The following is a 72,089-nucleotide window of genomic DNA, read 5'->3' as shown; positions in this document are numbered from 1 at the left end:
ATCTTCCTGGGTCATCCAGGCTACATTTTGTAGTGAGCTGGATGGTGGCCTTCAACATGTGAACAAGCAGTCCTGTACCACTGAATGGTGGCCATGATATAAGACAAGGGGTCAAGGTTATTTGTTTGGAGAGGGGATTTGAGGGGAGCAGTGTTTCCTGGATTGTCTCTGTGAGCCATATTGTGACATGTTTCATTTTAAGGTAGACAAAAAATAGAGACACTAAGACAAAAAGGAGGCTTGTTAATCATGGACACTGACTTTGGATTGATGTGGCTGGTATTTGATTGATGGCCAGCACTTGATTATGCTTCAGCCTACAAAACTGACATTTTCATAGGACAGGAAAGCAGTTTTTTACCCCTGGAGATATCCCTATACAATTTATTACATCAAAGCACTTCTTTGTGACCTTGATAAATTCAGACTTGAATGGACTGAACTGTCTTCCTGTTACCCTCATCATTGTCCTTCAGAACCAGTCATGCTGTTCCCAGCAGTTAGTGATTTATTAGCAATGCAGTATTCACAGTGCCTGGAGACATTAAGAGTAAGCAGCCTGTCTGAGGTGGGTGAACTGTGGTATCTATTTTTCTGCTTTTGTGAATAAAGGTACTTGAATATTCTCCATGGCGAAAGAAGGAAATCAAAGGTAGCTTTTCATTTGGGGTGGAATCATCAGCTATAACAGAGTAGTTGATCATGCTTTAGTATTTCCAAAGAGTTTTCCTAAGGACTTGAACCAGTTATCTTCCCATTAGATACTCCTGACATTCCGTATCATCCTCAAAATATTTTCATTTACTCTGATAATATAGTGTATGTAAAATACTACTTAATTAATTTATACATATCTTGTGCTTTCAGAATAATTTCACATTTTATATGCCTTTGTTTCCTCTTGTGGTACAGGCCTCACGATATTTCCATCTGCTTGCTTTTCTATTTTAAGTGTTTTTATTGGTGCATTATAGTTATACATAATCAATGGGGTTCATTGTGGCATAATCATGCATGCATGGAATATAATTGGCTCCATTTCAGTCCTTAGTACTTCCTCTTACCCTTGCCTTCTTCCTCCCCCTTTCTCCTTCCTCTTCTCTACTTATTTTCAATCCTATTTTAAAAATTAATTCATATTTTTAATGCTTTTGGGATGGTGGCTTTTGGATTTGGTATATATTTCTATTTAACTGTTAGTATTCAGTCTCCTCTTCATGTGATGTATAATACTTGGTAGATGCCCACAAGTGGTAAATTTCAACAGGTTTAATTTGTCAATATTTTCCCTCGTGGTCTGTGCTTCTTTAGTTGTGATATTGAAGCCCCTGCTTTCCTCAATAAAGGATGTACAATCTTGCATCTTTTATTAAACAGTTCAACCGTTCATTTTAATGCCAATTAAGCAATAAAGTAACTGTGTAATGATGAGCTGACTTCTGTCCAGACCCTTTCTTCTGAATAAAAGAATTGTCATATCTTCCACTGTGCTAATTTCCCATGCCTTAATGACAGCAACACCTGAGAAAACAAAAACCACATTTGTTACAATAACAAATTCTAAAACATTTGGAGTTACAATTACAAAGGTACATTGTACCACAGATTAGTGACTTTCCTGATGATGAAATTCTCTGCAGTATTTATAAAAAGGACTCATAATTTATGATGTGTATGTGTATATGTACAAATGTATAAACACATACATATATATAGTATAAGTAATATACATAGCATGAATAATATATTTATATACATACATATATATAATGTTACTATGTTGAATGAAACCTTGGTAGTGAAATTCTAAACATGTTGGTTTAACATTTAGTACATTTTGAGTAAAGATTATATACTGAAAGCTGCTTTTTATAACATGCAATATCAAGCTCAAGTTTCATGGAAACATTCTTAGAATTCACCCTAAATGGTTACATTTTTAATTCTTTTTTTATTTGTTCTATTATACATGACTGTAGGATGCATTTATACATTTTGACAAATCATACATAAATGGAGTGTAATTTCACATTTTCCTGATTGTACATACTGTACGATCACATCACTCATACAGTCACATATGTACATGAAGTAATAATGTCTGTCTAAATGGTTACATGTTTATGGTACATGGACTGCAATTTTTGAATTTAGCAGATGTATACATATCCATCTATTCAGGCCCACCTGATATTTTGAGATGAAAGGTGACAATAGTGTGTGTAAGGATGTTTGCCCATAGGAGAGAGGACGGAGTCCAGTGGAGCAGGAAGGAGCATCCCTGTGTGAAAGGCCTTGTGATGGACATGAGCAGAAGGAGGTGGAGGGAAGAGGACGATGCAGCCTGGGAGGTTGGGATGAGGATCAGCCAACACATGTTGGGAAAGGTCAGGAGTTCCCCAGCTGAGCACCTCCTTTCCTCCACCAGTTGTGCCACCCACCTTAAAAGGGGCACACAGACATCCCTAACTCATAAGCTTTTTATTTTATTTTTAAGTTCTAAATAACTTTTATTACAGTATTTTAATTCTTCTATGTTATTGTTGTTATCATCTTAGTTTGTCTAATTTATAAACTAAATTTTATCATAGGTATATATGTCTAGGAAACTATATGTATACATATATATATTATACATGATGTGTATATTACTTTTTATATATTATACTGTATATTGTATATTATATAATGTATATATAATATATGCAATATATCATAATTTAATGTACATATTATATTATATATGTATATGTTATATATAATTATATATAGTGTATATATTATATGTATAATATATACATGCATTATTATTTTCAGAGGTATCTGCAGTGTCATTGTTCACTGGGGGTCTTGGAATGCATGTACTCTGGATGACAGGCGACTAGTATATCTGTCATGTGAGTGATAAAGATGAACCCTAGTGAAAACTTTTTGTGATAAGTTCTTGGCATAAAATTAAGAATGTGTAGAAGTCAACATAGTTAAAAAACACTTTTGGACACTGGCATCCATTTTCCCAGCCCTCCTGACACCACCCTGTTTTGGAACAGGCCACTCCGTGTCTCCAGGTGTCATGTGCTCTTATGTGGTGGTGTCTGGGACAGAGGCCTGCAAGTGACTGCACAGATTGACTCCCGAGCTTCACCTTTCCCTCCCCTGACACAGACCTTCACAGGGGAGGCAGGATGTCCACTGCTGGCCCACGGGGAGGCAGCACCTGCCCCTCTGCAGCTCCATCTCCTCCCAGTGGTGCTGGCCCAGTAGGAGGTGCCATCCCCCTTCCTGTGTTTGGAATTCCCCAGGAAAATGGCATCTTTTGTGAGGACTGCTGGAACCCTTGGCACTGTGTTTGCAACAGTGTGCTCTGAAGGGCTGTCAGGGTAGGTTAAGTGTCTTCTGTGAAAGGATGCAGCTCAGTGGGAAGAATCAGCCCCACATATGCATGGCCTGTGCCATCCTCAGCACACTTGCCTGTTGTTGATGGAACTGAGATGGTGTTAAGAGGTCCTAGCTGAGTCCATGTTAGATGGTAACAGTTGGGTGGTTTGCTTCGGTTTACTAGAAAAGTTGAGACATCATTTGCTACCTAGAAAATTGACTAAGACAAAATATTTACATTCTCGAATAAGTATCACCAAGTGTTTCCCAGGAAAACTGTTTTCATATAAGGTCACATGAATGTCCACCCAGCTTAGTTCATTATTTTCAGAATTCACAAAATATGATCATACTCAAAGCTCCATCTTAACAGGGTAAACATAGTGAAGAAAGTCATTATCAGGTCATCTTGTCATAAATTCAAAATAACATTTTGTAAATTGTAAGTTCATGTGGAAAGAGTTGACATATTATAAATCAAGTTTATAAATATATGGAAATATTGACACCCTTAAATATAAAAAAGTTTTTAATTGAACACTAACATGGAATGCCAGTTCAACCTATTAACCAATGGTTGAAATCTAACCCAATCACTCAGTGATCATATGGATGCATCTGCAGATTTGAGCATTTGGTGTTTTGTAAATGAATGCCCCCTCAATTAAATACAAAGGACCATGATTTCTTCTCACAGATCCTAAAGTGAAGTATAGTGTATATTGAAGCTGTTGTGGTGCAGTTGGAAATGGTGCTTATGAAACTCTGAGCAGGTATTAACACTCCTGTTATTTTTGCAGTCATCAGTGATCATAAATATATTAGAATCTAGAAAGATTGCATATTTTGGGGGACAACATAAAAAAATATAAAACTAACACTAAATTGCAGAAATATCAGTACAGTAGAAAGAAGGGCACAGGAGGAGGGAAGAGGGGAGGGAAGGAGAAATACTGGAGACTGAATTAGAGCACATTGTGTCACAGTGGTCTGCCTCATGCTTTGAATAGAGCCCTTGCTGCTCTGCCCCTAAAGCTTATTTTAAAAATGGATGTGTTTTCTTTTCCTCTTCTCCTGTTTAGCCTTTCTAGTTTGAGTTATCAGTTCTTGAGCATAGACATCCACCACTGGAACTAAGTAATTTAGGTTTCAGCGATGGCACCAGAAGATCTAAGGAATGGTTCTGTCCAAAATTATCATGTGAACCCTCGCCTCAAAACCTGGAATGAATGTCTTCTTTAAAAACCCTTTCTTCTCTCTAATGGGCAGAATCACAGCCTCTGGGACAGGAGTACCCTGCACTTCTCTTTAGCTGGCAAAGCAATAAACCTCTCCCCTGTTTCTCAAACGTGTGTCCTCATTATTACATTGGCCTCAGGACACAGATATGGCCTGAAAGTGCCAAATGTGAAACTTGCTGCATTGGGAACCACAATTTCACTGGCCTTGGGGAGACATTCCAGACCGAAGCCGTAATGCCTCCTTTTCCACACACTCATTGAATCACGCACAGAGCTGTAACTGGAACAAAGCAACAAATCACCTAACCGTGAAACAAAACCTCCAAGAGTGAGTCAAAATAAATGATTCCTCATTTCAGATGATTTACCTCATGAATCTGTTATAGAAAAAGCAGAAAGGTGACGAACACAGTATCATAAATATTTATCAATGTGTTATTTATATGCACTTATGTAGGATGTATGTCCACACCTTAAATGGAAATATTCTTCCTGGAAAGTATTAATTAAATAGTGATACCTTGACTTTGTTATAAACTTACTCCTGGTATTCATTAGAGAAATACCATGTTATATCAACCAAAATCTGTGAGGTGAAACTGAGCAGAAATAATGGAGAGAATTAAGTGGTACAAACATGGCCTCAGGGTCAGCAATCACTCAGGTGAATCTCTCACTCCTACAGAGTTGGTGTTTAAGAATGTGCACTCTTGGGATCAGACTGTTAGTAAAATATATGATCTAATGAGGAGCTTTGGACATTGAGCCTCCCGGGGTACAGAGAGTATAGGAGTGAAATTGTAACCACTCAATCATTAGCTCTATCCCAGCAAAGAAGCAACCCTGAGCCTTCTCCCAGAGAAGATCCTGCCTGGCCAGGATTCCACTGACTCATTTGCTCTGCCTGCAATTTCTGAGGACACATCTTTCGTCTTCCATATCCAGGTGAGTAGCATATCCATTCTTCTGGAAGCCACCTAGGTAACTAAAGTCCCTTCATGAATACTTTGTAAATATGATTCATGTATCTAATTTTTTCATTATCTGATATTCCACACTCTGTCCGTGCCCAGTGAATATTGGCCTCATTCAGGTTCCTTCATTTTTTTCTCCCTGACCATCATTCCCAGAGGGAGTCAGCACATTAAAGACTTCCCTGATATTTGCATTCATCATGCTAGGGATGGTCCCTTCCTTTGCTCCTTCCTCAACTACTCAGACACACTAACGATCTCTGAGGAATGACTAGTGCCACCAGTGATAATTGATGACATTCCATAAAGAACCCAACAAGAGATGTCAGTGTGAGAGTTGGATAAGTGGAGCACTCTCGTGGGTACTTCGTTCTATTGTGATTTTCTCATTATGAAACACCTTCACAGATTTTCCAGGTTCATTAAAACATAACTGAATAAACTTTGCATGTATCAAGGCATACAAAATGATGGATATATATATGTGTGTGTGTGTGTGTGTGTGTGTGTGTGTGTTTATGTCTATGTATACCTTGCAAAAGTAATGACCACAATAAAGATAACACATCACCACATAGTTCCTCTTGTACAAATAACATTCAGGCTTCTCATGGAGTTGATGATTTTCCCCTTCATAAGCATGAGTGAGTCTGGATCATGCTCGGAATGTGTGAGACCAATGTTACACCAGATGGTAAATGCCATCCTAGCATCCTCTGTCTCTCCTGAGGACAGGACCACTTCTTTGAAGTGACCCTCATAGTTGGACCCTGATTAATTTATAAGTGGTTTAGTTTTCTACATTAACTTTTCTGAATATCAGGAAATTATTTATATTTCCATCTTTTTCTTATATAAGTATTTCATCTTTTCTCTCATTCAGTAAATTTTTGAAAAAAATGATATATCACCTATTAAATTAAGAGAAGAGCTCCTTTAGGATGAGACAGAGACTCTTTTCATTTCTTTAAGAATAATCAACAATCTGTTCAAGTAGAATATTAAACTATCTGGGATGTAGCTGGAGTAGTACCTTTTAAAATAGTCAGTTTAAAAACTAATAGATATATTAAGCATTTGTGATATCAAATTTATAATACTTTCTTGTTAAAGTCCTATATTTCATTAATAGTTTTTTCATGAAAAGTTCCCCAACATTCCTTAGCATTAACTGCTAAAGGAGATGACTTATGATCATGTGGAGTTTTATGAGTATCAATGGTGGAGGTGCCATTTTCTAATCTATACTCAGGTACACATGGATGGATGCCATTGAACTACTACCACTAATTTCATGGATAGTAATGAACATACAATTAAGACAAAGCTAAAACTGGAGGATTGGTCAGGAAGAAAATATTAAAGTTGCATAGGAAATTTGAGTCATCAGTGGTCATTTGGGAATGCATATTCTGTACTATTCAGAGGTGTTAAAAGAGTTTGGATGAGAATCAGTGCAGCAGTCAGAATACCTGAGCTCAATCCCAGACTGGGCCCAGCACTCACTGTGGATCTCACATCTATGATCCAACCTCACCTTACCCAGGTGTTCTCTTGTGTAATTGACATTCATAGTAAGAACTAACACATCCACGATTTGACAAGATTGATTCTGAAGGAAGCCAAAGTTAGGGAAGGTTTGCTTCAGAACATAGATGTCAAAGATTCATTCTTGTCTTTGTAAATGTCTTTAATTCGGATGGAAAAGTATGCCTTAGAGTTTGTTTCATTCTCAGCACTTACAAAAATACATGAGAGAGAGTTGTCAACCAAAATATTTTCAATAAAGGTAGCAGAAGGAAAAGGAGGGATGAGTGAAAAGGAATGCAGGGAGAAAGGAGGAGAGGAAAACACCTGAATATTGACTCGTACTCACAGACCCAGAATAAAGTCTTTTGTTTCTGGTGAATTGATTGTCAAAATTTGGCATAAATTAAAGCCCCTCATAAGGCTTGTTGAATCATGGACTGACTTGTTCTCATCCCCAGTTTAAGTCTTTGCCTCTCTAGATTTCATTTAAAATGTGTGAGTCAATGAATTTCTCCAGATAATTTGTGCTGTGATGATTCCCCTGTCTTCTTGAAGGAGAACTCTTATAGGGAGACTTCTATAAGGATTCCTGATGCTAGTGTTATTCTGTGTGTTTCTTTATTCTGAGCACCAACAAATTGTTACTGTTTTCAGGTGTATTTTTAAGACCTTATGCTTTCATTTCTCTCCCATTTAGTGTTTTTAGTTTCTTTCAACCTTATTCCACTTAGCACCTCAGAAAGGCAGATTCCTGAAGATGTGACAGGCTTCACAAACTTATTTATATATTTATTTCTGCTTGAATGTGTGAAATATTTCTGAGATAAAGTAGCCATCACTATTTATATTATTCTCAGAAATTGGCAGGTGTGAACAACTTTAAACTTCAATAAAAACAGGGTTTATAAGTACAGAGGAATGAAAGTGAGGGAGAGAAAGGATGGAAGGAGAAATAAGCACAGGCAAAAATTTCAATAATCATTTGGGCTCACATAAAGAATAGAGTGTATCTTGAACAGTAGTTTCAACCATTTGCAAAAATGAGTGAATGTGGTGCTTCATGAATTGTTGATCCTCCTTCTTGGTAGGAGGATCCCTGTGGTAGATCTGCTGTGGAGTAGACATATCAGTATTTCTAACCAGTAGCCAGGTCATTCTGCTATGGTTGTGGACCCAGGAATCACAGTTTTTCTTGTCATGTCTCCCATCTTTGACTTTAGATTCATCTTTTGCATGGAACCAAGAAACCAAACAGCTATTTTAGAATTCCTTCTCCTGGAACTAACAGATGATCCAGCACTGCAGCCCATGCTCTTCAGCCACTTCCTGTCCATGTACCTGGTCACAGTGCTTGGAAACCTGCTTATCATTCTGGCTGTGAATTCTGACCCCCGCCTCCATACCCCCATGTACTTCTTCCTCTCCAACCTGTCATTTACTGATACCTGCTTGAGCACAGGCACCATCCCAAAGATGCTGGTGAACATCCATTCACAGAGTTATAGCACTCCTACACAGGCTGCCTCTCCGAGGTCTTCTTTGTCTTGGTTTTTCTTGTCTCAGAGAACTGTCTCCTCACAGCAATGGCCTATGATCGCTATGTGGCCATTTGTCACCCACTGATGTACACCATCATCATGAATCCTTCCCATTGTGTGATGCTGGTTCCGATCTCTCTGTTCATAAGCATTGTGGATGCCCTCCTCCACACTCTGGAGGTGCTAAAACTGTCCTTCTGCACAGACCTGTAGATTCCCCACTTCTTCTGTGAACTTGCTCAGGTTATCAAACCTGCATGTTCTGATACCCTCATCAATAACATTTTGGTGTATTTTTTCTCTATCTCATTGTGTGGTAGTGCTCTCTTTGGGATCATTGCTTCATATGCTCAAATTGCCTCTTCCCTTTTGAGAATGCCATCACCTGGTAGAAAATATAAAGCCTTTTCCACCTGTGGGTCTCATCTCTTAGTTGTTTCTTCATTATGGGACAGGTTTTGGAGTGTACATTAGCTCTACAATTACTGAGTCACCCAGGAAAACTGCTGTGGATTCAATAATATACTCTTTGGTCCCTCAAATTCTGAACCCCTTTATCTACAGCCTGAGGAACAGGGATATGAGGGAAGACTTGAGGAGAATATTTGGTAAAATAAAATTCTTCAGGTGATTGACTTAAAAAAATTCCCAGAGTGCATCAAGTCAGTATGTATATTTCTCATTTAATAATTGTAAATGTTTCCTAATGAGGAAAACCATTTTCTGTGGAGAAAGGCTTCCATTGTTGGAGGAGCGATTAGATGTGAAACAGAAAACATCAAAAGAGAAAAGAGAAGCCTACTTGATTTGCAATAAACAGAAAACAGTTTCTGGTGTTATCTTTCCAGGGGTGGTGGTGAAATCAGTGAAAATCTCATGGAAGAATTTGAGGTTTTCTTTGGTGTAGGAGGTGGTGGTTGATCACCAGGAAAAACATTCAGCACCATGTTCAGTGGACAGCTCCCTGTCTGGTCCCCATGGTGTCTTCCAGCCCACAACTTCTTCCACTGGTACCCACAGAGCACCTGCAGGGGAGGGTCACCTGAGGACTTTGTTCACACTGCAGGCTTGTTAATCTCACCTAAAACTACTGAGTTTGAATCTTTGGGGCAATGTCTGAAGGAGTGATTCATGAGCATTTTGTGTAATTTTTGAGACTGTCTCAAGTCTGGGAAGTTGAGAGGGAGAGGGGCATTAAAACTGGTGGAATGAGACAAACATCATTACCCTATGTACATGTATGATTACACAATTGGTATGAATCTACATTGTGTACAACCATAGAAAAGAAATGATGTACCCCATTTGTGTACAATGAATCAAAATGCAATCGGAAAAAATTAAAAGCTAAATAATTAGAAAAAGAATAGAGGAGAATGCATTTGTGATATGCAATATGCCTCAACTTTACATGTTCAAATAGTGTATATTAATGTATAAACTTATCTGTAGCCTTTAAATTGAGGTACTGTATTGAACACATACATACAGATCACTGGTTTAAGAATAAATGAATATGCTCGTGGAGTCCTCCAGTCACATTCTCTCTCCTCTCTGTGTCACCATTGCTGTCAAATTTTATATTTATCATTTGTTTATATTCTTCAATTTGTCTGAATCCTAACACTGTGTGTTGCTGATCATGTTTGCCCAACAACATTGTAATTTGTTTAGGATTCAACCACATGTTTTCATCACCCTGTTGGTAATACACCAATTCATTTTCTTTTAGTGTCATGTAATTTTACATAGAGTAAAATGCATAATGTAAAGTGAAATTTGAACTAGGCCTCCCTTCTGATGTCGATGCAGTGTTCAGCAGCTAGTCTTCTGCTATTGTGTGTATGTTTTCTTTTGTTTTTGTTTGTGGTGCTGGGAATCATACCTAGAGTCTTTTTCAGGTTGGGAAAGTACCCCAACACTGAGTTTCATCAGAATTGCAGGCTAAGTTTTCTACCATTGTGAGCAAAGGTGTTGGAAAGATCCTATGTAGGTTTCCTGGTGGAAATAAGTGAATGTTTTCCACCCGGATGGGGTTATTGGGTACATTGGTGTGTCCATTCTCCTTTGGGTAGTTTCAAAGTATTTTCTAAAATGGTTGAATAAATTTATAGTTCTGTGAGGAATATCTTTTATTGCTGGCTTACCATACAGTGTATGCATAATATTAGTTAAATTTTCATTTCTCTTATGAGTTTGAGCAATTTCTATTGTAATGGAATACTTACTTTTCCTCTTTTGTAAAATACCTACTTTTCTTATTTGTATTCAATTGCCTGTCATTCTTAGTAGTTCATTAGATTTCTTTATTTGAATAATATTTCAGTTATGTGCATTGAAAATTTCTCTATTAGGTGTGTGATTTGCTTTATGTATCATTCGTATCATTCTTAATGAACACAGTGCTTAAATTAACAGATATATTTGTCAATATTTTCTCAAATAGTTTTACATCAATTTTTTAAATGTCAATTGCTCCTAAGTTGGCACCTGAATTTGTTACAATTCCAAATAACATCTTGGCAGACCTTTTGGTAAGAAGTTATAAGTAGAAAAGGAAACGTAAGGGGCTTAGGAGTGCCAACATGACTGTGAAAAAGATGAGTCACATTGGTTGGGCATGGTAGTGCCCTGAAATCCTAGTTACTTGGGAACTGAGGCAGGAGGATCATAAGTTTGAGGCCAGAATCAGCAACTTAGCAAGATCCCGACTGGAAATTAAAAAAGGTTAGAAAGATAAACCAATGGCAGAGGACTTGGCAATCATACAAGAATTCCTAGGCTCAACTCCCATGCTGGAATAAAAGAAGAAGAATCACAAAGTCCAAGAATGTATGATACTTTTCTTCAAGTCTTATTGTAAAACTGCAGTAGTAAAAGTAATGGGGTGTTGGTGTAGATACAGAAACGTAAATCAATGGTATCATGTACATATGGAGAAATGATTTTTGCAACAGATAACAAAGTAATTCAAAACAGAAAGATTGGTCTTTTCAACAAAACATATGACATAACTATGAGATATCCATACTTAATTTTTTTTTAAATTCCCACATCTCTTGTCATGTACAAAAATGAATTTAGATGAAATTAAGAGTAAAACCTGAAAGTATAATTCTAAAAGAAAACACAGGAGAAAACTTTTACAATCTTATAAGAGATGAAGATTTCTGAGTCACAGAAGAAAACCTGTGATTCATAAAGTAACAAATTGAAAATTTTGTCTTTATCAAAATATATAACCTCCATTTCCAGAAGACATTTTAAGGGAAGAGAAAGAGAAGCCCAAGTCTTGAACAAAATATTTCTAAATGATTTATTTCATAATAGTCTTTTTTAAATTTTTTTTATTTATTCTAATATGTTGTACATGACAATAGAATGCATGTAGATATTTTAATAAAGTCTATCATCCAGAATATACACAAAATTTAAAAACACAAATAAAAACAATAAAATTTTCCAAATACTTTGAAATATGTGATGTATTATTGCTCACTGTATTTTCCCTAGTGTGCAATAGAAAGCAGAATGTATTCTTCTGAACTATAACATTGTACCCACTGACCAATCTCTCTCTAACCCTTCTCCCTCCTAGTTAGAAAGAGTATTGAAATTTTCTCTCCACAAATACTTGACAAGGGTTCAAGATAATGGAGGTGCTCATTATATTGACTATTTCTTAAACAGTTTATACATGAAAAAATTACCCCATGCTCCATACATATGTTCATTATAAAGAAATAAAAAAAATTTGAAAATAGCAGATATGTGCACATATCACAAAATAATATATACAGGTAAAAAATAAACACATGAAAACATGTTCAACCTCATTAGTCATTAGGCAAAAGCAAATCAAAACTATAGTGAGCATGAATATGCATTTTTAGGAAGGCTAAAACTAAAAAGACTAACAATACTAAAAATCAGTAAGAATTTGGAGGAACTAGAAATCTGTTAAGGATATTTAATGGTGCAAATATGGTGGAAAACACTTTGTCCACTTTTTCCTTTTTTATGGTCACTTTTTTAATTAATTCTTTATCTGTACTATTCAGTTGTACATGATAGTAAGAATGCATTTATCCATTGTGACAGATCATTCATAAGTGGAGGATAATTTCTCATTTTTCTGATTACACATATTGTAGGATCACATCAGTCATGCAGTTCTATAACCACATGAGGTAATAAGGTATGTTTAACTCTGCTATTCTTCCTACCCCCAGAACCTTCCCTCCATTCAATCCCCACCACCTAATACAAAGTAACTCTATTCTTCCCTAGCACCCCCATTGAATTATTTTTTAAAAGGAATTTTTAGGGAATTATAATTATGCAAATTAGTGATATTCTTTGTTATATATTCATTTATGCACCTAACATAAATTGCTCCATTTCATTCCCCAGTATTTCCCCTTTCCTTCCCCTTCTCCCTCATCCTCATCCCCTTCCTCTCTTCTTTGGCCATTTCTGAATCAGTCAGTCATACACTCACCTAATGAACCACCTGTTCAATGTTCCGTGTTGACCAGGAGAAATGAAAGCACATGACTGTGAAGAGATTTGTGTGCACATGGCATCTTTATTTGTAATAGCCCCAAACTGAAAGCAATCCAATTGCCTATCGACAGGTGAATGGAGAAGCAAACCATGAAACATCCAAACAATGAAATACTATTTAGCAATAAAAAAGCAATGAACTATCAATAGGACAGCATGAATGGATCTCAACAAGAATGCTGATGGGGTAGGGGGTGGAACTCAGTGGTGGAGTGCTTGCCTAACATGCCTGAGGTCCTGGTTTTGATCCTCAGAAACAAGTATCCTGACTTAAAGAAGGTGGACCACAAGTTTCACAAAGGGGCAGAAGAAAATTTTAATGGATGATGGTTATGCTATTACTGATTTTGGTTATGATTTCTCAGATTAAATACACCCATCCCATAGTGCATCCATAGAACATTAACAATGCTGTTAACCACCCACAGCAAAAATGCCTTTTTGCTTTTGGTTACAAAACATGTATTAGTAACTGATGAATATAATATGCATTACTCCAATCAATGTTTCATGAGTCATCCATATTATTAGTCCTCACATTTGCATTTTTGCATAAATTCATTTTATCACATGAATTTATAGATGTCATGAATGTGTCTACCCATACATAAAAACTGTATTTACAAGCTTAAGTGCTGTGTCAAATTTTCTCTTGGTGTTGTTAGGATGGGGCTGTCCTTAACTATACTAAAAAGGAAGAAGAGAATCAAATCAAATAAAGAAGTAATGAAGGGTTCAAGATACTTAAAAATGATTTGAACCAAGGAAAAAATGGTGAAGGAAAGAAGACATCCACTTGGTCTCCCTGGGTGAGAGAGTAAGCCAGAGCAAAGTTCTCAATTGCTCAGTCTTGCTCCTTACAGAGATGCTGCCTATAATCACAGGAGACTAAAAGACTCAGACTAATGAGAACATTTGCATATTGAAGTCCTAAGGGCCACAGAGACAGCAAACCTTCTGCTTGTGACCACCTGCTCCACACCTTGCCCTGGGGAGTGCCAGTTTACCTGACCTTGGTCTCAGGACCATGATCTCTGCACATGAGGTGGGGCACTTCCTGAGAACAGAACCTCAATGGTTTCCCTGCACATACAGGGCAGAACTGATGTTGTTCTTCAGCATTGCCACCAGTTAATCTGAAGTCAGCTAGCTTGTTTCCCAAGTAGTGACAGGCCTTTGTCAGTTCATCTGGGGCATCTCTGAGGTGGGGATGTGAGGAAGATGGGAAGAGCTAGGCCACCTGTGAGGTTCTGCCTGATCATTCATTGTCTTCTGCCTCCTCTTAGGCACCAACATGCAGGCAGTTTTCATTCTGCTAATACCTCACTCCAACCCTGAAGTGCATGGACCTTCTCTATTCTCAACAGCCACCTAATCTTGCTTACTTTTGAAGACTCTTCCAACCTTCTCTAACCATTTTAAAAATTTATTTGCAAGGGAGGAGTTAGTGTTAGCAGGGGAAACAGTATGTATGCAAAATCTTACTTTTTCCTTCTTGCCTCATGATATGGCTGATACCATCTCCTGTTTGAGTATACACCCAGCAAGAGCATGTGGATAGCAATGCAGACCGGAAGACAACACACTTGTCTACCTTTATCCCATATGACTCTGTGCAGCACTGAAAATTTCAAAAGGGAAAAGAGAACCAATAAATATATGTGTGTGCTTCCAGAATTAGCCAATATTGATATTTTGCCACCAGAGTTCTTTACTTCAAATAACAAAATAGCATGAATCATCATAATGTAGACTTTATATTCCACTCTATCCTTCTTTTTGCAGCGGAAAATTTTTCAATTGTTATTTAAATTTTTTTAACATTGCATATTTATATGCTGAGTATTTTGTGTGTCTGTATGTGTATGTGTGTATATATGTAGGCATGTTTATGTAAGACTTACAACTATATATATATATATATAGTATATATATATATATATATATGTATGTGTAGGGTTATATGTGATGTAATAAGATATTGGAATAAAGTAAAGTTTTAAAGGTAATGGACCAAAGAAAAAATGTACCAATACTAACGAGTGATTAAACATTATCTTAAACAGTCAAATTTAAAATGCCATGTGCAATAAATAAGATTTTAAAATGTGAACCAAGCTCATAGTGTTGTCTGATATGTGGAATCTAAAAATGCCAACCTGAATGTGGAATACTGATTATTAATTGTTGGGAACCATGTGCAGAGGGAGAGTGGAAAAGGGGTGGTTGCTTTGGGAAGTTAACACTGAACCCCTGTGTGGAAATATCACCCAGAACCCCTTTAACATGTATTATCAATAGGTATTGTTTTCTCCCATGGGGGAGAGAAGACACAAACCTAATATGATTGATGATATACAACCACAAATATGCAAAGAAATGTGCAATTACTTTAACAGTTATCAAATGCAGACATGACAGTATAATTTAACAGCAAGTGGTGTATACCCATGTCTTCATTTGTAACAAAATGCAAGAAGGCATTTTTTTTTCTGTGTTGGGTAACAGCATTGTTGATGTTATTGCTTATGATATGCATAAAGAAATTAAAATTTTAATATATATGTTTTTAAAAATATTTAAATTTTATCATGCTATAGATTTCTACTCAGGCAAATTACATTTTTCTTTTACCTACTTATATTTTTGTTCCTACATGTTGTCTGTTTTTTTACTTATTGACTTATTTTTGCCAGTACCAAAGATTGAACTGAAGACTACTCTTCCACTGAGCTACATCCCCAGCACTTTTATTTTTATTTTTTTTATTTTGAGACAAGTTTTCACTAAATGTTCCAGGCTGGCCTCAAACCTGCCATTCTCCTGCCTCAGTCTCCTAAGTAGCTGGGATTATAGGTGTGCAAAACTCTGTGTGGCTTAGTTTATTTATTTAAATTATTAGATATTTTATTATCTGTCCATGAGAAACAAACATTGGGTCACTGATATTCACTGAGATGTCCACTCTTCTTACTTCTCCATGTACTCACGATTTTCAGCTGGAGTTTCTGGGCATCAAATTTTTTCCTTCAAATTTGCAGTTAACAAACTAAGATTTGTTTTTAAGTGGTATTCTATCATTCTCTCATCTTCCTACATTCCTCCCCACCTGTCACTTTATGAACTGTACCAGGTAGTACGGTCAAGTCTTTGGTAGGATAAAACCACAATAGAAATATTAACAGTGGTTCATGTCAAGTACTAGTCTAAAATAGCTTCTATTCTCATTACTCATCCATGCAACATTCTCATAAGGTTTTACAGCATTTTCACTATCATATGAATGTGGAGATTGAGGCTTCTCACAAAAATATTTTGTTGTTCATAAAGCAAGCACTGGAGCAAGTCAGTATGAATTGAAATCCTGAAGGAAGCTGTTGTGTTCAATTAGATATAATAGAGTTTTTTCCTTGAAGATTTAAACATATAGAGAGTCCTCAGATAAAAAGTTATATACTATTTCCTATCTTATTAGTTGGTGTACCTCAGATAAAAAGTTATATACTATTTGCTATCTTATTAGTTGGTGCAAAGTGGGGAAAGAATAGGTTGTCAGCAAATGTGGATGATCTGATAGAGTAGGACAGTGGAAAACAGAAAGAAAAAAAGGTGGGAGGGAGGGAGTGGTGAAGGAAAGATGAGTAACATCGAGGTGACTTTGCAAAACAGCCGTGAGAGTTTTCTGAAACAAGGCATCCGTAATCTGTTGCATTATCTTTATTTTCTCCATCAGTCTCCTAAACATCATGGAATCGGAAAACCAAATAGGTGTCTTGGAATTCCTCCTCCTGGGCCTCTCAGAGGACCCAAACCTGCAGCCCATCCTCTTTGGACTGTTCCTGTCCCTGTACCTGGTCACAGTGCTTGGAAACCTGCTCATCATCCTGGCCATCTGCTCTGACTCTCACCTCCGCACCCCCATGTACTTCTTCCTCTCCAACCTGTCCTTCACTGACATCTGCAGCAGCACAGTCCCTAGGATGCTGATGAATATCCAGAGACACAGCAAGACCATCAGTTACGCAGGTTGCCTCACCCAGGTCTGCTTTGTCCTGGTTTTTGCTGGAGTGGAAAACAGTCTCCTTGCAGCAATGGCTTATGACGGTTATGTGGTCATCTGCCATCTGCTCAGGTACTCAGTCATCATGAACCCCCACCTCTGTGTCCTGCTGATTGTATTGTCCTTAACCATTAGCGTTGTGTATGGTCTGCTTCACAGTCTGATGGTGCTGAGGCTGTCCTTCTGCACAGAACTGGAGATCCTCCACTTCTGTGAACTTGATCAGGTCATCAAGCTGTCCTGTTCTGATACCCTCATCAATAACATCCTACTCTATTTAGTGTCTGGCATACTGGGTGGTGTTCCTTATCTTGGGATTATTTACTCTTACATTAAAATAGTCTCTTCTATTCTGAGAATGTCCTCAGCTGGGGGAACGCGTAAAGCCTTTTCCACCTGTGGGTCTCACCTCTCAGTGGGCTCCTTGTTCTATGGGATGGGTTTTGGGGTGTACATTAGCTCTGTAGTGACTGACTCATTCACCAATACTGCAGCAGCCTCAGTGATGTACACTGTGGTCCCTCCAATGCTGAACCCCTTTATCTACATCCTGAAGTACAGGGATATGAAGGAGGCCTTGAAGAAACTCATCATTACGCCTCCTTTTTGGTGACAGTATCATCTGCTTTGTCCTTGGGCTTCTAGTATAAGTCATTGTACAGGGACACTTGGCAAGCCACAGTCCTTGTGCTATAGTGATGGGATGGCATAAAGGCTAAGCAAGTTCCAACTTAGGTTTGAAACCTGAACATTAGCAAATTAATCCCTGGTGCAGTGAATGGACTTTCAATAAATTAATTAGATGGACCCTCTCATAGTTTACAAAACTTAGAGCACATTAGACTCACCCAGAGAACTTTTTTGAACCCTTGATCAATGCCTCAGTGACACTTCAGCAGTGTGAGGTGGACCCATGGATGTGTATTTCTAATGAAGACATAGGCGATGGCACACGAGTCTTTGAGTAGAGCTGACATAGCACACAATTCTGCTGGGAAGTCACTTAGCCCAATTCTGGGCACAGGGTAAATAGTAAGATTTAGAACCATCATATTATATATGTAACCCCTCTTACTTCACTGTGAATAAAGCAAACCCTGGCAAGGGAAGAAGCCTAAGATGGGAGAAACCCACATTATCCCAGGATTGTATGAGAAATTCCTTAAGTATTTTCCATCTCTCAGAAGATGTGCAAAACTCACTGCTGAAGGAAAATTCCTTAACTATCCATCAGACTTGATACTTGATAGAAACAAACACCTAGTGTCCTTGACACCATGTTTTGAGTGTGTGTGTGTGTGTGTGTGTGTGTGTGTGTGTGCAATTATGTGTTTATGTTGTGAGGGTAAGAATTTCTTTCTTTTATTTCCAAGTAACTGCTAGTACTAACAAACATGTCTCACAGATTTTATATATTTTATGTATTGTAGACAAATTGGATAATGAAATGGTACAGAGGTATATGTTTGTATGTATTAGACAATGCTTTAAATGGTGTTTGAAAATCTTTCATATACACTTAAACTTCATGTCTCTTGTTTTATTTACCATCAAAAAGATCTGAAGTGAATCAATCCACCAGGATTGGCATGACTATCTTTTCCTTGGAATTCTGTACATTTTATATCACATTTACCTTTAATTTATGTATACCACTGGGAATTGTTACAAGATATAAAAGGACGTGCTAACCACTGCACACACTGGTCCTGACAAACACTCATCCACACCCATCAGCCACTCCGCAGTGTTCCCTGTCAGACGCTAGAACACAAGACTATGTAGATTCAGGCCATTTCAATAACTGTATTGGGATGCAATTTACCTGCTGCCACATTGACTCATTTTAAATATAAAGTTATAAGACTTCTGGCACATTTGCAGAGTTGCATGCATCCTACTTCTTTATATCATAGGTGATTCTTCATGCCTGACTTCTGCTACAGAGTATTCTTGTGAGATTCACTCATGTGGTTTTTGTTTAGCAAGAGTTTACTCTCATGGCCACATTCGTTCCCACTGTATCAACACACAGAATTTATTCACTCAGATGTTTTGGACATTGGGTTATTTATAGGTGTTTTATGAGTCCTGGTGCCATGGACATTATCATACGTGTTGTTTGTACACATTTTTGTTGGATAGATATCTAGGAGTGGAAGTTTTGGGTCATAAGGAATAGATGTGGACACATTTACTCAATACTAATGAATAAATGGTCAGCAGTCATAAATGACGGGCCCCAATTGAGGTCTTGTTCAAATGCCAAGACGACACCAGGAGGCTGAGGGTGGAAATATTAATGGGCACCATCAAGATCTATTTCAAGGGTAGAAGCTCATGAGATCACTCCTGGGATCATTCCAGCCAACTCCTATGTCCCAGAGAGGCAGGAAAATGGAAGATGAAAGTAAACCCATATGTGAGTTTTGGGAAGGATTGCAGTTCAGGCTAAAGGACATAGCTAATACTTTTTAAATGCTTGTTTTAACATAGGTTTTGATCAATGCTCATACCCTAAGTCTTACAAACCCATAAGCTAGCACACCAAAGTGGGTTCTTGGACTCTCTGACTTCCTCCCACATCTGGGGAATTCTATCTTTTCTCACATAAATAAATCCTATTCCTTTTATTCTTCCCTGTTTTCATTGTCTATGGATTTTATTCTTCAAATTTTGTGAGACAAGAAGCCAAAAGGAAATTGATGAAGAGTGGAATCTAGTCTCACCTCAAAACTCCAATTTCACCACCATACAATTTTCCAAAGTAGTTGTATCAATTTACACTTCTACTATCTTTTCAATATATCCATTGCCTGCCTTTTACATTTTGGCCATGTTGATGAGGATGTAATAGTACTATATTTTGCTTATTAGGTTTTAAATTTTTATATATTTATTTATTTTATTTATTTATTTTTTAATTTATTTTTATTTATTTATTTTTTCACATAAGGGAATTTATTAAGCAAATAGAGTGACTCCCTGCAGGGTAAGAGAGAAAATGAGAGGAAGAGAAATGGAAAGAGAAAGGGTGTGCGCTAGAGAGAGTGGAAAGTGAGGAGGAGAAATAAAGTGAGTCAGGGAAGAGAAAAGCAAGAGAAAAGATGGCGGTGAAGCTATCTTTAAGAATCCTGCTGGGCTAACAGGGGACCAATAACAGAGAAGGATACTTGCAAGCTGACTGATGAACCAATAGCTAGCTAGGATGTTCACAAACTGACAGTAGTTGGAAGGTGGGGAAATGGCTGCAACAGAAAGGGTGGGGAGAGCAGCTTGGTACATTACATTCCTCCATTTCTGTTTTTATAAGAATCTTTTTTTCTCCAGTTCTTTCCCACCTTATCTCTCCTTCCTGCCTAAGTGACTGGGGCTGATTTTGCAGGTGAGATGTAAAATGCCCTTTCTCCCAGGAGAAGTCTTCAACTTCCAGACTTCCAGAGGCAGATGGTTTTCAAGGACTTCATTTCCTTGATTTCACTGATCCCCTATTTCTACACTAACTGCCTGTCCCCAATTCTGGCTTTATTCACCCCTCTAATTTTAGGAACTCATTTACTGCTGCAGGGAAAGGGGGTCCATGATCACTCTGGCTTCTTCAAGCTGGAAGGGGACAGTATGGGGCAAGCAGTTTAGAGTTCCCTTTTTAGAAATCGGGTTAATCAAGGGGTCCTAGATGTCTGGTTGGGGAATAGCAGGTTGTAAAGGCATTTGGTGGTGGGTGCTTCTATGACAGAAGAACAAAAAGACAGGAGTACTGAAATGAGATTGATACAATATAAATGTTGCAGAATCTGAAACATACCAATGAACATCATAAAGATGACAGAAGTCAATAATTCCTCACCAGGGGGTGGAAGAACTCAGAAGTTGTTCCCATAACAAGTCCTAGCAAATGCTGGAGAGGACAAGGCATTTATTTGGGAACTACAACATTGTCTAGGTTATCAGGAATGTAAACACAACATTTAGTAGAGATACTAGCAAACATAGATTAAGCCTACCTGTGTCTGTAGGCCTTCAACTGACTAAAAACTTGACTCTGGCAGTTTCTCTGGATAGTTATTAGGCACATTTGCCTAAGAATATCTCTTTTGTAGATATTAGTCTTTAATCTAGTGGGCTAATACAAACGTACATCTTAAGTTACATTTTACTATTATTTTTTTTAAATGCCCAAGAATAGCTATATTTTGGTTTTAACTGTTTTGCTAGGTGTTTAAGATCAAGCTGGTCATAGTGACCTGTTCCTGTCTGTTAAAGAGTCAGCTGAGTTCCCAGAGGGGTCACTCATAGAGAATGTGAGAGCCTTAGCTTTAGTGCTGTCCATTAGTCAGGGTCTCCTCGATGAGGTGGCTTCCCTTGAAGGCACCAGGGATGTCTCCCTTTTTCCTTGACCCTCCTCTGCAGCAGGTGCACTGATTGACTTTTCATCCTCTAGTGGCCTCACAAATCTCCTTGTTCAGGAAGTTGCGTGACCCACCGAGAGTTGCAAAGCTCCTTAGAGGAGTTCTCTTGTTCCCTGGGTTCAGGCCGACATTCAGGGCAAGACCCAAATATGGATTTTTCTTGACCTCTGCATTTAATCTCAAGCTCTAAATTTGATCTTAACCATCAAGCAAGCCACTCTCACCAGTCATAAAGTAAGAGTACTGGGCTTAACTTCAATGTCTATAACTTTACAGTTATTTATCGCCTTTCATCTAATTGGAGTCTATATTAACTGTCCTATAGGTGACGGCTTTACAAGTTAATCTACGGTGTACTTCTGCAAAATATCAGGCAACAGTTAGAGTTTACAAGGAAAATACAAAATGGAATCACCAATAGTAAAACATTCAGTTGGTGCAATAGGTATCTTGAATTTTGACTGAGTTATTCATTATATCCCTGTTTGAGATCACAGTAATCTTTACAACAAACATCAAACTTTTGAACACAACTTTAAATGAGTTAAATTCCTACTTATTTTGGTGCCATTCTAACATGCAGCAGGGTTGTGAGGCAGAGCCTTATCTCTGGTAAGGCGGGGCTTTTCCTGAAGCTAATTTTTTCCTCTTTTGCCATGACCAGCATGACCAAATTTTCAAGTTCAGTGAGGGACAAAGGAATACTAGAAAATAAGGTTTATAAACACAGATATTGAAAATTAAATTGAGAAGAGAAGGAGCTCTGTTCTCTGATGGAAATGCAGATCTAAAGAGTTATGTCAGCAATCTTTATTTATATATGCCTTCTTATCAGTTTAAAGACTATGGAAAAAATATTCTTTGTTTTCAGCAAGTTACAGAGACAAGGACATTAACATAACTTTTTTTTTCAGAGCTGCAAAGTGCAATGTTAGGAGCTCTGTGTATCTCTCAAGGAAGACCACTGTCCAAAGTCATGAGATCAGAGACCCCAATCTCAATCACTGTTGTCCCATTTTTGCTACTGCACATTACACTCTTTCTTAAATGTCATTTTAAGAAGTTTACATATATTGACTCCTGAGTCTATATGAACATTAGTTAACAATTTAACATATCTAAAACATGAATCAAAGAAAGACTGAGAGAGCTTTTAATTTCCTTTTGTGTGGCAAAGTGGCAAAATGCTTCAATGTTTCACGATATTAACCTTTAAACAAATCAGGCTCTCACTAATTTTTAGAAATACATTTACATTTAAATTTCTTTTTTCTCAATGTAACAAATTTACATATATTCTATTGATGACAGGCCCTATAATAAAACATTAAATGATGAGTTTAAAATTACCATTATATACAAGTTTAATTTGGAGAATAGCAGTTTAATTTTCTGCTTTAAAGACTTGTATACCTGGAAAAATGCGAACGCATTTAATATGCAAAGAATAATGTTTCTAAGTATGTTACTCCATGGGATAACTTTATAAATTAATAAGATGACTCTGACAAACACATATGAGTAATCCCATACATGTTGACTCTAATTCACTCATCTTATTGTAAAAAAACCAAGATATCAGATAAGTGTACCAACAGTATTTGCCGACTCTTTCTTGTGGAAGAAAAGTCCTAGAAAAATTGATGTTAGACATTTTATAAACTTCAACATTTAATGAGTTTGACCACCTAGAGACTTGTGAGTTAATTTTAAAGACATTTTGCTTCTGTTAGTTTACCTAATTTAAATTGAACTTTTTAAATCATGTGAATTAAAAGTATTTGGATCCATTTTCTAAATTTTAATTTTTATGCACACTTATATTTAACACAAAAGCAAAGACCTTGCAATGCTTATTTCCATTGCAATGTAACAGATGTTCAAAAATAACTCTAGAGTTGATAAAAAGAACTGATCAAAAATCATTAACCTAGTTGTGTAGGATTAAAAATTGTGAGCTCAAAAATATACCATTTAAGAAAAACAAGAGTCCTAGAAGAAAAATGATAATGGCCATTAATTATAGCATGAGAATATGGGAAAGAGAAGGGCAGAGAGAAGAGGCAAAGGGAGAGATAAAGTGTTGTGTTGCAGCCCAGGAGAAATTGAAAATGGACACTTTTTTTTGCCTTGTGTTTGAGACTGGTCTCCCACTGCAACTTCCTCCATTTACATTTCAATGTAAGCCTTGACTAAGATCTGAAAGGGGCTAACAGGTTCTAGCAGAAACTTGAGACCTCGGGCATTTTAACACTTTTTCCTGGTTAGTAATCAATTTGAATGCAGAAAATTGTGAAACATTATCTCCCACTACTTGTGGGGAATGGGGCTGCTATATCATACTCCTTACTGGGACATGCCACTGATGGTTTGGCTGGTTACTCCCTCCACACAGGCATATGTGGGACCTTGTGGCAGGAGGACTAGGTGGTCTGGTCCAGGGAATAGAAGCAGAAACAGCTGAGTCGAAGTTGGAGGAGGAGGAGGAGGGATAAAGAGGGGGAGAAGAAGGAGACATTTGAGTTTGCAGGAAGAGCCAAGAAGCATGAAGGGAGAGATTTGAAGATAAGGAATCCCTTTCTATCTGCCCTCTTGCTCACAGAAGCTATGTGCCATTACAGAAAGGAATTTTGATGGCTTTGTATTTAATTGGGGTTGAGTTGGTGTCCTCTATTCTGTACCATTGATCTACCTGTCTATTTTGGTACCAATACCATGCCATTTTTGTTACTATTGCTTTGTATGCGATTTGCTAAAATTTAGTTGAGAATTTTGCGTCAATGTTCATTAAGGATATTGATCTGAAATTTTCTTTCCTCCATGTGTCTCTGTCTGGTTTAGAAATCATGGTGATATTGGCTTCATAGAATGAGTTTGGGAGGGTTCCCTCCTCTTCTATTTCATGGAATACTTTGAGGAGTATTGGAATGAGCTCTTCTTTAAAGGTTTTGTAGAACTCAGCTGAGAACCTATCTGGCCCCACACTTTTTTTGTTGGTAGCCTTTTGATGACTTCTTATGTTTCATTGCTTGTAATTGATTTATTTAAGTTGTGTATGTCCCCCTGGTTCAGATTAGGTAATTCATATGTCTCTAGAAACTTGTTGATGTCTTCGAGGTTTTCTGTTTTGTTGGAGTATAGATTTTCAAAATAGCTTCTAATTTTGTTTTGTATTTCACTCGTATCTGTAGTAATATTCCCTTGTTCATTCTGAATTTTAGTAATTTGCATTTTCTCTCTCTTTCTCTTTGTTAGTGTGGCTATGGGTTTATCAATTTTGTTTATTTTTTTTCAAAGAACCAACTCTTCATTTTTTAATTTTTTCAAATTTTTCTTTTGTTTCAATTTTGTTGATTTCAGCTCTGATTTTAAATATTTCCTGTTTTCTACTACATTTGGTGTTGCTCTGTTCTTCTTTTTCTAGGTCTTTGAGCCATAGTGTCAGGACATTTATTTGTTGATTTTTTCTTCTTTTAATGAATGCGCTCCTTGAAATAAATTTTCTTCTAAGAACTGCTTTCATAGTGTCCCAGAGATTTTGATGTGTTTTTTCTTTGTTCTCATTTACCTGTAAGAATTTTTTAATTTCCTTCCTGATATCTTCTTTTATCCACTCATCATACAATAGCATATTATTTAATCTCCAGGTGTTGGAGTAGATTCTGATTTTTACTCTGTCATTTATTTCTAATTTCAATTCAGTATGATCTGATAGAATACAAGGTACTACCTCTATCTTCTTGTATTTGCTCACAGTAGCTTTGTGGCATAATATATGGTCTATTTTAGAGAAGGATCCATGTGCTGCTGACAAGAAAGTGTATATGTTGTCTGTTGGATGGTATATTCTCTAAATGTCCATTAAGTCTAAATTATTGATTGTGTTTTTGAGATCTATGGTTTCTTTTTTCAATTTTTGTTTGGAGGATCTGTCCAGTGGCGAGAGAGGTGTGTTAATATCACCTAGTATTATTGTTTTATGGTCTATTTGATTCTTGGAATTGAGAAGGATTTGTTTGATGCACAAGGATGAGCCACTCTTTGGGGCATAGATATTTATGATTGTTATGTCTTGCTGGTTTATGCTTCCCTTAAGCAGTATGTAATGTTCTTCTTTATCCCTTCTGACTAGTTTTGGCTTGATGTCCACATTATCTGAAATGAGGGTGGATACTCCAGCTTTTTTGTTGTTCTTGTGTGCATGGTATGTTTTTCCCATCCTTTCACCTTTAGTTTGCGGGTATCTCTTTCTATAAGATCAGTCTCTTGCAGGCAGCAAATTGTTGGATCTTTCTTTTTAATCTGATCTGCCAGTCTATGTTTTTTGATTGATGAGTTCAGGCCATTAACATTCAGGGTTATTAGTGAGATATGATTTGTATTCCTGGTCATTGGGCTCATTTTTTTTTTTTTTTGACATGACTTGATTTCTCCTTTATTTGGCTGTTCCCTAAGGGTAGTTTCTCCCTTTGCTGATGTACGTCGTTGATTTTCATCTCTTCCTCATTGAACATTTTGCTGAGACTGTTCTGTAGTGCTGACTTTCTTTATGTAAATTCTTTTTCTGATATTATTTCATTGAATAGATTGCTCATTCCTTTGGTTTATTTCTCTGTGCCTTCCTCAATACCAATAATTCTTAAATTTGGCCTTTTCATGATATCATATAGTTCTTGTAGATTCTGTTCATATTTTCTTACAATCTTCTCTGTTTGGTTAATTTGTTTTCAAGATTAATTATTTTGTCTTCAATATCTGAGGTTCTGCCTTCCAGGTGTTCTATCCTATTGGTTATGTATGTCATGATCTTTTCTTTTTCATTAGGAATTCTAGTAATTTGGGTTTTCTCTCTCTCCTTCTCTTCATTAGTGTGGGTTTATCAATTTTGTTTACTTTTTCAAAGAACTTTTTGTTTTGTCAATATTTTGAATTGTTTCTCTGGTTTCAATTTCATTGATTTCAGCTCTGATTTTAATTATTTCCCTTCTTCTTCTCTTTGGTGTTGATCTGTTATTCTTTTTCTAAAGCTTTGAGATGTAATGTTAGGGCATTTTGTTGTTGACTTTTTATTTTTTTAATGTATGACCTCAATGGAATGAACTTTCCTCTCAGTACTGATTTCAGAGTGCCCCATAGATTTTGATATGTTGTGTTCTTGTTCTCACTTACCTCTAAGAATATTTTTTTATTTCTTCCCTGATGTCTTCTGCTATCATTGCATCACTCAGTAGCATATTATTGTCTCCAGGTGTAGCAGTATTTTTTGTTTCTTATTTTATCACTGATTTCTAATACATTCTATTATGGTCTGATAGGATACAAGGTAGTATCTATATTTTTTCTTGTATTTACTAATGACTTCTTTGTGGCATAGAATATGGTCTATTTTGCAGAAGGATCCATGAGCTGCTGAGAAGAAAGTATATTCGCTGGATGATGGAGGAAATAATCTATAAATGTCCATTATGTGTGTATCATTGATTGTATTTTTTAGTCCAATAATTTCTTTGCTCAGTTTTTTTTGAGGATCTATCCAGAGGTGAGATTGGTGTGTTAAGGTTCCCCACTATTATTGTGTTTTGGTCTTTTTGATTGTTAAAATTGAGAAGGGTTTGTTTGATATACATAGATGCTCCATTTTTTGGAGCATAAATATTTAAAATTTTTATGTCTTTCTGTTTTATGCTTCCCTTAAACAGTATGAAATGTCCTTCTTTATCCCTTCTGACTAACTTATGTTTGAAGTCCAATTTATCTGATATGATGATGAACCCCTTCTTTTTTTCCTGAGCCCATGTGCATATGTTTTTCCCCATCCTTTCACCTTTAGTCTGTGGATGTCTTTTTCTATGAGATGAGTCTCTTGCAGGCAGTATATTGTTGGGTCTTTCTTTTTAATCCAATCTGCCAGTCTATGTCTTTTGATTATTGAGTTTAGGCCATTAACATTCAGGGTTATTATTGTGATATGATTTCTATTCCTGGTCATTTTGGCTTATTTCTGTTTCTAACTTGATTTGATTTCTCCTTTGATTAGCTTTCCCTTTAGTGTAGTTCCTCCCTTAGCTGATTTGTATCATTTTTCACTTCCTCCTCATGAAATAATTTGCTGAGAATGTTCTGTAGTGCAGGCTTTCTATTTGTAAATTCTTTTAACTTTTGTCTACCATGGGAAGATTTTATTTCATCATCAAAGCTGAAGGTTAGTTTTGCTAGGTATAGGATTCTTGTTTGGCATCCATGTTCTTTCAGAGCTTGAAATATGTTGTTCAAGGCCTGTCTAGCTTTTAGGGTATGGACTGAGAAATGTGAGATATATGTATTCATTTTCCCATGTAAGAAATCTGATGCTTTTCTCTTGCAGCCTTTAAAATGCTATATTTATCTTGTATGTGAGTTATTTTCATTATAACGTGTCTTGGTGTGGATCTGTTGTAAATAGTGCACCTGGTGTTCTGTAAGCCTCTTGTATGATTTTCCATTTTATTTCTCAGGTTTGGGAATTTTTCTGATATTATTTCATTGAACAGGTTTTCCATTCCTTGGGTTTGTATCTCTGTGTCTTCCTCAATCCCAATAATTCTTAAATTTGGCCTTTTCATAATATCCCATAATTCTTGGAGCTTCCGTTCATGACTCCTTAATATCTCAGTTTGTTCAACTTTATTTTCAAGATTAAACATTTTGTCTTCATTTTCTGAGGTTCTGTCTTCCATGAGAACTTTTTTGTCAGTGATGCTCTCTATTGAGTTTTTAATTTGGTTTATTTTTTCTTTCATTTCAAATATTTCTTTTAGGATCCAAGATGGCAGACTAAAGGGAGGCTCCATTCCTTGTCACACTGTAACTCCGGTTTCAAGCAGAGGATATCTGCTTCTTGGTGAGGAAGTTTTTGCTGCTTATCAATCCCCTGCTGTTTACCCCATTTGTCTACTGTGATCACCTGCAGTTGGCTAGTATATCGATGACTTTTTTGAATGTAGATTGCTCACTGTCAGGCACCTACCATCTGCCATTTGACTGCCTCATGCCTGTCCATCACCTACCTTTAACCTACCCATCACCACCACCTGAGTTTCACCTCCCTATCATCCGACAGATGTCAGCAGACCACCAGTGGAGCGCCAGCTGCCTGCTGTTGCCTGGAATTTCTCTGTCATAGTACCTGCAGGTTTGATTACACGTGGCTGCCGTCATTTTGAGAAAACAGCCAGGCCCAGTAGGACCCCTGGCTGGACTGACTGAGCCCCATCTCCAGGATCCCTCAGCCCGACCAATCATTCCCTTCCTATAGTCCTCACATTGACTGACAACTCCCTACTGCCAGGAACCCAAGACAAACTGAGTGCATCCTATCACCAGGACTCTAGACCGACTGCCCCCAGCCTTCAGGATCCCGTAAGCATATCAAACACACCGAACCTCCAGGACCCCTGCGTGACCAACCGCACCCTGCCTCCAGGACCTCCAGCCCACCATGTCCACACCTAAGCTGCAGTTCCCCATTTGCCAACACATTTGGAACCCAGAGCAGACATCTTGGATAATCCTGGAAGCTGTAGTTCCAATATTTAGGTGGGGAAAATCCCATTCTGAGACACATACTGGAGATATGAATCTCATTGTCAGGTACCTCTCATGCATAAGGCTACTGAAGACTGGGATGTTCAAATAATATATGACTGTTAGAGTACAGATATTATTTTATTTCTCCTTATTGAACAATTTTAAGTTTTTATTTCATTACTTTTTTTGCTCTCTTTTACTTTTGTTTACCTGTTCCCTCAGAGTCTCTTTCTCACTTTTTGCATGCTAACATCCAATTTCTTTTGATTACACTCTCACTCTTTCTATTATCTAGAACTTCTCTATATTCTTTTCTTATCCCATTAACAGTTGCATCATACATCCCTCTGCATCCTCTTTGTCCTCCATTAGAAACTGCAGACCTTATTGCAAATCTGTTTGTTATAATGAAGATAGTATTTGAACTCATTCTATTATGACAATATTGTTATTGTCCTCATAGGGGCTCTTTGGTCTAGGATCGCATAGTGTCTGAATGGGGGACTGCTAATATTGATCTTCCCTTAAAGACAAGGTTTTCTATACCTATAGGGCCACTGTAAGCCGATAGGGGGAAATCTGCAATACCCCAGATCTTCACTGCTAGAGGGGAAGATACATGAACAACATGAAAACATAAGGGAAGAAAATGATCCAAAAAATATAGATTCTATACTAATAGAATTCAATGACAGTATGTTAGAAGAAATGTCAGAGAAGGTCTTCAGATTATACATGATTAACATGATTCATGAAGCAAAGGATGAGATAAGAGAGCAAATGCAGGCAATGAATGAAACTACCAACATGCAGTTGAAAGAGAAACTCCAGAAAGCAAAAGATCATTTCAACAAAGAGTTATAGATTCTTAAAAAAAAAAAAAAGGAATTCCTTGAAATGAAGGAAACAATAAACCAAATAAAAAACTCAATGGAAAGCATGACCAAAGAACTAGACCACTTGGAAGATAGACAATGAAGACAAAATATTTAATGTTGAAAATAAACTTGCCCAGAGAAAATGGTAAGAAATCATGAACAGAATCTCCAAGAACTTTAGGATATCATAAAAAGACCAAATTTAAGAAGTATTGGGATTGAGGAAGGCACAGAGATACAAACCAAAGGAATGAACAACATATTCAATGAATAATATCAGAAAATTTCCCAAACCTGAAGAAGAAAATGGAAAATCAAATACAAGAATCTTACAGAACACCAAATGCACAAAATCACAACAGATTCACACCAAGACACATTAAAATGAAAATGCCTAACATTCAATATAAAATAGGAATTAGCAAACCGTGAGAGAAAAGTATCATATTACATATAGTGGGAACAAATACAGATAGCAGTAGACTTCTCAACCCAGACTCTAAAAGCTAGAAGTGTCTGGAACAATATATTTCAAGCTCAGAAAGAACATCGTTGCCAACCAAGAATCCTATACCCAGGAAAACTATCCTTCAGATTTGAAAATGAAATAAAATTCTTCCATGATAAACAAAAGCTAAAAGAATTTACAAATAGAAAGCCTGCACTACAGAATGTTCTCAAGAAAATATTCTATGCGGATGAAATGAAAAACGACAATGGAGGTCAGCAAAGGGAGGATTTACCTTAGAGAAAAACCACTCCAAGGAAAAACCAAGGCAACTTTAAAACCAAAAATAAGCCCAAATGACTGGGAATACAAATCATATCTCAATAATAAACCTGATTGTTAATGGCCAAAACTCAAAAGACATAGACTGGCAGAATGGATTAAAAACAAAGACCCAACAATATGCTGCCTGCAAGAGACTCATCTCATAACAAAAGACATCCACAGACTAAAGGTGAAAGGATGGGAAAAAAACCTACCATGCACTTGGACTCAGTAAAAAAGCGGGTTTCCATCCTTATATCAGATAAAGTGGACTTCAAGCCAAAGTAATCCAGAAGAGTTAAAGAAGCATATTTCATACTGCTTAAGGGAAGCATAAATCAGGAAGACAATCATAGGATATATTTATAACCCAAACAATTGGGCCTGCCTGTATATGAAACAAATCCTTCTCAATTTCAGGAATCAAATAGATCAAAACACAATAATTCTGGGTGACTATAACACACCGCTCTCAACACTAGTTAGATCTTTCAAACAAAATCCAACCAAAGAAACTATAGAACTCAATAACACAATCAGTAACCTAGACTTAATAGACATATATAGAATATTCCATCTATCAACAAGTGGATTAACTTTCTTCTCAGCAGCACAAGGAACCTTCTTGAAAATAGACCATGTGTTATGCCACAAAGCAGCCCTTAGGAAATGCAAAAAAAAATAAATAAAGGGATACTGCTTTGTGTTCTATTAGATCATAATGGACTGAAAGTAGAAATCAATGACAAAAGAAAAAAGAGAAATTACTCCAACACCTGAAGACTAAATAATATGCTATTGAATGAAACATGGATAACAGAAAACATCAGGGATGAGATAAAAAAATTCTTAGAGGTCAATGAGAATGATGATACAACATATAAAAATCTCTGGGACATTACCAAAGCAGTACTAAGAGGAAAATTCATTGCATGGAGCACAATCCAGAAAAGAATGAAAAGTCAACCACTAAATGACCTAACATTACAGCTCAAAGTGCTAGAAAAAGAAGAACAGAATAATAGCAAAAGTAGTAGAACGGAGATCCAAAATGGTGGAATAGAGGTGACTGCATCTCCTTTCGCTCTAGAACTCAGGATTCAAGAAGGTGAGGTATTGAGAGACTCAGACCAACATAGAGTGGTGGAGTGAGTCTCTCCCACTGGGTGAAGCACAGCCCGGGCAGTAGGCCCAGACAATGGGCGGCTTCTTAGAGCAGGGCAGTGCAGCAAGAGTCTTCCCCAAGCAACCCTGCTCCCTCCAGTGGCAGGCAAGATCCACAGCCAGCTTCATGGAGCAGGCTGCCCAGTGAGAGCTTTTCAACACAGAGCCAACCCCAAGCCCTGAACCCAGCGGCAGGCCCCAGCCTACAGTCAGCATCTGGGACCAGGGCAGGACAGCGAGAGGCTTTCTCCAGCAGTCCAGCTCCATCCAATGGTGGCAGGTCCTGTCTACAGCAAGGTTCTTGGAGCAGGCCCACTCATTTCCACCCAGAATCAGCCCCCAGACCTGGAACCAGTAGCGGGCTAGGAGCAGCTTTCTTTGGAAACACTGCATTACCAAGTTCCTCCAAGACTTCAAGCTAATGAAGGATGGGAGGTGATATACTGGAAATCTACAGGGACACTATAAGCCAATAGAGGAAATCTGCACTATCTCAGAGTCCCACTGAAGTCTGACCAATATGAGAAAACATGGGAAGAAAATGTCCCAAGAAAACCTAGATACTATATCAATAAAACCCAATGACAGCACAGCAGAAGAAATGTCAGAAAGGGAGTTCAGAATGTACATAATTAAAACAATCAGGAAATCAAACAAGGAGATGAAAGAACAAATGCAGGCATTGAAGGAAGAGATGAAACAGCAAATGCAGGCATTAAATGATCACACCATTCAACACTTAAAAGAGAAAATACGGGAAACAAAAGATCATTTCAATAAAGAGTTAGAGATACTGAAAAAAAAAAATAAAATCCTTTAAATGAACAAAACAACAAACCAAATTAAAAACTCCATAGAAAGCATAACCAATAGGATAGAACACCTGGAAGACAGAACCTCAGACATTGAAGACAAAATATTTATTCTTGAAAACAAAATTGACCAAATAGAGAAGATGATAAGAAGTCATGAACAGAATCTATGAGAAATATGGGATATCATGAAAAGGCCAAATTTAAGAATTATTGGGATTGAGGAAGACTTAGAGAAAAAAAAAGGAATAAACAATCTATTTAATGAAATAATATCAGAAAATTTCCCAAATCTGAAGAATGAAATGGAAATCGAGGTACAAGAGGCTTATAGGACTCCAAATATACAAAATTACGACAGACCCACACCATGGCACATTATTATGAAAATACATAGCAAACAAAATTAAGACAGAATTTTAAAGGCCATGAGAGAAAAGAATCATATTATATTCAGGGGAAAACCAATAAGAATATCAGCAGATTTTTCAATCCAGACCCTAAAAGCTAGAAGGGCCTGGAAAAACATTTTTCAAGCCCTGAAAGAAAACGGATGTCAACCAAGAATCTTATACCCAGCAAAACTTACTTTCAGATTTGACAACGAAATAAAATCCTTCCATAATAAACAAAAGCTAAAAGAATTTACAAAAAGAAAGCCGGCATTACAGAACAGTCTTAGCAAAATATTCAATGAGGAAGTGGTTAAAAACAATGATGCAAATCAGCAATGGGAGGAACTAGCCTAAAGGAATAGCCAAATAAAGGAGATACCGAATCATGTCAAAAAACAAAAATGAGTCAAATGACTGGGAATACGAATAGTATCACAATAATAACCCTGAATGTTAATGGCCTGAACTCATCAATCAAAAGTCATAGACTGGGAGATTGGATTTAAAGGAAAAATCCAACAATATGCTGCCTGCAAGAGTCTCATCGCACAGAAAGAGACACCCACAGACTAAAGGTGAAAGGATGGGAAAAAAAAATACCATGCTCACTGACAGAAAAAAAGCTGGAGTATCCATCCTCATTTCAGATAATGTGGTTTCAAGCCAAAAGTAGTCAGAAGGGATAAAGAAAGACATTACATACTGCTTAAAGCAAAGCATAAATCAGCAAGACATAACAACCATAAATATATATACCCCGAAAATTGGCTCATCAATGTACATCAAACAAATCCTACTCCATTCCAGAAATCAAATAGACCACAATACAATAATACTAGGTGATATTAACACACCTCTCTCACCACTGGATAGATCTTCCAAACAAAAATTGAATAAAGAAACCATGGATCTCAATAACACAATCAAAAATTTAGACTTAACAGACATATATAAAAGACCATCCAACAAAGAGCAAACATACTTTCTTCAAATCAGCACATGGATCCTTCTCTAAAATAGACCGTATTTCATGCCACAAAGCTACTGTGAGTAAATACAAGAAGATAGAGATACTACCTTGTTTTCTTTCAGATCATAATGGATTGAAATTAGAAATAAATGACATAAAAAAAAACAGAAACTTCTCCAATACCTGGATATGAAACAATATGCTACTATATGATGAATGGATAACAGAAGACATCAGGAGGCAAATAAAAAAAATTCTTCGAAGAAAAGAAGAATAAAGACACATCATATCAAAATCTCTGGGACACTATGAAAGCAGTATTTAGAGGAAGATTTATTTCATGGAGCACATTCAATAAAAGAAGAAAAAATCAACAAATAAACGACTTAACACTACAGCTGAAAGCCCCAGAAAAAGAAGAGCAAACCAACACCAAAAGTAGTAGAAGACTGAAATAAAAAAAATTGAAACAAAAGAAACAATCGAAAGAATTAACAAAATAATGAGTTGGTTCTTTGAAAAAATAAAATTGATAAACCCTTACCACACTAACAAAGAGAAAGAGAGAGAAAATGCAAATTACTAAAATTCAGAATGAACAAGGGAATATTACTACAGACACGAGTGAAATACAAAACTTAATTAGAAGCTATTTAGAAAATCTATACTCCAACAAAACAGAAAACCTCGAAGACATCAACAAGTTTGTAGAGACATATGAATTACCTAATTTGAACCAGGAGGACATACACAACTTAAATAAATCAATTACAAGCAATGAAATACAAGAAGTCATAAAAAGGCTACCAACAAAGAAAAGTGTGGGGCCAGATGGATTGTCAGCCAAGTTCTACAAAACCTTTAAAGAAGAGCTCATTCCAATACTCCTCAAAGTATTCCATGAAATAGAAGAGGAGGGAACCCTCCAAAACTCATTCTATGAAGCCAATATTACCCTGATACCTAAACCAGACAGAGACACATAGAGGAAAGAAAATTTCAGACCAATATCCTTAATGAACATTGACACAAAAATTCTCAACTAAATTTTAGCAAATCACATAGAAAAATATATTATAAAGATAGTGTGCCACAATCAAGTGGGATTTATCCCAGGGATGCAAAGTTGGTTCAATATCAGGAAACCAAAAATTGTCATTCACCATATCAACAGACTTAAAGTTAAGAAGCACACGATTATTTCGATAGATGTAGAAAGAGCATTTGATAAAATACAGCATCCCTTCATGCTCAAAACACTGGAAAATATAGGGATAGTGGGAAGATTCCTTAAAATTGTAAAGGCCATCTATGCTAAGCCCATGGCCAATATCATTCTGAATGGTGAAAAACTGAAAGCATTCCCCCGAAAAACTGGAACAAGGCAGGGATGCCCTCTTTCACCACTTCTATTCAATATCGTCCTTGAAACTCTAGCCAGAGCAATTAGACAGACCAAGGAAATTAAAGGGATAGGAATAGGAAAAGAAGAACTCAAAATATCCCTGTACGCAGATGACATGATTATGTATTTAGAGGAACCTGTCAATTCCACCAGAATACTTTTAGAACTCATAAGTAAATGCATTAAAGTAGCAGGTTACAAGATCAATGCTCATAAATCCAATGCATTATTATACATAAGTGATGCATCTTCAGAAAGAGAAGTTAGGAGACCTACCCCATTCAGAATAGCATCGAAAAAATAAAATACTTGGGAATCAATCTCACAAAAGAGGTGAAAGACCTTTACAATGAGTACTACAGAGCACTAAAGAAAGAAATTAAAGAAAACCTTAGAAGATGGAAAGATCTTCCATGTTCTTGAATAGGCAGAATTAATATTGTCAAAATTGCCATACTACCTAAAGTGCTATACAGATTCAATGCAATTATAATTAAAATCCTAATGATGTACCTTACAGAAATAGAGCAAGCAATTATGGAATACATCTGGAAGAATAAAAAATCCAGAATAGCTAAAGAAATCCTCAGTAGAAACAGCAAAGCAGGGGTATCGCAATACCAGATCTTCAACTCTACTACAAAGCAATAGTAACAAAAATGGCATGGTATAGGTACCAAAATAGACTGATAGATCAATGGTACAGAATATAGGACTTGGACTCAAACCCAAATAAATACAATTTTCTCATACTAAGACAAAGATAGCCTCTTCAACAAATGGTGCTGGGAAAACTGGAAAACCATATGCAACAGAATGAGATTAATTCGCTCTCTCTCACCCTGCACAAAACTCAACTCAAATTGTATCAAGGACCTCGGAATCAGACCAGAGACCCTGCATCTTATAGAAGAAAAAGTAGGTCCAAATCTTCAACTTGTTGGCTTAGGATCAGACTTCCTAACATATAAGGAAGAAAAATTACAGTTCAGAAAATTTCTAATGCCAATTAAGGAGAAACATTCTGAGTGTTTGCATTTTTACAATGCTATATATTGGATATCTTTCTCCCCAAATGTCCATGTGAAAAAAGACTTGGTTGCAACCTTAGAGCTACTGGCAGGTGGTGGAGCCTCTCAGATTTGGGGAGTGAGGAAGGGGAGTTAGGTCATTAGGGTTGTGTTCTGAAGGGGGTATTGGGAACACAGCCCCTCCCTTCTCTCTAACTTTCTGGCAGCCTCCTCTACCATACTCTCCTTCCAGATGTCCTGTGCCACCCTAATCCCAAATGAACAAGCCGGGTAACTGTGAACCAAGTTTTTCCAAACCATGAGCCAAAATAAGCCTCTCTCAAGTATCTATTACATCAACAGAATTCTGGCTAACACAATATATTTCCCAATAGTGATAAATATACACATATATGAAATACACATTTCATTACATCAGACTTTCTGAAGTCATGAATTAAAAATAGAGGGGCATGTTTACAACTGAAAAGGAGCCCTCAAATTCTTATAAGGATGCCCCTTGTGATCAGGGTTCATGCAATGCAGTTTACAGAAACAGTGCAGAGAACTGAGTGGTGCAAACATGGCCTCAGGGGTCAGAGTTCAGCCGCACTGAATCCCTCACTTCTGCAGAGTTGGTCTTCAAGGATGTGCTCTCTTGGGATCAGATTGTTAGTAAAATATTTCCTCTAATGAGGAGCTTTGGATATTGAATCCCAGGGATACAGAGACTATGGGAGTCAACCTGGGACCACCTCACTCAACAGTCCTGACCCTGTCAGAAAGCAGCACTGAGCCTCCTTCCAGAGATGAGCCTTCCTGACCAGTATTCCACTGACTCATTCAGTCCACACTCATTTCCTAAGGGCACATCTTCCATCTTCAATATCCAGGTGAGATTTGGAATGACATTCCTCATGAATCCAATCATAGGACTGAAGTTGCCTTAGTTAATACTTTGGAGGTATGATTCTTGTACCTCACTTAGCTGTTATTGAGCTCATTTTAATTCCTATATATTTCGTCGTATGCCCATGCCAAATGATTATTATTTTTATCTAAGTTTCCTTGTTGTTTTTCCATTCCCAGAGGGAGTTTCAGCTCATCCAAACCTTCCCTTATATTTGCATTTATCACACCAGGGGTGTTTTCTTTCTTTCCATTTTCCTCAGTTACCCTGGACCACTACTTCTTTCTCAGGAATGAATAAACACTACATGTGATAGTTCATGACAGTTAAAAAAACAAGAGAAAATGTGAAAGTAAGAGTCCCATAAGCTGAGTGTGCACTGGGTGCTATTGTTCTATGCATTTCGCATCAAGAAATATCCCACAGATTTTTCCAGCTTCACTGAAGATTTTTTCAGCTTCACTGAATAAAATTTGTACTTATTCCAGGTGTAAACTGTGCTGGTTGGATATTCTCACACATTGCAAAAATGATTTCCACCATGCTGGCTCATTATACAAATAGACCATCAAGTCCTCTTGTACTGTGAATGAGTTCCCTCTTCTCAAAACATGCTCTAGAACTGAGATTTCATTCAGACCGAGAATATTATTGAGAAAGTTGCTGTAAAACTATTAATACACCCAATGTAAATGCTGACAGAGTCAGTTCTCTCTCACTTCGAAGACAACGACCCTTGTTCCACAGTGATGCTCCTCGTAGGACTTAGTGTACTAAGTGATTATCAGAGTATTGCCTGTAGTTTCTGACTTCCCCAGTATCAGTAAAATGATCTTATTTTCATCTGTTTTCTTAACTGTCTATGCACGTCACTTTTTATCACTCTCAGTTGATTGAAAAAAATGATATGGAACCTATTCACAGAAGGGAAGAACTACCTCGAGTGGGACAGACAGAGTTGCCCTAGAAATAAAGTATTGCCTGGTCTGGGCAGACTCCAACATTTCATCCTCATTTAAAAAATAATGTCATGCAATATTTCAGATTTAAAAGTTGTGTCTTATACTTGCCATCATTCATGGCACCTAGCACAACACATGAGATGTTGGTGTTCAGGAAAAAATTTATTTCAGTAGAGTGAGGAGCAACGAAGAGACAAAGTAGCAGAAAAAACCATCTGAATATTCACGTGAGTTCACACCTCTGTGGGAAACGTTTTTATTTTTAAATGAACTTCTTCTCAATATTAAGCATCCATCAAACCAGACAGAGGGATTGTTGATGCATAGACTGTTGTCATTCATCCCAGAGCCTATCAGAAAGAAGTTTAGAGGGGAAACAAAAATACTGCACTTAGTGTGACTTTCAGTGCTGCCGAAGTGCTGTCCACCCATTTGATTATCTTTCATTGCATCTTTTTCATCAGGTTCATCAAAAATATGGAGACCAGAAATCAAACAGCTGTTTCAGAATTCCATCTCCTGGGACTGACAGGTGACCCAGAACTGCAGCCCCTCATCTTTAGCCTGTTCCTATCCATGTACCTTATCACAGTGCTTGGGAACCTGCTCATCATCCTGGCCATCAGCTCTGACTCCCACCTCCACACTCCCATGTACTTCTTCCTCTGCAGCTTGTCCCTTAATGACATCTGTTTAAGCTCAAGCATAATCCCTAAGATGCTTGTGAACATCCAAGTAAAGAATCAGAGCATCACCTACACAGGCTGCCTCTTCCAGGTCTGCTTTGTCTTAGTTTTTGTCGCCATGGAAAGTTGCCTGCTTGCAGTGATGGCCTATGACCGCTATGTGGCCATTTGTCATCCACTTAGGTACACAGTCATCATGAAGCCCTGTCTGTGTGTCCTTCTGGTTCTGGTCTCTCTATCCACCAGTATTGTAGATGGCTTGCTGCACACTCTGATGGTGCTGCTGTTGTCCTTCTGCACAGACCTGGAGATCCCCCACTTCTTCTGTGAACTTGATCAGGTCATCAAGCTGGCCTGTTCTGATACTCTCATTGATAACATCCTTATATATATTGCAGCTTGCATATTTGGTGGTGTTCCTCTCTCTGGGATCATTTTCTCTTACTGTCACATCGTGTCTTCTGTCTTGAGAATGCCCTCACCAGGAGGAAAGCATAAAGCCTTTTCTACCTGTGGGTCTCACCTGTTTGTTGTTTTCTTGTTCTATGGCACAGGTTTGGGGGTGTACATTAGCTCTGTAGTTACTGACTCTCCCAGGAAGTCAGCAGTGGCCTCAGTGATGTACACTTTGGTCCCTCAAATGCTGAACCCCTTTATCTACAGCCTGAGGAACAGGGACATGAAGGAGGCCCTGAGGAAGCTCATCAGTGGAACAACCTCTCCTCTGTGAGATGTTATTTACTTGGACTTGGGTTTTTATTGAAAGTCAAAGTGGTGGAATCCCTCATGAGTCAGAATGTCCATTTCTCTTGTCACTACATTTTTCTAAAATGATCAGATGACGAAATGATCTGATGCTTATTAACGTGTCTTGAAACCTGACTGCTTTCATCTAGGTATGTGATGTTTGGTGATTCCAATTCTCAACCACAATTCTTTGTACTTGTCTTAAAGAAGCAGAACCTGAAGGAGGATTTCTAACTTTAACAAGATTCATTGTGGTAATTTGGAAGAAATGACTCAGCTGGGGAAATATTTATGCAAAATTGTGGTCCCATGTAGAGTGTAGCTTCCCCTGCTTGTATGGTTGCGAGAATGTGAGAGTGAAGTTCATTTCTACTTCGATGCCATACGAGCCCTTAGTTTCTGTATAGTTCGGTGATGTTCGACAATGAATTCAATCTCTAACTGCCTTTCAGTTGCTTTAACTCTGTCAAGGAAAGACTAGGTTGGGGGTTTTGATTTAGTGATGCTTTATGGATCAGACTCAGAGGGAGAGCTGCAGAAGTTGGACAGGGCAGGGAAATGTTTACACAGGTCAAGATCATATGTGGATACTATCTTCAACCTAATCCTGTGCGGAGGGCCGTGAGGGTTGCATCTCACAGACAGACATGCTGTGAGGCAAATAAACTGAAATTTCATCTTCATTTAAGTTACTGCTGAGTTGTTACCTTATCCTCATGAGGTCACCTCAGCATCGACCCTGATCAATTTCATTTTTATGATATTCATGTAATTGGATTATCTCAGAGGCTTCAGATATTTTTGCAATATTAAGACATGTTTTTTGAAGAAAACATCAGTTCTCAAAGAAAAGAAATCGCTAATTCTTCTATACTGATGCAATGAAAGTTATTATGATTTTTTCTAAGGACATCAGGAGTTAAGAACTTATAGATTTGGGGATCATGGCTTCCTTGAGTCCTGCATGAGGTGGCATCTTCCAAGGACTTGTTCTCAACCTCCCCAGTTGGTTGCAGCAAATGCAGGTGTTATGCCTGAGACACAATGCCAGAGAGAGAAAACCAAGTGTTCTTCCTTTGTTCATTGATCATAGGTCACCCTATGGAGTCATACAGAAGACATCTGTGTCATAAGCTAAATGGTGACCCTAGAAATAATGCCTCCCCTGCCCCCCACTGCATTGTTTAGGAGTTTACATGATGTGAAGGTGGTTGTTAAACTGAGAGGATTTTTGCAGAAAATGTTCTATTACATGCTGTCTGGATGGGCCATATATATAATTTCATATATTCTTCATTTCAATTTGTTCTAATTAGTTATACATGACAGTAGAATACACTTTGACACATCATACATAAATGGAGTATAATTTCTCATTCTTCTGGTTGTATATGATGTAGTCTCACTGCTCATGTAGTCATATATGTATATAGGGTAATAACGTCTGATTCATTCTACTATCATTTCTAACACTGTACCTGCTGCCCTCCCTTCACTTACCTCTACCTAATCCAAAGTAACTATTGTTCCCCAACCACCACCCACCCCCACTTACTGCAAATTAGCATGAGCATGTCAGAGAAAACAATCAGCATTTGGATTTTGGGGATTGGTTTATTTCACTTAGCATGATATTCTCCAGCTCCATCCATTACTGGAGAATGCCATCATTTCATTCTTCTGTAAAACTTAGTAATAGTCCACTGTGTATATGTACCACATTTTCTTTATCCATTCATCTGCTGAAGGACCACAGTTTAGCTATTGTGTGTTGAGCTTCTATAAACATTGCTGTGACTGTGTCACTGTTGTTCTTTTTAAGATTGAGTAGGAAGTGAGACTAGATTAATGCAATATGTTTTGCAAGGCTGGGAGTGGACACTCAGCCTCATGCTGCTAGTCAAGTATGAAATGACTGAGCTACACCCCAGCCCTGCAGCCAGGTTTTTTGTTTGTTTGTTTGTTTGAACCCAGGGGCACTTACCCAATGAGCCACACCCTGACCCTTTTCAGTATTTTATTTAGAGACAGGGTCTTGCTGAGTTACTTACGTTCTCACTAGGTTACTGAGAGTGGTTTTGAACTCATGATCCTCCTGCCTCAGTCTCTGGAGCTGCTGGGATTTCAGGTGTGCACTACTGTGCCTGGGCTGCAGTCTTTTTTTGATTGCCCATATCATAATACCTGTCTCCAAGAAGTCATTCTATAATACTCTTGTTATCACTTTCTCATGGATTCTTGTGCACTATATTATAACAACTTTCTTCTGACCTTGATAAAGTTCCAAGGTCATGACTGGTTTCTGGGTCTTGGCTGTCATTTTCATCATTGCACTTCTGAGAGTCCTTCATGTTGTTGGGTTTAGCTGATCTTACCCCATAATCAGTCCTATTTTTGTATGATGTTTGATAACAGAAAACAACAGGGATATTTTTTGTGATATGGATGAAATTGGGGTTATTATTTTTATGTAATTGTAAATAAAGTTGATGGAATAGGTTTTTTCATGCTTCATGTTGGGAATATTTCATTCTTGGGGTGGGTTTTTTGGCTACAAGGGTGTAAAGTTCCTCCTTTGTGAAGTTCCAGTGAGTTTTCTGAAGTGGTTGTACTTCACGTGCTGCCTTCCCATTAGATAATCCCAGGGTCCCCCATCAGCACAGAACATTTTCAATTACCCATTCAGTGGCGGCTGTGCTAATTGGTGACACTGATTTACATTTCTCTTTTTATAAGGTCAAGTGTCTTTTCACATGCTACATGACCCACTTTCTTTTCCCCTTTAGGAAACTACATGTTTGAAACATTTCCACTGAGTTGTTTTGTCAACATGTTATCAGCTCATCATCATTTGGTGGATATACACAAGTTCTTAGTTCAAATATGAGTTGCTAGGACACTATTTTCCCTAATGATCTGCCTCAGTGATTGTTAGTGGTGAAAAAATTATTTACATCAATTGAAAAAATTTAGAGCATTGCCTTTTAAAAGCATGAAACCTCTTAGAGTTTCTTTTTGCCATTGAAGTGGCAGAACTTCACAATTCTTTCTGCCTTTCAATTCAGCAATAAATCAACCATCTCTTTACATACTAATGTTTTCTGGACTGTCTTGATGGTTTAGGAGTTATTGTGTCTTTTTCTGCACCAACATCTCAGATGTTCATTTAAGCATGCCAGCCCTAAAATTAAGTTGTTTGGGGTAACAATCTCCAGATTTTTTTGTTAAAACCCTAAGGTAGCTAGTGCCTCAGGTTAACAGCTTTTCTGTTAATTTACAACTTCCTACAATGATATTGATGAGAAACACCCATAAGTCAAATCTATGACATTTAATGTTTAGAACATACATGTATTGAAGCAAAAACTATGAAACAGGGTAAGGTTCATATGGGAATTCTGCAAAAATACTGAAGCATACCTACATGACCTCCTTAGTACTCATCAATTACATGTAATATTTTCAAACCAATAACTGTCTTAGTAAACATGTAACCATATTCATGGAGTCATACATATAATTACCCCATTGTATTTGTGAGTTTTTGGGGAACTTAGGGTCTCTATATTAGCGCTTGCATTTCTACAAGAAATAGGTAGTTAAAGTTGAAGTAACAAGGTTTGTGTTTTTAATCACAAATGGCTTAGTTGCACATCAAGCTGGCTTGTTTGTTTGTTTGTTTGTTTGTTTTAATAGGATTTCCTTTAGAAATACTTATAAACACTCGTGTGAATCCAATAGAGAGGAAAGGTGTATCCATGCCCGAGTGTGTGGGATTTGGGTGTGAACTGACAAAGGGGAAGGAAGAGTTGGTGTCTCAGGAGTCTCAGGGTGAGGGACACCAACAGCAAGCTGGGAAAGGAGAGAGGCAAGGGACCTGTCAAACTGTAGCCTTTTCCATGGCTACATCCATTCCAATGATCACACGTCGCAAGGGTCTCAAGCTCATCGAGTTGCCTGTTGAGTCTGCATCAGGAAAGCCTCGGGTTCCAAACACCAGGGGACCTTTGCTCAGTGTTCTTCCTCTCTCTGCTGTGCTGCTCCTCTTCCTCCTCTAGCAATTGTAAAACCAACAAGTACGCTTATTGAGGGACATTGTGTCTTCCTTATCCAATATTCAGTTTAGGACACACTAACCAATTGCTACAATTTTCTTCATTTTTTTTTTCAAATTCTAGCATATGTCATCTTTCTTCTGATTCCTACCTTTAAAAAAAAGCAGTGCAAGAGATCAGTGTATGGAGAAGGATTACATCGTTAAGTATAAACTGCTTACAATGCTTCAACAAACAAATAGTCATAACGCCTAAGGCTTCAAAAACACATGCTCTGCTCTTGAATGTGGGTCCTGTTTTGATATCGCTGCTGGTGATACACCACTTTGGTGGGTAGAGAATGGAAGGTCTTGAGAACCAAAAAATTCTTTGTGATTATTTATGGGTGGAAGTTTTCAGGAGTCATATGACAGAATCTTGCAGAAGCTTCAGTCTTCAATATTGCTAATTGGGTAATAAATGTGAGTCCCCTTACATTAAGGTAGATGTTCATCTTGGGAGTCTGACATTGTGACTTCAAAGTATATTAATTTCTCTTCAAAAAATGGTTCCGTGTGTCTGGGGCTGTTGCTCAGTTTTGGAGTGGTAGCTTCCCATATTTAAGGCCCTCGTATTATCCCCAGAACTGCAAACGTAAAACATTGCTTGACATCTCATCTCAGCCTGGCTTGCAGTCTCAGTGCCTTCTCCCTTCATAGCAACACTCTTCGAGGTGATTCCCTGTCCTCACTCTCCACAGCTATTCTCCTCTCATGTTATCCCAAGGTGAACCCAATGAGAACTTTAGCGAACTTTCTCCTGTGGCAGGTTCACAATCACTCTCACCCATCACCAATTAGTTCTCTATGCCTAAATCCAGTTTACTGCCTTCTGCTCAATGATGTGCACGCTGTCATAAACCTATACAAAACTGGCAGCGAGCTCAGTGAAGTTCTTCCTTGGAGGCTTTTCTGAAACTTTTGGTTACTCCAGCTCCACAGCCATGGGGACAGGAAATGCTCAAGTTCAAGCACATTCGTTGCTCAGGTACAGAGGCTGCTTCTGCTCTTGCAGCCTATTTAAACCAACCAAATGTCTAAAATCCCATATTTGGTGTTTGAGAGATGCAATTCATGTGTCTCATTCATTCACTGTTTAAATCATTTCAGTCCCTATACACATTATCATATGTCCATGCCTCACATGTATGTGCATCGCTCAGGTCTGTGCATTTCCACTCACCTCCACTTCAGAGACAGTGTTTAATCAATGTTTTCCTTCTTATTCTTCCTCCTGGCCATCAATTCCAGAATTTGTTTCGTCATAGTGAACACTTCCCAGATATTTGCATTTATGATTTCTCTGTCCTTGTTCATCATTTATTCTGACACACTCTTCTTTCTGAGAATTGAAGAGTGCTCTGGGCCACAGTTAACAACTGTAAATGCAAAATCAAAAAAGAAATATCAGAGTGGGGAATCCACGTGGCGATGGTGTGCAGATACTTTTGTTGGATGAATTTCATCATAAATCATGACCATGGTATTTTTATACATTCATTGGAGGATAAATCAGTAAAATTGGTATAAATTCAAGGTGTACAATGTGATGGTTATTTGTAAATCAATCCAAAATGACTTCTAGAAGCACGGTGATTCATGCATTCCACAGGCAGCTGGTTTCTTGTACAGTTGGTGATTTCTCCCTCCTCAAGCTTTTCTAGAGCCTGGATCATGTTCAGAGTGTGTGCTTTCCATATTGCACTCAAAGGAAAATGCTGTTCTACCCACTTATGTTTCACTCCGCAGACAAAGGCCATTGCTCCTCTGTGACACACCAGGGAAGTCCCAGGTTGTCCTGAGAGGATGTGTCAAGTAGTAAGTGTCTGTTACGAGAATCCAAAAATTGTTTCTATTTGGATCTCTTTTGTTAGGAGCATACACATTTCACTTTCATCTCATTTGTTGTCTTTCTTTAATTGATATGTTGTTTATTAAATTAAGGGAAGAACACCTTTAGAATGAGGTAGAGAATCTCGTGACTTCCCTTTGAATGAGGACTGACTTATGTTCCTGTGGGGTTGTCCTCTGAGTTTCAAAGGTGTAGAGGCAACATTTCCTAATCTTTGCTCAGGTCCAACAGGAAGGATTCCATCTCCTTCTGTAATTGTTTTCACAGGTAGGATGGACATATATTGAAAATCAGGGAAGGATTGGAGGCTTTTTGTAGGGGAAATAATAAAATTGCAATTGAAATGATGAGATCTGAGTGGCCAATTATCAATGCCTGTCCTGTACTATCCAGAGACAAGGACAGAATTTACTTAAGAATCAACTCAACAGTCAGAATATCTGAGCTCAAATCCAGTCGTTGCTGAACATGCACTGTGGTTCTGATATCCATGATATAAACTCATCTTTCCTGAGTGCCCTCCTGGGTAAATCTAGATGGTAATAAAACACATAAATTTTCACAAGATGATTTGAAGCAAGCCCAAATTAAGGAACCATTGCTTTAGAAGACAGATTTCCAGACTTTATTCTTGATGTCTCTTAAAATAAAGGCATGGAAAATTCTAGTTCAAAATCATGTCTCACACTTTTATTTCATTCTTAGCACTTAGCACAGTGCCTGGAAGAGAATTGGTGTTCAATAGCAACTCATTTCAATGAAAGAAATGGAGAAGGAGTGTGTAATGAGGGATGGGAAGAAATTACATCCCAAAAAAATAAGAATATTCATTCCAGTTCACGGTAACAAGGAGGAAACTTTTGTGTTTGATGAAGTTGTTCTCAAACTACATCAAATATTCCTAAGAACTTGTTGTAGCATAGACTACTTGTGCTTATCCTGAGGGTGATTCAGCAGATAACTGGGTTTGGGAATCAGGGATGTGCATTTCTGTCCTTTTTCCAATTGTTGCTGCTGTCCATATTGGTTATGATGTTTTCTCCCATCTTTCCCATAGTATTCTCTAGCAACATGGAACCCACAAACCAAACAGTTGTCTCAGAATTCCTCCTTCTGGGACTGACAATGGACCCAGCACTGCAGTCCCTCATCTTCAGCCTCTTCCTGTCAATGTACCTAGTCACCATCCTGGGAAACCTGCTCATCATCCTGGCTGTCAGTTCTGACCCCCATCTCCACACCCCCATGTACTTCTTCCTCTGCAGCCTGTCCTTTAATGACATCTGTTTAAGCACAAGCACAGTCCCCAAGATGCTGGTGAACATCCAAACACAGGATCAGAGCATCACTTACATAGGATGTCTCTCCCAGATTTTTTTTGTCTTAATTTTTGCATATTTGGAAAATTTTCTCCTTGCAGTGATGGCCTATGACCAGTATGTGGCCATTTGTCATCCCTTGAGGTACACAGTCATCATGATGCCCCACCTCTGTGTACTGCTGGTTCTGTTCTCCTTGTTCATCAGCTCTGTGGATGCCCTCCTCCACACTCTGATGGTGCTGAGGCTGTCCTTCTGCACAGACCTGGAGATCCCCCACTTCTTCTGTGAACTTGCTCAGGTCATCAAGCTGGCCTGTTCTGATACCTCAGTGGATAATGTACTGATATATGTTGCAACTTGTATGTTTGGTGGCATTCCTCTTTCTGGGATCATCTTCTCTTACATTCACATTGTGTCCTCTGTCTTGAGAATGCCCTCATCAAGAGGAAAGCATAAAGCTTTTTCTACCTGTGGGTCTCACTTGTCTGTTGTCTCCTTGTTCTATGGGACAGGTGCAGGGGTGTACATTAGCTCTGCAGTGACCAACTCTCCCAGAAAGACATCTGTGACTTCAGTAATGTATTCTGTGGTTCCTCAGATGCTGAACCCCTTCATCGACAGCTTGAGGAATAGGGACTTGAAGGAGGCTTTGAGGAATATCATTGGAAAGACAACTTCCTTTCTATGATATGATGACTTCCATCTGCACATCTGTATGTACTTTTTCTTTGGTCTATAAGTCAAAATGACAGGATTCCTGTTCAGCTTGAATGTGACAAACTTGTCTTAATGCATATTTCTCATAGTTAGATAAATAATCACCATGTGCATTATAACTTATCTTGAACCCTGACTTTATTTTTCTAACTTCGTGATATTTGACTTATGATTCCTATGAACAGAACATACTTTATTTTCTCACGTTTCACAGAAATGGTTTTTGAAGCACTGGCTTCTGATTTTTGAAAATGTTGTTTTTGTGTCCTCCTAGAAAAAGGCAAAACTGTAGAAGTTTATCAGTCAGGAATATATTCATTCTTAACTGTGGTCTTATATGGAGAGTAGTCTCCACCTGTTCTTATGGTTGGAGTCACCTGAATCACCTCCAGATTTAGTCTTATGTGAAAATTTTTGCCCATTCATAGTCTGTGAAGCAGACTACAACCTTGAGATAATTATAGCATTCTCCACATTCAGTGCCTTCTTCTGTGAAGTTGGCATAATTAGATGATATCAGTGGTTTGTGATGATTTTGACATAACCGAGATTCATCAATGAAATAATCCTAAGTTCTAATAGAAAAAAGAAAGGCTAATATTGAAATGATCTATCAATTAAGAGAGTTGCCTTTTCTCACAAGGACAGCTGAGGTAAGAAATGTTCCAGAAGTATAGGGCTTCAATCAGTCCTCCTTGAGGTGGCCTCTTCCTAAGACTGGTTCCCTTCCAGGTCACCAGATGGTAGCAGCAAATTCAGGTGCCATACCTGAACAAGAAGCTAGAGACAAAAACCTGAGTGTCCCTCCTTAGGTCCACACATAGTTCATTTCCTCATGGACCAAGTAGACTGACTGAATCTCAGTAGTGGACTGAATGGAGGCCTCAAACTGTGTTCATGCCCTGTCCCACTGATCTGTGATTGACTTATAGGATAATTGAGTGAATGTCTCGTGTTTGGAAAAGAGGAATTATTTATTGAGGAGGAGTTTTTCCTGGAGTATTTGCGTGAGCGTTGAGTATAATCAACTGGCTCAGTGTAAGATAGAGAAAACTGGAGTAGAATTGGAGAAAAGGAGACACATAACACTGATGATAAAAGCTGGATTGGGGAAGCCAGTAGTTGATCATTTTATTTTTATAAAATATCATTTTCTAAAGATTATAGGGCATTTTAATCACTCCTTTAAATATCCCTGTACTATCATTATATAAGTGCTTCCTTTAAACCTACCCATTCTTCTACAGTTCATGAAACAGAACATAAAGGTGACCCTTAAACTCATTGATGCACAAATCAAAAAGCAATAATAATATGAATAGTAATAATTAATAATAGTATAACAAAGATCAATAGAGTAGAAGAAGCAGCTCAGGAGGAGGAATAAAAGCTAAGAAACATAATCACATTATATTATGTGCATGTATGAATATAGCATAATAAGTCTTGCTACTACCTATTATTATAATGCACCAATAAAATCTATGAGACACTCTTGAGAACATCTTCTGTTCTGTTGCTATTGGGTCATCTGATTTGTACTTTGGCTTCTTATTGACTGCTTTCATCTATATCCATGGATGAATGTAATACTCAGTCAGCGGGGCTGCTATTGCAAATCACCATACCTGACTGGGTTCAATAGTGGACATTTATTTCTCCAAGGACTGGGCATTGCAAATCCCAAGATGCTGGTCTCAGAAGATTCAGACCCTGGTGATGGCTCTTCTTGTGGTTTGCACATTGCTACTTCTTTGTTCGATCTTCTCTTAGCAGAGACAGTATTTCTACTCTCTTCCTCTTGTTATGAGGGCATGAATCTCATGCAAAGCTCCATGACTTCATAAAACCCTATTTAATTTAAAAAGTCCAACCTCCCAATGCTATCAAACATGGGAACAAATATAAATGATCAGAAAAGTACCTACTTGTTGTAAAATACATTAGTGATTAAGAACAAAAAATATTTCAGAGTTTTTTATCACCACAGCAAACTTATTTTGGTTACAATGTTCTATGTTCATTAAAGGATGTGATATTGGAACAGGGAGAGATACAACAATATGATTGTTCAGGAAAGAGATCCCAGAAATCATCAACTTGTAAATGAACAGTTTATTTTTTAATTAACCTCGCAGCAAAGATGGATTATTTGGTTAAAAATGCTTAAAAAATGAATATGATTCCTGTCTCCCATCAAAGGCAAAAATAAATTTCATGTGGTTTCAGTCTAATTTTCTAAAGGTAAAATTCAAAATAATTTATTAAGGAAAGTAGGAGTTTTAAAATTGAGACCTCCTGAGCACAGACCATGAGGCTAAGTAAATACAAATTAAAACTATGTGGAAGCTGTGTTCTGTGGCCATCAAGGGAATACCAATAATACATGAAGCACAAGCAAAACTAGTCTCTCCTAAAAAACTAACTGCAGTATTATATATGTAGGTGTGTTATACATGTTTAGGATGGCTACTCCAATTATATAAAGAACAATTATGAATTGCCTTTTTGAGATAGATGAGGAATTAAGTGGATATATCATGGATTCATCAAAAGACAGAAAAATAGATAATAATATGTGGAAGGAATCTGAGCCACTAAATGAGAGAAACCAATTAATTGCCTGCATTTTGCACCCTTTAAATTATCAAGGTAGTTTAAATATTGAAGCATAATTATGATTTTTTATTGAGAAGGTACATCATTGCATAGTTCCTTTGAACTATGCAAAAATGAAAAACCACTTGACCACAATGCACAATTCCACCCCTCTGTAAAACCACCTTTTATTTCCTTCTTTCGACATGGAAGAGAATGTTGCAATGACTTTATTTACAAGAGAAGAAAATAGATAAAAAATTTCATCACTATATAAAAATACTCCTCAGTTTTAATGTCAGCCTAATGGGTATAATCTTACGGAATATTTGGAATAAGAGAGTAACTGCTGTATCCAAGAACACGACGGATGCTGAAGGAACTTGATGAGAATAACAGGAGACAAGGATTCAGTCTCCTGTTATTTAAGTTTGAATTTACACATGTGAAATGGAAGCACTTTTATGTAATGAATAATACAATTATAGTTCCCTTGGAGATATAAATGCACCAGAGGTTTATGGGAATGCCAACTGGGTAAAGGAAAAACAATGAATACTGACCACATCAATCCACTTATGACCTGAATGGTTACCACATGTTCTTTTCTGTGTCCTCTCCCTTCTGGAATTATTGATTACCTGAGAGTCCCCCCCAGATCATCCACTTAATGCTCTTCCTCCACAGATCCCCTATTGGCGGGGACCATATTCACTATGCTGCTTGACAAGGTCTGAGAATGGGGAAGGGTTTGGCAAGGCCACCATTCCAGGAATTGCCGCTGTCATCTCTCCTAGGAATTGGGTGTTCTTTTTCGTAATCACCATATTTATAAGTATGCAAGTGCAAATCATATTCTCTGATTGTTGTGATAAGAATTTAAACTCAAAGTGTCTGTGGAGGTTGGGGGAGTATAAGGAATGCTTTAAAAATGTACTACATCACACATATAAGTCTGAAGGTACAGAATTTGAGGAGTTCTTCAAGAAACTATAGTTGCAGGAATTGCTTGCTCCTGTGCTGACCACATCTACCCCAGTTAATGCTTTACCAGCAAAACAGCCTGAAAATCATAACAGGAGACATGTCTCCACAGTGCAGGGACTGCCCTACGTAGCTTGCAAGATTGGGGGTCGTTTGTGGTATCCACCTACAGGGAAACAAGTGAATAAGCATAAGGACCCACCTCCCACAGATCCACCTCTTCCCAGTTCAGGAATATACAATGAAAATGGTAAATGAATAATTAATATTAATGGTAAATGAACAAATGTCCAATGTTTGTCCTTCCTTCAAAGGCTTGGACATCAAGGGCCACCCTGGAAATGTAGGACTAAAGAACAAAGAAAGAGCATACACAAACAATTAGAAAGATATTATCTTAAGATTTAATGCCATCATTGCATATTAACTGGTTATGGGTAGTTTATGCTGGGTTAATTCTCACATATGTACTCCAATAGGTCGAAGATAAATCAATGACATAAAAATAATAAGATAAAAGTAGGTACTCACACTGATTGTTCGGCAATAAAATAACCCAAATTAGTTTTAACAGAGCTTGTTTAGGTAATACAGTAGACCTTAAAGGTTAAATCAAAACATAATAACATGAGCTAAAGATAAGTGCATGTTTTGCTTAGCAGTTCAATAAAATTAGCTTAAAACAAAATAGAGTCATTATACTGACAATAGGTCTGACACCAAAGGGTAAACAAATCTAGTAGGATGAAAAGAGGGAACTATCTTTCACTGTTATATGCTTATGTGAGTAATTTTAAGTAAATAAATACGTTGACCTTCATGTACCCACTATGTGTGACAGTGTGATTACTGACTAATCTTATGGTAATTTCTCTAAAATGTGTATCTTATTTAATCCTGATTTACTTAATACTATAAAAGAAGAGCTAAAATAAATATGAGCAACACTTGGTTCAAGTTGCTCCAGGGCTTCATGTAGTTCCTTGACACTGACTCCACCCATCCTTCAGGGTTCCCTGCACGTTGCTGGGGCTGGCTCACAGCACCCTATTGCAAACAAGTACCTTGTACCAATTTGTTATGTAAGTTAGTCACGAGTGACTGAGGCAGCAGCTGTATATCTGAGGGCCACAACTCAATGCACCACAGAGATGTGGTCTGCTTCTCTCATGGAAAGGATACCCCTGTGGACCCATGGAAGGACACATGGGCTCCTAACTCTGAAATTATGTCCAGGTGTGACACCTGACCTCAGGTTGTTCTGCAATAACCTGGGGACCTAGAGAACCAGTCCCAGGATGAGGTCCCCTCATAGAGGAGGGAATGTAGTATAACTCTCTGTTCTAGCATATTCTCTGCCATTGAGTCATTGTAATGAACCTTGTTTTATTAATCGAGCTCATTAATATTAGGTTTTCTTTTCCTTATTAGGACTCAAGACATCTTCACTGATGAGCTTCACTGTCCCATCACACCAATGACATCATCTAGTTATGCAAATTTCATCAACAATGAAACTGAGTGTGGTAGATGCTAGTGTTACCTTAGATGTGCATGATTTGCCAGTACCAGGTTTCAGTGTGTATTTCTCAGGTCATGAATGCTTAATCCTTTGCTTCACAGTAGTACTTCACTAGAATGTACTTCTATTGCTCCTAAACACATAAGCAGGCAAACACTATTTGTAAAATATGACAATAGCTATGCTTAAATATTTTCCTGATATCTCCAACTTCACATTGTCTTCTTCTGAGGAGGTAAAAATGTTTAAATTAGAGTCTCTTCCACAGGTTCTGCATCTATGGAAGTCACGCCAGGAAGCATTATTTGGAGAATAGAAATTATGGGTCAAAGAACAGAGAGCAGAACAAAAACAAAGTTAGGTTCCAGCCAAGTTAAAATGCACCTAGTCATTTCTTGGTCATTGTAGTATACTATGGAGGAAGAAGGTTAAAGTACTCTGGTTCACAAAGAAAGTCGAGAATGAAATATGCTTTAGGATCCCAAATTCAAATCAAGAAAGATTATAGTAAAGACGCTATCCTACTAACGAGTTTCCTCAAGGGTTCTTTCATATCTCTGTTCCTCAGGCTATAGATAAAGGGGTTCAGCATTTCAGGAACCACAGAGTACATCACTGAAGCCAATTCAATCTTTCTGGGGGAGTCAGAGACTTCATTGCTAATGTACACCCCAAGCTGTCCCATAGAACAAAGAGACAACAGACAGGTGAGACCCACAGGTGGAAAAGGCTTTATGCTTTCCTTCAGGTGATGGCATTCTCAAGACAGAGAACCCAATGTGAGTATAAGAGAAAATGATCCCAGAGAGAGAAAGACCACCGAATATGCAAGCTGCAATATATATAAGGATGTTATCAATGAGGGTGTCAGAACAGGAGAGCTTAATCATCCGAGCAAGTTCACAGAAGTGAGTGATCTCCAGGTCTGTGCAGAAGGACAACCGCAGCAGCATCAGACTGTGCAGCAAGGCATCCACAATGCTGATGCACAAAGAGAAGAGAATCATAAGAACACAGAGGTGCAGATTCATGATGACTGTACCTGAGTGGATGGCAGATGGCCACATAACGGTCGTAAGTCATTGCTGCCAGGAGGAAGTTTTCCATTCCAAAAGAAAACCAGAGCAAAGTAGACCTGAGTGAGGCAACTTGTGTAACTGATGGTCTTACTCTGTCTTTGGATGTTCACCAGCATCTTGGGGAGTGTGATGGTGCTTAAAGATATGTCAGTAAAAGACAGGTTGGAGAGAAAGAAATATATAGGGGTGTGGAGGTGGAAGTCAGGGCCAATGACGAGGATGATGAGTAGATTTCCTAGGGCAGTGATCAGGTACATGGACAGGAACAGTCCAAAGACAATGGGCTGCAATGCTGGATCATCTTTCAGGCCAAGTAGTAGGAATTCTGAAATGCTGTTTGGTTTCTGGGTTCCATATTGTTGGTGAATCTCAAGGAAAAGGTGGGGTGAAAAAAATGATAATACATAGGAACAGCATTAGCAACATTATTTGGGAAGATGACAGTAATGCAAATTCTTGATCCCTCCATTGGACTCACTGCTGATAAACCCTGTGGATGGATGAAGACTGGCATTCTAAGTTTCAAGAAGCCCCCTGGGTGGCTTTGATATGTGCTGAATTCTGGGAACCATTTATTAGAAACGAAGCTGTATCATTAATACGGTGAACTCAAATGAATGTTCAAACATCTTCCTCTGCTTATTGTAATTAAAAATAAAACCACACTAACATTAATTTTATCTGGGCACCATGGCTCATGGTGGCACAGGCCTGTAATCCCACTGGTTTGAGAGAATGAGGCAGGAAGATCATAAGTTCAAAGCCAGCCTCAGCAACTTAGTGAGACCCAAAGCAAATTACTTAGAATCAGAGTCTCTAAAGAAAAAGAATAAAAAGGGCTGGGGATATGATTAGTGATTGAGCAGCTGTGGGTTTAATCCCAATACCAAAAATTAAATAAGAAAAATAAAATTAATTTTATCTGACTGAGGTGCTACAGTAATAAAGAGCTGTGAAATTAGGGAAGAAGAAGACACAATCCTATTGTCCAGGGAAGTGTAAGGAAACACATTAACTCATAAGTGAATTTATTATTCATAGCTGGATTGGCATTGTAGTGAACAGATAGAGCATTTAATGGAAGTGTAAGGAAAATAAAAAGAAAAAGATGCCTGTCTCACCTCAAAGGGAACAATAAACTTCAGTTGGCCTCTGCCTCAATTGCAAATGGCAAGACTAAAAATCCCTTACTGAGGCTACGTATGCTTTCAGGGCGAAGATCTGTTGAATATAGATCCAGAGACAAAACATTGCAAAATTGATCTCTATACTGAGAACTGGGGGCGCCTACTAAACACCATGAAGCACATGCAAAGGTAGACAGGATCCTGCAGAAAAAAATCTGCAGTATGTATTTATAGACAAAGGACTGTTACTCCAATTGCATGCATGATATTGATACCGCCATTTACCGGTAACGAGTTCTGCTCCTTCTAATGTTGAAGATTGAACACTAGAGAAGCACGCCAAGGCAAGCATATTAAGCAGGTTTTATTTAAAAGTAATAATACAGACTTCTCCTGCCAGGAAGAAGGGGGCCATGACTGATGTTCTAAAGTCCCAAGAAGTGAGCGCACCCTACATCTTTTATAGGTTAAAGTCTCTTTTGTTCTCCAGTTCTCTCCCCCCTTATCTCTCCTTCCTGCCTACATGACTAGGCCTGGTTTTGCATTAAGTGAGAAACCATGGGTAGGGGGAGGGCCAGGGTGATTCAGGCAGATAAGGGCCCAGGGGGCATTAATTAGCAGCTCCTTGCTTGCAGTCCTTGATAAAGGCAGGTAAATTTGGTAATCAATGGGCTCTGGAGATCCTTGACATTCCATTGACATTCCATTCTTCCAGGGGCAGTCTCTAACTTCCAAAGACAGATGGCTTCATGGCTTCATTTCCTCGAATTGACCGATTCCCTATTTCTACACTAACTACCTGTCCTTAATTCTGGCTTCAATAACATGAATCAACAACAGATCTGCAGCTTGATGGACAACTCACACACTCGTATTTCTTAAGAGAGTAATTCTTGGACCCATAATTCAGGAAAAGACTCCTAACCTCATCTTAGAAAACTGTAAGTAAATAGTTACACTCATTGAATTGTCAGAGTAAATGAGAGTTTGAGTAATGATGTGAAACTCCAGAATATGTCAGGGTAGGGTAAGTTGGTTCAACTCTCTGAAACTACCCAAAGGTGAAAACTGTTCTACTACAGTCAGTACTTCCACACCAAGTGCAGATGTTGTATTTACAGGGTTGTGAGGGTGCTGGTCATGTGGCCTGGACAGTATCACTGAGCTACGCTCCCAGTCCTAGAACTCTTTTTCATATTTTGGGAGGCATGGTTGGGAATATTTAAGATGTTTATCCAAATAGCAGAAAAATGGATGCCACACTTGGTTCTTCCTTAGAAGTGCTTCATATATTTAATGTGACCACATGTAATATACAAAATATAGAGTACGCAAATCAAGAAATAACTTGTGAAACCAATGAAACGATCATTTTTGGAGCACAAGCATGAGACTTGCAAGAAAAAAATGGAATTCAATAGATGGTATGTTGTTTAGGGATGTCTACAAGGGTGATAAATATGAATTGCATTGCTATAAAAATGACAGCTTTTCAGGGCAAAACTGATCCACTACTGGCAATCAAATACTGACTGTATCAAACCAATTCCTGTCTCTGCAGTCACCATGCCTCCCTCTGTATTCTGTCTTCTCCACTTCTGTCTTAAGAAGAGACATGGGATGATCTTGAGATCCCACCCAGATGATCCACCAAGTGCTCCTCCTCTGCCAACCCCCTTCTCCCAAACAAGCAGCATTCACCATTTATGCCACACGTTGATCACAAGTTTTCAGGACAGGATGTTGACATAGTTTGAAGACCACCATCCAGTCCACCTCAGAGATGCAAGTCTTTGGTACATGGAGAATTCCCAGCTCAAGACACCCAGGAGTGGGTGCTCAGATTGTGGCATCAGGTCCAGGTATAGCAACTGCATTTGCACTATCACCTGGGGAAGGGGAGGAGACCAGTGCATGGAAGAGGCCACTTCATGGGGGACTGAATGAATGAAATTCTGCTCTCTGTGTTATTGTATTTCCTACCTTTCACATCTTTGGAAAGAAGGGTATTTCTCCTTATTGTCAGAGCACAGTCAGAGCATTGTATTGTCCATCTTCATTGATGGAGTTCAAGCATGTCACGGTCATCTCAAAACAGTGATCTGATCCATCATGCCATTTTTATAGATGAAGACATTGAAAATGGTTGATGCTATTTTTGCCCCAGAAGTATATGGATGCCAGTAACAGATCTCAGGATATGAATGTCCAACCCTTTGCTTGCTTTAGGTCTGATACCCAGATGAAATTCTAATGACTCCAGCTGTATGATCATTGGAAACAATTCTCTTAATATGACCGAGCAGTGCTTAAAGACCACCCTTATCCTGCCATCTTTCACTAATTTGCTTTCTTCTGGGATTTCAGCACAAGGAAAATTCTAAGACTAGAATCCTTGCTTCAGAGGCTGTCTCTGTAGAACCAGAGTAAAAAAATTATGTTTGGGGTGAGAAATCATGTGTCAAACATCACAGAGCTATACTAAAAGCAGTGACGGGTTTCAAGACAAACTAAAATCCACCTGGCCATTATGGTATTTCATTAATTTAGAAGAGTGTAATGACAGATGAGTCAGGAATTATGGCTTATCACAAATGTTGTCACTGTTAATTATTCTAGACACCCAGTTCGAAAAAGGGCAAATGACATAGAACAGCTATCCAACTGATGAGTTTCTTCAAGGCTTCCTTCATGTCCTTGTTCCTCAAACCACAGATAAATGGGTTCATCAGTTGAGGGGCCACTGTGTACATCACTGAAGCCACTTCAGTCTTCCTGGGGGAGTCAGAAACTGCAGAGCTAATGTACACCCCAAAAGCTGTCCCATAGACCAAGGAAACAACAGACAGGTGAGACCCATAGGTGGAAAGGGCTTTATGCTTCCCTCCTGATGAGGGCATTCTCAAGACAGAGGACACAATGTGATCATAAGAGAAAATGATTCCAGAGAAGGGAACACCACCATATATGCAAGCCACTATATATATCAGTATGTTATCAATGAAGTTATCAGAACAAGACAGCTTGATAATCTGAGCAAGTTCACAGAAGAAGTGGGGGATCTCCAGGTTTGTGCAGAAAGACAGCCGCAGCATCATCAGACTGTGCAGCAGGCCATCCATGAGGCTAATCAACAAGGAAAACAAGGTCAGCAGTCCAGAAAAGCAGGGGTTCATGATGACTGTGTACCTGAGTGGATGGCAGATGGCGACATAGTGGTCATAGGCCATTACTGCAAGCAGACAATTTTCCAAGCCACCAAAAACCAATACAAAGCAGACCTGGGTGAGGCAGCCTGTGTAGGTGATGCTCTGACTCTGTGTTAGGATGTTCACCAGCATCTTTGGGATCGTACTTGAACTTAAACAGATGTCAGTGAAGGAAAGATTGGCAAGAAAGAAGTACATGGGTGTGTGGAGGTGGGAGTCAGAAGTGACTGCCAGGATGATGAGCAGATTCGCCAGGATGGTGACCAGGTACATGGACAGGAACAGTTTGAAAATCAGGGGCTGCAGTGCTGGGTCCTCTGTCAGTCCCAGGAGGAGGAATTCTGAAAGAGTTGTTTGATTTCCAGTTTCCATGTTGGTGATGAATCTGAAGGAAAAGAATGAGTGGAAAGATAAAGAAATATATGGACCATCAGTAGCAGTGTATCGTGGATATGTGTAAGAAAATTCCTCCTTTAACACCTTGTTATTGTTGCTTCTGCAGGATGCAATTTTCATAAAACAACTGTACTCACTTCCAGAGAATTAATCGGAGGCGGGGGGTCTTATGCTCCCTTTTTGGCTAGAATAGGAGTGAGGTTGCGCATCCGATCTGTGTACTGAAGATGGATGAAGTGTCCTCCAGAAGCAAAGACACACTCAGTGATTGACTGGAATCTTGTTCTGAAGGATTATCTCTGGGAGGAGGCTCTGAAGCTGCTTCCTGACAGGGACAGGGCTGTTGAGTGACATCACATGCCAGCTTCTATTGTCTCTCTATCCCTGTGGGCTCTAAATGAAAGGTCCTCATTAAACTAACTATTTTACTGTCTTTCTAATCCCAGGAGTGCATGTCCTAAAAGACCAAGACTTTGGAGGTGAGGAGTTCAGGACAGACGATATCCTGACCCCAAGGCCAGGTGTTCCCTTGTTTCTGTTCATCTCCATTTGTAGACCTTCCACATGTAACACACACCATAACTATGATAAAGTCCAGTGTTCCTTTAAGTTACAAACTAAGGCACATCTATTAAATTATCTATTAAACTTTATCTCCAAGTCTGTTTCCTATCTTAATTGTGAGAATGTCTCATGTATGTGTGTGTAATACTGTCATTTTAAATGTTATCTAGATCTTACAAAATACAGACGTCACTCAGGCATGTCTTTTCTTAACTCTAATTGTATTAATTAAACCTTAATTTTTGCTTTTCATATTTAGCACAGATGATTATAATCTGCTTTCAATGATCATGGCTAATGACCAAAAATACAGATAGGACCATGACTCTTTGTTCAGAATTTGAAAATATGTTCTTCAATACTGTCACAATAGTTTTAGTAGTTTTCTTCCCTAAAGGAGATTGTGAGTTGAAATTATCGTTCTTCACACTTAGTGAAGAGATATGTTAATTATTTACAAAATCATCAAAAGAAAGAACTACGCAAATGTGTCCATGAACTCAGCACATCTGTTTCGATTTTTGACATCATTCAAGGAGTTAAAGTGGTGTTCATGTTAGTGTTCACCTTAAAGATTTTTAAACTTAAGGGCTTCAGTTTGTTCATGTACTATCAGCATATTTTACATCATGTTAACTTGTTACACATAAATCTATAATTCCAAATAGATTGGATGTTTCTTGACAAGAGGGGATGTATATGCACGTGTGTGTGTGTATGTGTGTATATATACATGTGTGTATATATACACACCCAGGGGCACTCAGTCACTGAGTCACATTCCCCTCTTATTTTGAGACAGGGTCTCACTAAGTTGCTTAGGGTCTCAGTAAATTTCTGAGGCTGGCCTTGAACTTGTGATCCTCCTACTTCAGCCTTCTAAGTTTCTGGGATTACAGGTTTATAGGTGTGTGCCACTGTGTATGGTGCATGTGATATCTTTCTTCACCATTTTAGCCCCATCAATGTCTAACACACATGAGTCATAGTTAAAATTAACAAAGACATCATTGGGATTACAAAACGGTCATTTTTTCTGTGCACCACAGAAAGAGAACAGCAAATATAAAAAAATAATGTTTTTCAGATACCAGTAAAGAACATGACAAAATTTGCCAAATGGGTAGAAGCCAACTGCTCCATGGATTTATCCCCATAAGCAAGAAGTATTTTCTCTTTCTAGATATTGCAAACGTGGTGTTCTAGAGGACCAGTTGCTATGGGCAGAGATAGAGATTTCTGCTCAAGGAGTATGGGTGAGTTCAAGAATCAAATATTACCAGACCCATGACTGTGGGCCTATAACCTTATAGTTGCAGAAAAATCTATAAGGAAGAACAGAATCAAACTCAGTAATGACTTGTGGATGGGTTTTTGATGTGATGTTCTTCATATCTTCAAACATACAAACTCATTAAACAGAATTCTGGAGTAGAGACCTGACTGATGATGGGTGAGGCAACTGTGACCCCACCAGATAAAAATTGTGTTTGCATTTGTATTGATTGATTGACACATTAGAGTTATACATAATATTGGAGTTCATTTTGGTGTAATTATATAAGCATGGACTATAATTTGCTCCATTTCAGTCTTCAGTACTTTCTCTCCCCGCCACCTTCTAATCTTTCTTCCCCTTCCTCTACTCTACTGGCTTTCCTTCTACTCATTTACAATTTTACAAATTTGTGCTTCATAGATACACTTAAAGGTAAAATTTACTGTGGTATATTCATTTACTTACATAGCATAATTTCGTCAATTTATTTCCACAGTTCTTCCCTTTCCCCATTCCTCCTTCCTCCTCCACAATCCCCTTCCTCCTCCTCAATCCTCTTCCTCTACTCCACTGATCTCTCTTCTGTTTTCATGGATTTCCTCCTCTTTCCACATTTCTTTACTCTAGCAACAGAATATGAGAGAAAACATTCTTGGCTCTCTGAGTTTGACTTATTTCACTCAGCATGATGCTGTCCAGTTTCATCCATTTACCAGCAAGTGACATAATTTTATTTTTCTTTATGGCTAAGTAAGACTCCATTGTGTGTATGCATCATGCTTTCTTACTGCAATCATTGATTGAGGGACACCTAGGCTGTTCTCATAAACTGGCTATTGGGAATTGAGATGCTATAAACATTGGTATGCATAAATCACTGTAGTATGCTAATTTTAGTTCTTTTGGATAAATACCATGGAGTGGGATAGCTGGGTCATGTGGTGATTCCTTTTCTAGTCTTTTGAGGAATCTCCATACCACATTTCAGAGTGGTTGTAGTAATTCTTAGTCCCCCCATCAACATATAAGTGAACCTTTCCCCATTTCCTTACCAACATTTGTTATTATTTGCATTTAGATAATTGTTATCCTAACTGGAATGAGATGAAATCTTCGTATAGGTTGGATTTGCATCTTTCAGATTGCTAAGAGAGATAAACATTTTTTCATATATTTGTTGAGCATTTGCATTTCTTCTTTTGAGAAATGTCTCTGCTCATGTCCATCAAAAGCACCACTGACATGGACACCCTTCCTATGTACTAGCTTCTGCTTCTCTTTCAGTACATGCCTTTAGAGTCACAACCATATTCATAAATTAAATCAAGAAATCTGACATCACAGTTCAACTTGAAATAAGATATGTATGAATATATCAACATTTAAATACAAGTGATAAAGCAGAGTGTACCATAATAATGCAACAGGGATCATTTCATTTATTTCTCTGTAAAATTTGAATTTGGCTTTGAACATTATAAACAGAATGTTTCTAATAGAGTCTCTGTTATCAAAATGCACTAAGCATTTAACAAATATCTCACTTCCCTTTTAGAATTTCACTATGAAGTTTTCCAGATTTCATAGTATTGGTTCATGTGTGTATTATCAACATTGTTACAGAAAATTCCAAACTAACAGAAAAAACAGTTAATTTGTGGTATAAAGCACCTTTGTGATTTTATGTAAAAAACCTGAGGGCATATTTGTTAACCCAGCAAACTAGATTTGATTGATTGATGTGTTGATATCTTTAAGACAGGAGATATTGTTGCAAGAACATATACAGTAATCTTATTGTTTGAAAAGAGGTTCCATCAATCCATAAATGAAAGACTTCTTTACTGCTGCATTGGCAATACAGTGAATGGATGAACTGTTTCATAAAACTTGCTAAAATGAAAATGAATTTGAATACCTTTCTCTTATCAAAGTCAGAAATATATTTCAGATGGATTCAGTCTCAATTTCAAAAGGAAAGACTATAAATTATTTTTTCAATGTCAAGGCTTATCGAGTATAGATGCAGAGGGAAAATACTGACAAATTAAATCATGCTAAAACTAATCACTTTTGGATATCCATGATACAGTAAAAAGCATATGGCAAAGGAGGCACTCTCTTAAAGAACAAATATTTAATGCTAGTTAATAAATTTTCTTATTTATTCAATTTATTTATTATTAATTTATATTTATTTATTACGATTTAATATTACAAACAAGAATTGCTATTCCAAATGCATAAAACCTTATAAATTATGAAAAGAAAATTTAAGGCAATGGAAATATCATAAACATTTATTTAACAAGATAGGAAAATAAATGGCTCATAATATGTGACAAGGCTCTGTTTCATAATAAGAAGATAAATTAATTAATATTTTACACCCATTTGTTTGTCAAGGTAAATAAGGTATTCTGCAAGTGAAGTGAAACACAAGAAATATCTAATTAGAAGTTAAATTCACTAAATCATTCAGAAATACTCTTTGTCAACCCCAAGAACTATATACAATAGCCAGTAAATGTACCCTATATGTCTTCCTTTGGAAGACATGGAGGAGAATATTTACAAAATAGAAGAAAAATAGGTGCCCAAATTACATCCACATCCAAAAAATACCCTTTATCTTCAAGGTTCAATACGCAACTCAGACATAGAGCACTGAAAATAGAAAAATAATTGCTAAATAAATAGATAACAGTGGATTTGATGTAAGCACAATGACCAGAAGAACATGACATGTGATTAACCCATTGATTAGCAAGGGTGGGCGTTGGCACATGATTTCTATTCTCTAAACATACTGTCTCTGCTTGTGTTACACAGAGGCAGAGCCTAAAGCAGAGTTTCTACTTTTAGCAATTTTTTGATGGTGTACCCACAGAAAAGGCAAGGTCAAAAAGAAACAAATTTACGTAGTGACATGTACAGGAATACCTGCAACGGTGATAAAAATGCACTAGGGTGGAAGTCACAATTTTGAAGGTTAAATAGTGATCAAACACTGGAGATCAGTACCGACTGGATCAATAGTTTACATCTCTGTGGATACCATACCTCCCATTTTCTCTGTGTCTTCACCACTTCTATCTTATAAAGAAATGTCACTGGGCTCAGGGCAACTGACCCAGGTAAACCAGAATAAGTTTCTCTTCTGTAAATCCTCTTTCCCCCATTATCATATAAGTAACATTCCCTCATTTATCACAATGAGCACAGGTAGTGGTACAGGATCTGGGTATGTGTAGAGGGCTCCCATTCAGTCCTCTACTGAGCTGCAGTCTGGTAGATCCACAGAAAAAGACTAAGGGGAGGATCACCAGTGTTCTACCTCTGGCATCATGTCCAAATAAGACACCTGGGTTTCCTTCTATCACTTGGGTCCCTGAGGGAGAACCAGCACTGTGATGAGCTCCCCTCAGGTAGGACTGAGGGAAGCCCTACTCTCTGTCCCTGTAGAATCTCTGCTCAGAAGTCCTTGGTGTGAAAGGTAACTCTCTGACATTTCAGTTTGTTGACACTGGATTTCTTGTTCTTAGTAGGACTGAAGTCATCTTCCTTGTGAGTTTCAAATATCTTGTACTCATTTCAAAACATGGATATGAAATAAAACAATTTTAATTATAGAAATTGAAATTGAATATGGTAGATGCTGTTACTACCTGAGAAAGAAATTTGCTGCCAGCAATTTGTCTCAGTAATTGCTTTGTGTAATTACTTTACCTCACATTAGGACTAAATCTAAGGAGAAAATTCACTTGAACCACTAATTAAGTGACCATGTGTAAACTATTACCTAGGTATGGCCACCATTGAGTTTATAGTCCTTGGCCTGTTCACTATGTCTAACTTGCCTCTTCTGAGGAAGCACCAGATGTTTTTTTTTTTTTTTTCTACAACTCTGAACTCTGATGTAGGCTCTTCTCCAAAGTAACCTGAATAAATAAATGGTATTAAAAGAACTGAAATCATGCATCTAACATTGCGGAATTAGACATAAAGCAAAGAGGTTATCAATCAAGTCACAAAATACTCAGTCATGTTATCTCATTATTTTAGTGGTGGACCTCTAAAAGAATGTAAGTGACAGGAAAATCAGAATTCTGGACCACAAATAATCCTGTTGCTTTTTGATTTACCCAAGAAACCCAACTACAATGCAAATGACTAATTAAAGATGATCTATTATCCTGCCAGTGAGCTACCTCAAAGTCCCCTTCATGTCCCTGTTCCTCAGGCTGTAGACAAAAGGGTTCAGCCCTTGAGGGACCACAGTGTATATCACTGAAGCCACTGCAGTCTTTCTGGGAGAGTCAGTAAATACAGAGGTAATGTACACCCCAAAAGCTGTCCCATAGAACAAGAAGACAACAGACAGGTTAGACCGACAGGAGGAAAAGTTTTTATGCTTCCCTCCTGATGAGGGCATTCTCAAGACAGAGGACACAATGTGAACGTAAGAGAAAATGATTCCAGAGCAGGGAACACCACCAAATATGCAAGCCACTATATATATCAGGATGTTATAAATGAAGTTATCAGAACAAGACAGCTTGATAATCTGAGCAAGTTCACAGAAAAAGTGGGGGATCTCCAGGTCTGTGCAGAAGGACAGCCACAGCACCATCAGACTGTGAAGCAGGGCATCCACAATGCTAATCAATAAGGAAAACAAGGTCAGCAGTCCAAACAGGCAGGGGTTCATGATGACTGTGTACCTGAGAGGATGGCAGATGACCACATAGCGGTCATAGGCCATCACTGCAAGCAGACAATTTTCTAAGACTGTAAAAGCCAAGACAAAACAGAGCTGGGAGAAGCAGTCTTTATAAGTGATGCTCTCACTCTGTGTTAGGACGTTCACCAGCATCTTTGGAATCATGCTTGTGCTTAAACAGATGTCATTAAAGGAAAGATTAGAGAGAAAGAAGTACATGGGAGTGTGTAGGTGGGAGTCAGAGCTGAAAGCCAGAATGATGAGCAGGTCCACAGGATGGTGACCAAGTACATGGACAGGAACAGGCTGAAGACTAGGGACTCTAATGCTGGGTCATCTGTCAGTCCCAGGAGACGGAATTCTGAAACAGCTGTGTGGTTTATAGTTTCTAAATTGTTGACAAACCTTATGAAATTGATGGGGTGAAAGGTAAAAATTAATGGGGCAGCAAGAGCAGTATCACCTGAGAACATTTTAGGACCATGCTGGTAGACCTCCAGAACTATTTCTATGTAAATTTCTATTAAGCAACCCAGTTCGAGGTAATTGGTTATAATAGTCCTAGCAACTAATATACTCACCAAACCTTGCTCAACACCCACACAAAAATACAAATATATTTCAGAATATTTTAATGTCATTATGTTTAAAAAGCAGCAGATTTCTAGAGTGGGGCAACAGTGAAATCTCCTTGAGGAGAGTATGAGACTGGAAGACCGAAGCCTGAGGGTTATCAGTTCGAACATGTGGGGGAATTTGTCAAGTAGATGAGAGTTGACAGGAGTCGCCTGGGGAGACTGGTTTCTCATCACTCTTGGTGTCCTGTCCTCATTGCTTCCCCAGGATGATATTCTCATAAAACATGGGCTCACCTTACCAAAGCATTGATGAAAGCTCTGTGCCCTCTGCTTGGATTTAAGAGGAATGGTGTTGAACATCTACCTAATGTTTTTTGTAGTACTTGGGATGGAATCCAGGGCCTCACATGGGCTATGTAAGTGCTGTACCATGGAGGCACATCCATAGCCCATCTTACCTGAATGCTGAAGATATAATATCCATCCTCAGGAAATGCAGACTGATTAAATGAATGGATGAGATCCTGGTCAGCAAGGTTCATCTCTGGGAGGAGGCTCAGGTGGTGCTTCCTGGTTGGGGAAGTACTTTTGAGGGAGGTGGTCACAAGTGACTCCTACAGTCTCTTATCCCTGGGGCTCAATATCCAAGGCTCCTCATTAGCTGTTATCTCACTATTCTTCTAATCTCAGGAGTGCATGTCCTTAAAGACCAAGACTTTGAGGGTTAGCAGTTCGGGGTGGCTGATTCCTGACCCCACAGGCCAGGTGTTCACCATTCATTTCCCTCCATTGTTTCTTCTCATCTCCATTTCTGAGTCCTTAAACATGTAACACAGAGCACTTCTTATAAATTCCAGTGTTGCTTTTAACTTACAAACTATGCCATCTCTACTTATTTCATAAAATCTGGAAGACTGGTTCCTGTTTTAGGCATGATAATATGTCTGATATATGTGGGTCTAAATATTGTCATTCTAACAGTTATCTAAATAGTATAAAATACAAACACTTAGGGATGACTTTTCTTTGCTGCCTTTGATGTTAATTTTGTGCTTTTTTATTGAATTAGAGGATTATAGTCTATTTTCTAGGATCATTGCTGATGGTCAAAATTATAGATAGAATCATGACTCTTCATTTAGAATTTGATGAACACATTCTTCAATTTTATCACAATAGTTTCAGTAGTTTTCTTCACATACAGAAAGGGTAGTTGAATTTATGGTTCTTCATTTTTATGTGAAATTATATTTCAAGTTACAAAACCACCAAAAGCAGTGTGTCCACATATTTAGCACATTGTGTTGGATATCACCCATCACTTAATGGAGTTGGTGTTTTATGTTGGTATTTATTTGAAAACCTTCCACATTTAGTGATTTCTCTATCATCTTATGTTTATCAAGTTATTTACATTTAACCTCTTTCCATGTGAAATTATATTTCATTGAATATATTATTTGCAATTTGTGAAGTGATGGATTGTGGTGGTTTTCTTTAACATCTCAACCCTATTTATTTAAAAAGGGGAAAGAGTAGAAAAATGTAATAGATCTTCAATAGGGTTTTGTTTAATTTTTAAGAGAAACTCACATATTGGAGGCTACCAGAAATGACCTCATCAAATCAGAAAAATATGATAGAGAGGACAGATGTGGAAATTTCTAGAACTATGTTCTAGAGTGAACGAGTTCAACACAAGTTAGAAGTGCTGAAATTAACTAGGCACACACATTTCTCTCAATAAAACACAGAAAGCAACTAGTCTTGGAAATGAAAAGTAATTTAAATGTTATAAGTAATACAACATTCCATGGAACATCGCCAGACTCACAAAATTTATACAGAAGTTCTTCCTAACATTCAGGGGAATTGATTAATTGATTTCAACATTAAAGGGTGATTTCAGGAAAGATAGGGAAGGAATATGCTCTATATCATCCACATCGGGTATGATGAATGCAGAAAGGTTTAATACACAAAAGGAAAACCAAAATTAAGGTACTTAGACTGCAAAATTTCTGGCAGAATGATAGAAATACGAGCCCAGAAAAGAATACAGATTGTAACTATTTTTTTTCTCAAGGAATGCAAAGTTGGTTCTATCTCTACATAATCACATGATGTGCTCTTGACTATACCAGGTCTTTTCTCAAATGTCTTCTTCTCAGTGAAGCATCTCATTACCATCCTGTTCCAAATTGAAATACTTTAGGATCATCTTATTTCCTGACATAATCCACAGCATTTCTCAGCACTTAAAAGAACATGATTTTCTTATTACAACCAGTAGAGCTACCAAGAATAATACAGAATCAGAGGTTGATACTGACGAGTTATTAGAACATGCACCTGGAATGAGAACCTGGGGAAGAGAAGAGCTGGAGAATAGATTAGGTTGAGGGACAATTTGTGATAGAACCACCAGTATTCTCTGACCTGACTGGGGATTATGGAGATGAGATGAACCTTCACCTTCTGGTATGACCCCAAGAAGAGCAAGTGAGTCAGGGTTTAAACTGCAGAGATGGGCCATGGATGTAATTTGGGAAGGGGATGTAATCTTGGTTGCAGTCCATCTCTTTATTTATTTATTTATTTATTTATTTATTGGTGCCCGGAATTGAACCTAGGGGCGCTTAACTCCTGAGTCACATCTGCAGCCCTATTTCATTTTTTAATTCTGGGACGGGGTCTTGCTAAATTGCTCAGGGTCTCCCTAAATTGCCAAGGCTGGCTTTGTACCCTCAATCCTTCTGCCTCAGCCTCCCAAGCTGCTGGGATTATAGACATGCACCACCAAACTCAGTCCAGTCAATCTGTGCTACCGAGGAATTCCCAGAAGGGATCCAAGAGCGAAGGGTTGACTGCCAGCAGCCCTCAGCTGCTGTGGTGATAAGTCCACCTCTCCTGAAAAGAGATCCAGATACCACCTCACATGCCTTTCATGCTTGTTTCCCTGGTGCATTGTCTATTTTTCTCCTCTCATGGATGCCTCAGGATGTCATGAATGAGGGCACTTGACAGATGGACTTGATGATCTGAGTGAGTATGTAGAAGTGAGGATCTCCAGGTCTGTGCAGAAGGGAAGTCATGGCACCATCTGACACATCAGATCATCTACAATGTTGTTGAACAGAGAGGACTGAATCAGCAAGACTCAGAGGGGCAGGAGTTCATGGTAACCATTTATTCCAAGGGGTGAGTGACAGTCATGAAACTATTACAGGACATTACTGCAAGGGAAATTTTATAAGACAGTATAAACCAAGACAAAGCATGGCTGGGAGAGAAATTGTGCTTAAGTGATGCTCAGGTCCTGTGCTCTGATGTTCCCAGGACCTTTGGTACTGTCCTTGTGCTTAAATAGATGTCAGTCAAGGATGGGAGGGAGAGGATGAAGCACAGCTGGGTGTGATGAAGGGCATCTTCCTGTACATTAATAAAGAAATTTTCACTTCATTCTATGAGTTACTGTTTAATGATTTTCAAAAGTACCTTTCATCACGGTCTGACTTAGCATGAGATACTCCTCGAATATATTACAAGAAAGCAATGTATTTTTTCTTGTTTTATTTTCTTTTGGACCCCTAACCCAGGTTTCCTGGAATCTACACAAAGATTGCCTGTGTACAAGAGTTTCTCTGTCCTATGAACTGTGCAAAACCCTGTCTACCTACTCATTAAAAATAATTTCTTCCTGGTGTATTATCAAGGTCTTTGTTTTGTAAGTTTTATTTTATTTTTAGGGGCACAATTGTACATTTTTATTGGGTGCATTCTGATAGTTTATCACATGTGTACACTGTATAATGACCAAATGATTCATAGATGGAATCTAAAATGTTGATCTCAGAAGTAGAGTGTAGAATAGTCGTTACCAGCATCTAGGAATGACAGGGAGGAGGGAGATGTGAGGAAGTGTCAGTGAACAGGTGCCAGGTTTCAGGTGGAGTGGAGGAGTAAGTTCTGGTGCTCTATTGCACAGTATGGTGACTGGTCAGTAATACTACATGCTATATTTCACAGTGGGATATTTGAAAGCAGAGGGCATCTATGACCATATTTATAATTGTGTTTAAATTCATCTCGCAGCTATTCATTTTCGGAGATCAAAATGGATGTTTAGTCACTATACATTGTGAAGATTGAATTTGAAAATGAAGCATAACTTAAATCTGTTTTTCTTATTCAGGACTTTATTAACAAAGATGCTTAGAAAAAAGATTATAAAATTTTAGAAATAAGATTGGTTGTTTTTCAGGCATGTAAAGAAAAATTTTAATAAAAGAACTTTTATGTTTTTAAGTTGAATTTTTAAAAAATTTAAACAAAATATTTTCCTTAAACTTTTCAGATTGCATTTGTCTATGGGTAACTGCAGAGAAACCACAGATAAAGAGGGGCTACTGAACTTTCTCAAATGTGAAATGGTGGATATGATAATTTACTTGACTATAATAATCATTTCACATGGCATACTTTAAATGAATACAATAAAATTAAATGAAAGTGCTATTTAAATACCTAAAAGATAATTAAATTTTAATATCATCATGTATCTTGCAAAAATATACAGCAAGGACAAATTTATCATCAGTAAATCTCAAATACATCAGGGCAAGTAAAAGAAGGCACAGTTCAACAATGTGTATTCCATATTTTACAATAAAAGTTAATTTACAAAAAAAAAGAAGTTATGTTTAATATGTTGCAATTCAACTTTTGGTACTGAGGATTGAACCCAGAGCTGCTCTTCCATTGAGGTACACCCCCAGCCCTTTTATATTTTTATTTTGGGACAGGGTCTCACCAAGTGGCCCCAGCTGGCCTTGAACATTTGCAAAGCTCCTGCCCCAGCCTCCTCAGTTGCTGGTATTACAGCTGTGTACCACTGTACCCAGCACAATTAAACTTTAACAAGGTAAAATTATGTGTCATATCTTAAACCAAACGGAGAAATACTGGAAAAAGGAAAAAAATGACTAACACACAATTCTGGAGAGTGGACACCCTGGGAGAGGTGTCGTGTAAGAATATGCACAGGCAGGCAGTCCAGAGATCGAGTGCACTCCCCTGGAAACAGCTGAAGCTGATTCCAGGGAGCTGTGCTTGGAAGTCCTCAATTAAGTCTAATTTATTCAAGATGATCATTTTGTTGGAGCAAAGTTGAGTGGCATTTTTTTTCTTATTTGAGATAGAGTCATTCTTATGGATACAAATCAAAAATTTCATAGCCATGTCAAATCTGTGAGTGGGCAACTCAGCCCGATTTCATAGATGAGAAGCCAAGAGCAGTGGGTGGTCTGGGCGCTATGCAGGCAGAATATTTATCAGCCTCCGGGCTGTGTTCACAGAAAGGGTTAACAGCCAGCAATGCATAGCTGTGGTGTTCTCTGGAGGATTATCTCAGTTCAATAGTATCCTGTCCAGATAATCAGCCATCACAGCCCTGGTGATAAAGCTCACAATGTAATAAGGCTATTAAACTGGGAATAACTTCATGGACTGAGGTGAAATTTAGTCCTTCAGCTACGCCTGGATCTTTCTTTCACTCCTTTGCCCTATATGACCTGCTGTCACTAAACTTCACCTGAGAAATACCTCCAAATCATTAGAGGAAAATCCTTTGCTTATGTTCTGCTACTATGAAAGATGACCAACAGATCAAGCTTAGAATGGTCACAGGTGTTTTCAGGGGACGAAGTCATCTTTCAAGTCTAAGTTGAAACACTGGTAGCATAAGGGAGTCTAATCGTGGTAGCATAGGAACGTGATGGTGGAAGAACTCACCATGTGGCTTACTCGGTGTTCTTTCACATTGACTCATTCTGCAATCACAAGAAAGGAGAGGTTCTAATGAGTTTCTTCAAAGTCTCCTTCATGTCCCTGTTCCTCAGGCTGTAGATAAAGGGGTTCAGCATTTGATGGACTACCGTGTACATCAATGAAGCTATTGCAGTCTTTCTGGTTGAATCAGTAAATGCAGAGCTAAGGTACACCCCTAAAGCTGTCCCATAGAACAAGGAAACGACAGATAGGTGAGACCCACAGGTGGAAAAGGCTTTATGCT

General features: G+C 38.0%; 5 protein-coding genes and 2 pseudogenes across 5 annotated transcripts; 3 read left to right on the top strand and 4 right to left on the bottom strand.

The window, feature by feature from the left end:
* The first annotated feature begins 17,147 nt into the window (after positions 1–17,147).
* Positions 17,148–17,900, top strand: LOC124967915 (putative gustatory receptor clone PTE03). Its single transcript, XM_047530352.1, has one exon. The coding sequence runs from the start codon at positions 17,148–17,150 to the stop codon at positions 17,898–17,900; it is 753 nt and encodes a 250-aa protein (XP_047386308.1).
* Positions 17,901–38,996: 21,096 nt separating this feature from the next.
* Positions 38,997–44,031, top strand: LOC124967913 (olfactory receptor 7G2-like). Its single transcript, XM_047530351.1, has 3 exons — positions 38,997–39,935; positions 41,632–41,665; positions 43,670–44,031. Exons 1-3 carry the CDS (start codon positions 39,018–39,020, stop codon positions 44,029–44,031), a joined length of 1,314 nt encoding a protein of 437 aa, XP_047386307.1. The 5' UTR covers positions 38,997–39,017.
* A 2,937-nt stretch (positions 44,032–46,968) lies between these two features.
* LOC124968845 (olfactory receptor 7G2-like) lies at positions 46,969–47,928 on the top strand. The gene has a single exon (XM_047531672.1). The coding sequence runs from the start codon at positions 46,990–46,992 to the stop codon at positions 47,926–47,928; it is 939 nt and encodes a 312-aa protein (XP_047387628.1). The 5' UTR covers positions 46,969–46,989.
* Positions 47,929–53,563: 5,635 nt separating this feature from the next.
* Positions 53,564–55,548, bottom strand: LOC124967912 (olfactory receptor 7G2-like; annotated as a pseudogene).
* A 2,334-nt stretch (positions 55,549–57,882) lies between these two features.
* Positions 57,883–58,866, bottom strand: LOC124967911 (olfactory receptor 7G2-like). Its single transcript, XM_047530350.1, has one exon. It carries the CDS (start codon positions 58,846–58,848, stop codon positions 57,883–57,885), a length of 966 nt encoding a protein of 321 aa, XP_047386306.1. The 5' UTR covers positions 58,849–58,866.
* Positions 58,867–64,922: 6,056 nt separating this feature from the next.
* LOC124967910 (olfactory receptor 7G2-like) lies at positions 64,923–65,663 on the bottom strand. Its single transcript, XM_047530349.1, has one exon. It carries the CDS (start codon positions 65,655–65,657, stop codon positions 64,923–64,925), a length of 735 nt encoding a protein of 244 aa, XP_047386305.1. The 5' UTR covers positions 65,658–65,663.
* A 6,190-nt stretch (positions 65,664–71,853) lies between these two features.
* LOC124967909 (putative gustatory receptor clone PTE03) overlaps positions 71,854–72,089 on the bottom strand; it is a 931-nt pseudogene continuing 695 nt past the window's right edge.

This window comes from Sciurus carolinensis, chromosome 17 (assembly GCF_902686445.1).
Source record: "Sciurus carolinensis chromosome 17, mSciCar1.2, whole genome shotgun sequence".
In the NCBI taxonomy this organism is placed as follows: Eukaryota; Metazoa; Chordata; class Mammalia; order Rodentia; family Sciuridae; genus Sciurus; species Sciurus carolinensis.
This window is presented reverse-complemented; position numbering and strand designations above follow the sequence as displayed.

What these genes read in the sequence shown, in the direction of transcription:
- LOC124967915 (XM_047530352.1), top strand. Translation starts at nt 17,148, where the DNA reads ATGTACTTCTTCCTCTCCAACCTGTCCTTCACTGACATCTGCAGCAGC.
- LOC124967913 (XM_047530351.1), top strand. Translation starts at nt 39,018, where the DNA reads ATGGAGACCAGAAATCAAACAGCTGTTTCAGAATTCCATCTCCTGGGA. An exon ending in CCCTGAGGAAGCTCATCAGT is followed by an intron (nt 39,936 to 41,631) that starts GGAACAACCTCT and finishes ATCCATTACTGG; the next exon opens with AGAATGCCATCATTTCATTC. An exon ending in TCATTCTTCTGTAAAACTTA is followed by an intron (nt 41,666 to 43,669) that starts GTAATAGTCCAC and finishes TTGTTTTAATAG; the next exon opens with GATTTCCTTTAGAAATACTT.
- LOC124968845 (XM_047531672.1), top strand. Translation starts at nt 46,990, where the DNA reads ATGGAACCCACAAACCAAACAGTTGTCTCAGAATTCCTCCTTCTGGGA.
- LOC124967911 (XM_047530350.1), bottom strand. Translation starts at nt 58,848, where the DNA reads ATGGAAACTGGAAATCAAACAACTCTTTCAGAATTCCTCCTCCTGGGA.
- LOC124967910 (XM_047530349.1), bottom strand. Translation starts at nt 65,657, where the DNA reads ATGTACTTCTTTCTCTCTAATCTTTCCTTTAATGACATCTGTTTAAGC.